At 41.3% G+C, this 72089-nt stretch overlaps 3 protein-coding genes and 1 long non-coding RNA gene across 7 annotated transcripts; 2 read left to right on the top strand and 2 right to left on the bottom strand.

The window, feature by feature from the left end:
• Window positions 1-20200: 20200 nt before the first annotated feature.
• Window positions 20201-24523, bottom strand: LOC108704604. The gene is made up of 3 exons (XR_001933640.2): window positions 24386-24523; window positions 20923-21057; window positions 20201-20574 (listed from the first exon to the last, which is right to left on the bottom strand). It is a non-coding gene; the product is annotated as an uncharacterized LOC108704604 (long non-coding RNA).
• On the top strand, window positions 24508-48458 carry rpn2.L (ribophorin II L homeolog). 4 transcript variants are annotated; one of them, XM_018241226.2, is made up of 18 exons: window positions 24508-24661; window positions 27906-28102; window positions 28288-28383; window positions 29722-29897; window positions 34248-34323; window positions 37889-38023; window positions 38489-38665; window positions 39755-39873; window positions 41253-41358; window positions 41995-42086; window positions 42168-42282; window positions 43217-43411; window positions 43926-44012; window positions 44331-44426; window positions 44788-44863; window positions 44962-45091; window positions 45497-45567; window positions 48034-48458. In XM_018241226.2, exons 1-17 carry the CDS (start codon window positions 24652-24654, stop codon window positions 45546-45548), a joined length of 1935 nt encoding a protein of 644 aa, XP_018096715.1. In that variant the 5' UTR covers window positions 24508-24651; the 3' UTR covers window positions 45549-45567; window positions 48034-48458. The 4 variants fall into 4 exon arrangements, with proteins under 4 accessions (XP_018096715.1, XP_018096717.1, XP_018096714.1 ...); XM_018241225.2 differs by having other exon boundaries at window positions 24637-24679; XM_018241228.2 differs by lacking the exon at window positions 45497-45567.
• Window positions 48459-49862: 1404 nt separating this feature from the next.
• Window positions 49863-55672, bottom strand: ghrh.L (growth hormone releasing hormone L homeolog). Its single transcript, NM_001096728.1, is given in 6 exon segments — window positions 49863-50171; window positions 50356-50433; window positions 50509-50613; window positions 50695-50808; window positions 53836-53916; window positions 55565-55672. Coding segments are annotated over 5 exon segments (423 nt in total). The 5' UTR covers window positions 53913-53916; window positions 55565-55672; the 3' UTR covers window positions 49863-50122.
• A 3123-nt stretch (window positions 55673-58795) lies between these two features.
• Window positions 58796-64766, top strand: manbal.L (mannosidase, beta A, lysosomal-like L homeolog). The gene is made up of 3 exons (NM_001171721.1): window positions 58796-58811; window positions 61190-61347; window positions 64087-64766. Exons 2-3 carry the CDS (start codon window positions 61198-61200, stop codon window positions 64192-64194), a joined length of 258 nt encoding a protein of 85 aa, NP_001165192.1. The 5' UTR covers window positions 58796-58811; window positions 61190-61197; the 3' UTR covers window positions 64195-64766.
• The last annotated feature ends 7323 nt before the right edge of the window (window positions 64767-72089 follow it).

The raw sequence follows: 72089 nt of genomic DNA, 5'->3' as shown, positions 1-72089 counted from the left end.
AAATTGCAAACACAATTTCCAAATATTCCTTGTAGCAGTATAATAGGTCTTGCTTTATTTGCATTTATTCTTGGATTTATACATTTCAGGTGCTAATCGCCTCAAACTTTATAGACCATCTAATTAATGTTAAGCAGGGAAAAGTAGCTCAAAGACTAAAGAACGTTTTATCCACACTAGAATTAATACATTCATTCTGGGTTTGGATTCTGAAAGCTGGCTAATCTCTCAAATACTGACTGCCAGGGGAACAAGAATATCTTGGTCTGCCCTTTGTTACCAAGGGGAAAAGTAATGCTCCAGGAACGAGTAATGTCCATGAAAAGGGTACATGCAAACTAGGGCATTACTAGCCTATTGGTCTGACCTTATTAGGACAGCCAGAGAACCTATGCAGGTTTCAAACTTACAGATTACTTAGGTGGAAGTGGCCTGCAAGAACACCAAAAATGATCCCTATAATATCCTGGTAATTTCAGGTGTATCTTGGTCCTCCCCTTGTTACACATAGGAAAAGTAATGCTCCCGAAACCAGTAATGTACATGAAAGGGGTACATGCAAAGTAGGGCATTACAAGTGTAGTGGTCTGACCCTATTAGGACAGCTGGAGAACCAACTACAGGTTTCAAATTTAAAGATTACTTAGGTGTAAGTGGCCTGCAAGAACACTAAAATGATCCCTATAATATCCTGGTAATTTCAGGTGTTTCAGGAGGTACGTTGGCACTGTTTGTAGGCAAAGGAACATACACAGTAGAGTGTGCAATGCCATACTGACTGCCCAGGCATGTTGGACATTTTCATGAGTAGATAGTTTTATATCCATTAATAAATGAGCTCTTTGGACACTGGACAACTACTGTATTTACTGCTCTTCTTTAAACAGTCAAATATGTAGGTTGGCTACAAAGTTTGCCAGAGGTTCCTAAAAAGGAAGTGACATTGGAAAACATTGTCAAAAGCAAAGGGCCCACTACAATCCTGCAAAGATCGTACCCTGGGCACATTATGGCATCAACTTCTGTGGGAACCCTGGAGCAACCACCAGGTGTTGGGTGGAGGTAACTCTGGACTGGAGGTCCCCGGGCTTCAATAAGCGCAATTGCACCTCATTCACCAAAATTGCATTAAAATTGCTTCCAATTGCACCTGCACTTGTGGGTAGGGTTGCCACCTTTCCTGGAAAAAAATACCGGCCTTTATATTTATCTTTTTTCAATATTAATAACATTGGGACCAACCATCGTTTTTACTGGCCAGGCAGGTGGCAACCCTACTTGTGGGTACATTCATAATCAACCCCTAAAGAATTTGCTTTCTTTTCCTCATAACAATGTGGCTTCCCTAAACCTAAACCTTACAGCACATTCCACACACAATGGTATTACACTCAATCATTCTCTTTCTTTTGATACCATTTTTCTCCCCACTTTTCCTTTTTTCGATCTATTCCTATCGTTCCCTCCACCTGCCCTCCTGGCTCTCCCTTGCTCCATCTTTCTTGCATCATGTCAGAAATTCCTCTCAGATCTTTAAATCCCTGCTCTGCCTCAAAAAATGAACAGAAAGTGAAAATCATTTCCTGTCCAACCAGAAAGTTTTATGTCACCAAATAAAACCATGAATGTAAGTGTATTAAACACAGAGCTGTGTGTTCATCTGTATTGCAGACAAAGCAGCGCATTTCCTTATACCCTGAGCTGGGGATGTAAGTAACTTGATTATACAGAGAAGGGTTTCCTTATTATACACAGAGCAGGGAAGAGTATCTGTTTTATTCACAGAGAAGGAAAATTATCTGTATTATACACAGAGCAGGGGAGAGTATCTGTATTATACACAGAGCAGGGGAGGGTATCATATTAAAAGTACAGCAGTGGAAATTATCTGTATTGTATGCAGAGCAGGGAAGAGTATCTGTATGTACACAGAGCAGGGGAGAGTATCTGTATTATACACAGAGCAGGGGAGAGTATCTGTATTATACACAGAGCAGGGGAGAGTATCTGTATTATACACAGAGCAGGGGAGAGTATCTGTATTATACAAAGAGCAGGGAAGAGTATCTGTATTATACACAGAGCAGGGGAGAGTATCTGTATTATACACAGAGCAGGGGAGAGAATCTGTATTATACAAAGAGCAGGGAAGAGTATCTGTATTATACACAGAGCAGGGGAGAGTATCCGTATTATACACAGAGCAGGGGAGAGTATCTGTATTATACAAAGAGCAGGGGGGAGTATCTGTATTATACAAAGAGTAGGGGAGAGTATCTGTATTATACACAAAGCAGGGGAGAGTATCTGTATTATACACAGAGCAGGGGAGAGTATCTGTATTATACACAGAGCAGGGGAGAGTATCTGTATTATACACAAAGCAGGGGAGAGTATATGTATTATACACAAAGCAGGGGAAAGTACCTGTATTATACACAAATCAGGGGTGCATCTGTGTAATATACAAAGTAGGAGTCCATATCTTTGTTATATAGAACATAAGGGCATATTAATTGTATATACACACCAAAGAGTAGGGGAGAGTATCTGTATTATACACAAAGCAGGGGAGAGTATCTGTATTATACACAGAGCAGGGGAGAGTATCTGTATTATACACAGAGTAGGGGAGAGTATCTGTATTATACACAAAGCAGGGGAGAGTATATGTATTATACACAAAGCAGGGGAAAGTATCTGTATTATACACAAATCAGGGGTGCATCTGTGTAATATACAAAGCAGGAGTCCATATCTTTGTTATATAGAACATAAGGGCATATTAATTGTATATACACACCAGGACCAGGGGGTGTTACAAGATATGCCCAAATGTCTTATACACAGAGCTCGGGGCATTCCTCAGTTTGGGACTAGGGATCTGGGGTCTCCACCTCAAAGACCCTCCACTGACACAAACTTCCCCCTTTGCAACCTGCCCCAGTTAATACCGATTGCCCGAACCCCATACCTCCTGTCCAAAACTCATATCTTCCTCCCTCTTGAGGCTACTAAAAACTCATAGGGTTAGGGCCCCACAGCACTCCGGCAGGCAGCGGTCCTGGGTTGGCCCAGTCTGACCCTGGAATTTCTGAATTACAGTGCAGTTGGTAAGCTCGGCAGACACTAATATATATGTTTATAGTGATGAATAAAGACAGTGCCAGTTAGATTGCAGTTGGACAGAGCACAGGGCATTGAGTAATTGTGAGTACAAGTGCATTCAGACAAAGAGTCCTTATAGGTCCATGAAAACCTCAGCAGAGTCATGGAGCTGGTGGGCAGCAGGGTGTCAGGTTATTGTGCACGGAGCACCTTACAGACAGGAAGGCAGATACATATTATACATACATTACATCACCTGGGTAACACCACACATTTTTTACTGCTGGGATACATATGGACCAGGAAAGAGAAGGGCGATTGTCCCAGTAACTTGGCACTGGGCCCACAATAATGTATCAAAATAATGTGTGCATAAAGGCAAGCGCGTTCAGCTTGGCTGGGTGCCCAGACAGTGAGCAGAGCACCTACACACAAACATTCCTCAGCTTCAAGTCAGTGTATCCAACCTGCTGCTCTCTGGCTTTCTAAACTGCATTTCCTAGCATCCTTAGCCAAAATCAGTGCTCCTAATTAACCCCTTTACTGCCAGCAATTTGTTCCAAAACTACACTTCCACACTTATATATGCACTAATGTGTCTGCCCAGTGAAGGTGGGCGTAATAATTGTTATAGGAAAAGGATGTCAAAGGCATTGTAAGTGCATTAAACACACTGCACCTGCATTAAAATAATAAATAGATTTTTCCCCAGTAATAAACTCACAATTGTGGGTTTTTATTACAATTGTTTTTGGAAACTGAATATTTTGTTTTTATCGTGCACTCAGCATCTCCAATCAGGGGTGACCTAGTGCCACCCTGGGGAGGCCTAGCCGATGCACAATTGCACTTTCTGCACTAGAAGAGACAAAATTCTGATTTAAAAACTTTAATACAATGATTAAAGTTACCGGGAGCAGCTTTGTGTTGCCCCCTGATAAATTGCTGGTTCTGTCTCGTGAGGCAAGTTTCTTAACGTGCCTCTTGGCAGCAGCACTCTTGTCTCCAATGAAACATAAATGTCTACTCCTAAGGACGATGCCACACAGGGCACTTGTTGCATTACCTGCAGGAAATCCTGCTCCTTTTTGTTGGGGTCATTTGGAATCGCCATGGGTATAACATTTGGATTTCATGGTTTCCCCTAGAGTATATCCTGGTATCCTACACTACACAAAGGATTCTTAGAAATAATGCCTTAGATAAATGAAAAAATATATACTTTGGTCACTCTGAAAATCTGCTTATATTATATAAGCAATTATCAGAAATGACCCCAACCATACAAAAACATTTCAGTGCATTTGCATTGAATTTGCATCAAAGTGCAACTCTGTGAATCTTGATGCATTAGCTACAACTGTATCATGTGCATCTTCCCATGTAACCACAATTACACTGGAAAAAATGTGACGTGGGTGGAAAAACATGGTGATTGTGCGCAAAATTGCCCAAAATTTGGTGCTGTAAATAAATGACCCCTAGCAAGAATAGAAGGGCAAGATGACAACAGTAGAAGTTATCAGTAATACCTGCAATCCTTTTAGAGCACCCACACAGGTCTATAGCTGGGTCTGGAGCTATACCTGTGATTTGCAAGCAATTTATAATCCACCCACCTCAGTGACTATAATTCATTACCTGAGACAACAGATTGGGGCTCCTGTTTGCCAAAAACTACAACAACCAGAGGTATTCTGTAGGAGCACCGCATCACAAACCTCTTCCATTTCTTCTATATTCACTGCATATCAAGATTGGAACATACACAAGATTGCGAGAGTAGAAGAGGATGACCTGGCACTCCAACAGTAGTACTCTGGGACTACTCAGTTTTCAGGGTACAAGAGCACCGGCATGGGGTCACTGGTGGATACATAAGATTTTGCCCTCCCCCAGTGATTATACATGTTCTTCTCCTTTAGGCAGAGGCGGGCCAAGCCAATTGGGCACCCTAGGCAACCCGGCTGGCCAGCTCGCCCCTTTTGTGAACGAGTGTGCACATGACGTCACGGGAGTATGTGGTTACAAGGGGTGAAGCCACAGCAGGAGCAAGAGAGCACACAGAAGACACTTCAAAAGGTAGCTGCCCAGCATGCCACTCTCCCATTATTGTGCCCTAGATAGGTGCGTCTTCTGCTTACCCCTAGTTTTGGACCTGCCTTTAAAAGCCATAAGGTTCATGGCCACATGAAGCTGCACCCTATGCCATAGGTCTAAGTCTAATTTCTGGGCTGTTCTTGCTCTTTAGACACTACCTTCAATATAAAGTTCTGCTGTATAATACAGTCTATGAAGTATTTTGGTGCATTTTTTTGTCTGTGCCTGTGGAAAATTAACTTGAGTCAGGGCAAATATTAAGCCATTAAAACAACTGGAGAGATGCAGGGTTAACAACCCTTGTTGGTTGGTGCATCTTGCTCATTTACCCTGGATGTGATGATGAACATAAAAATTCTATGTGGTATTAGACTGGAATGGTTTTGCAGTTATGGAAGGGGAAACTGTGATATGTATAGAGCAAGACAGAGAAAGGGTAGCTAAGGTTTCTGAATGAGAAAAAGGAACTGGAAGTCAAGGAAAGCAAGATGCTGAAGAGTGTGGAGTAGAGAGTAACAAAGTGGAGCAAAGAGAAGGCAAATAACACGAAGAGTTAGAGCCAGACGGAATGAGTCGGGTAGGGAAGGAGGAGGGGGTTTTTGGAGCATAGGAAGTGAGAGTGAGAATGGAGGTGAGTTGTGTTCTGGGAGCCATAAATTTCTCCTAGCCTCACTGGTTTCCATTAGTATGTTGGCTGAGCATCAGAGCGTGTGTCACGGGATGTGGAACTATGTAATGTGTGCAGGTGCGCAGTGTTTCCCCTGCAGCCAATGTGAGGAGGAGGGAGATGTTGTGTTTTTGTAAACTGTACCTGTGATCTGCAAAGTTCATGGTGTCGCAGCAAGGGGTGAGGGTTACTCTGCTTTCCACCCCACACCAAAAACAGACAGTTAGGTTAATTGGCTCCTAATGAAATTGACCCTAGTGTTTCCCAAGGAGCCCCTACATGTATCAATTTGCAGGAAACTTGGTCAAACACAGTGTACATGAGGGTGTGTTATATAAGCACGCGAATTCTGTAAATTATATATATATGTTTAAAGATGGGCTGTGCAAAATTTGCCTTAGAAATTAGTATTATGAGAAGGGAGCAGGGTATGCTGGATCACACTATAGTGCAAGATCTTATAAATGTAATTATGTTTCTGTGGTTTCTTTGCAGCCCATGAGTGGGGTTGTACGGAGGGGGCTTCTGGGAGGAGAATTATGATTGGCAAAGTCTGGTATTTCCATCTTACCTGCTCTTTGCGTTTTATTAACATTTTTCAGCTGTCTGCGACGGTCAATTAAAAGAATCCAGTGTAAGTGCTGGGGAATGTTGGAGGGGATAAGAGACATATATACAAAGGCACAGAGAGCTAGGGACTCTGGTTTATGTATTCCAGTTAATTTAAAGCTCTGGGGAAAGATCATATAAAGATGTCAAGAGACTGAATATTTACATGGGGGGGGGAACAAATTCCTGTGTGTTCTGCAAAGCACAGGAAAGGGCTATAGGGGGACAGAAGGACAGCGGAGGGAGGATGAAAGCAGTGAAATAGAGGCATTGATTGGCAGGAAGGGAGAAAGCAATAACCTTATGTAGAAGAAGGACAGTCAGTGGAGGGAAAGACTTAGAATGTAATAGTGGGCTGGATATGGGAAATTTGAGAATAAGAGGGGTGCAGAGGGAGGCAGACAGCACTACTAGATGGAAGGGGAGGTTAAAAGAAAGTGGGTTGGGGGAAACAAGACAAACACAATGCTCAGCCAACCCTGCAACGTGCACAGCAAATATTTATATATATATATATATGCAACATGGATACTAAAAAGCATAGGGCTGGATGTCAACCTCATTACCACCCCCCCCAGCTGTCGGACTAAGAATGCTTTTATAGTATAAAGGCTTCTATTCAGCAAGCAGAAATAAACACACAGACGTAAGTTACAGGAACGGCTGCTATTGATTGCCAGGGAAAAATTTTCCTCACTGTGGAAAGTTATGCTCTAAAGTCAAGGGCCATCAGAGAATATAGAGAATGGAACATATACCAAGAGGGTGACACATTAGTCAAAGGCCCGTATATATTTAATGATGAGAAAAACACAGACTTACCATCCAAAGATCACTTCACATTGACATCAGTAAAATGTTCTGCAAGTTGACCTGTGATTATGGATTAAAGCTACATGTAGGATAAGATCACCCCAAGGGTAATTGGCAAGTACTTATGTGCAAAGTATCATCATTCCTTCCATGCTACCACCCCCTGGGAATAAATACAGTAAAAATTTATATTGTGTTCCCCTACCATAAAAGCAACAAACTTCCATTTAACAAACAGGACCAAGTTGCTATTGCCCTAGCAGAACCCCAATCCAGCAGCCTCCAGCACTTACTGATGTTCAGGGCTCTAATAATGCTGTTCTACGAGCTGCTTTTCTTCCAATGGAGACATTTGCTTCTGACATGGGCTCTCACATTAAATTGATATCTGTGGGCTTTTTCAGATAGCCCACAGCATTTGATTGTGTCATATCCCTGTACTGGCTTTTTCTCTGCACCTGGGGTGACATGCAGCCCCACAGATTTTTTTATATGTTTATTCACCTCCTGTAATATTCAATCTCAGTAGAATGATCTGTTATTCTACCCATACATGAAACACTATTCTGCTGATATATGACACACAATGCTGCCCATACATTACACACATGTTTCTATAGAGTTGCACAAAAGAATGTGTATTGTAGGCATATTTATTTTAATAAAATGTAATGTATTGAGCAATCACCAGTCTTACGTCCCTTCTGGGTAGTAAGACCACATGTGAAGACCATGAAAACCTGCACGTTGCCATCGATAACTTAGGGCAAAAAATGTGCATACACCAGAAGAGTAAATAGTAATATCACCAAGACGGATATTGCTATTTACATTCCAGGAAGAGGACAGACATACTGTAGCTTCTTTGTCTCAAGTGAAGGCTTTGGGCATGAGAGGAGATACAAAGAAAGTAGAAAAGTGCAAGAAAGTCTCCAAGTACAAACAAAAAGGCAGTGCCCCGAGACAGGGTTTGATACTCGTATCTATACAAAACCCACTGATCGAAATCAACTTCTTTCTTATGACAGCTTCCATCCCCCCTCAGTTAAGAGATCGATTCCTATCAGCCAGTTTACCAGAGTGAGTAGAATTACAAATAATCCGGTGGTCTTGGAACAAGACTTAGAAATAATGTCTAGGAAACTTACAGATAGGGGATATCCGAATCAGCTAATACAAAAAAATCAACAGGCTGCTATGGAAGGGATTCTTGGATGTACATCAAGAGATCGGCGTACTACAGGTAACAGATTAGCTTATGTATCCCAGTATAATTCTGCTAGTTCCAAATTTAAATGCATACTAGATAAACATTGGCACTTATTAAAAGATGCATATCCCTCAATTCCAGAGTTTCAACAAGGCCCTATGATGTCCTATCGCAGAGGAGCAACCATAGGGAGTAGATTAGTGAATGCAGACATACGGAAACCACCTAATAAGGCAATGTTTTGGGGTCCCAAGAAAGAGGGCATGTATAGATGTAAGGGTTGTGCCCAGTGTCGATTTGTATTGGTAGGTCCTGATTTTGACCATCCACATAGGGATCAGAAGTATCAAATTAGGGGTTACAATACGTGTGATACCAATTTTGTTGTATATATGCTGGTGTGCCCATGTGGGTTGGTCTATGTTGGAGAAACCACCCAGAGGGTGAAGGATAGGTTTTCTCAGCATAGATCAACTATACACGTGGGCAACAGATCATTGCCAGTCTCTAGACCAGTGATCCCCAACCAGTAGCTCGTGAGCAACATGTTGCTCTCCAACCCCTTGGATGTTGCTCCCAGTGGCCTCAAAGCAGGAGCTTATTTTTGAATTCCAGACTTGGAGGCAAGTTTTGGTTGTATAAAAACCAGGTGCAAAGCCAAACAGAGCCTCAACATAGGTTGAGAATCCACATAGCGGCTAACAAATGGGCAATCACAGCACTTATTTGGCACCCCAAGTACATTTTTCATGCTGTTGTTGCTCCCCAACTCCTTTTACTTCTGAATGTTGCTCACAGGTTCAAAAGGTTGGGGACCCCTGCTCTAGACATTGTTTAGAACAAGGACATACATCAGAGGAGCTGAAATTCAGAGTTATCCAACACGTCCCACCTCTGAAAAGAGGAGGAGATCGTGTTCTAGCATTAAAAAGAGCAGAAGTTAAATGGATTGACAGGCTAGGGACTCTCAGTCCAAGGGGTCTAAATCGTGATTTTGACTTGCATTTATTTCTGTAAAGTACCCATTTAGGGTGAGTAGTAATATTTTGGGCAACTAATATTATTTTGTGTATATTTTTTCTTTATAAGTACTTTTGTATTTTTTTAAAAAATTTTTTTTTTCTTTTTTGCCATTTCATCTGTCAACTTTTGCTTTTTCATTTTGGCATAATTTGCTCAAACAACTACAATTATCAGATATAGTGAAAAATGCCCATGTAATTTGCTGTTACTGATATATTTCTTTTCTTTGGTAACTATGGACTTTGCATAGTAACGGGAGGGTGGAGATATGTGGTGACTGACGTGCAGATCCGGCCTCCAGGTGAGGAAGCATCATCACAGTTACTTACCACGTATGCCCCGCCTAACGAGGAAGCAGAAAGTGTGTGCAATGGAGTCCTACACGCTACTACACGATACATACGCTTGAGAAAGGGAACGGATGTGTCCCGAAACGTCGCGTGAGTGTGGATGAATATAGCGTTTATGCTGGACTTTTAACAGATAAGTGTCTTGATACAAATGACGCTGCTACTATGTTGTGAAGAATGCCATTTTTTGATACATTTTAACAAGCTAATAAAAGCTATGTTTTAAATATGGAGTGCGATCTGGTTGGACCAATTATATATATATATATATATATAATATATATATATATATATATATATATATATATATACAAACACATATGGAAAATCCCCGTGGGGGGATAAAAACTGAGCACTAAATATTGTCACACTTCTCATGACAATGAACAGAAAATAAAGTAGACATAAGTCATTTCATTCCAGGGACATGAACTGCTCTGTGCAATGTGAAGCAAAATCTCGAGCTCTTTGACAAGAACCGGGCCTCACCTTTTGGTTTCTGGGTGATCCTGTAATCTTAATGGTGTTAAGGGTAGGGGCCAGAATTCATGGCACAGTCGATGCTGTAGTCATACAAGTTGTCAACCTAAGGAATTAGTCAGCACACACAAAATTATAAATATTAAATACAAAATTAGATAAGGGCAATAAGGTACCAACTTCAATAAAGTCAAAAACAATTCTGTACTCAGTATCCACTTCTCCCAATGGTTTCATCTATGGGGTTTCAAAGATTGGAATAATAATTTATCATCAGCCTTTTGAAAGGCAGTGATCAAACATGGGAACTTGAAGCGAATTTGAGCCTTGCTTCATTTGTGCATGCTCCTGGTCAGTGACCACTGCTAGAAAGCAGAGGACTGGAAGTAAAGTGGCCAGTCATGGCGGGTGCCAAAACTGTTTCTCTGTATCAGCATCAGTATGGAAGACAATATTGAAAATGTAGAGCTCCTCTGAAAGATAGACATCTGCCATGACTGGCCACATGGCCTCCAGTCCTCTGCTCCCTGGCAGTGATTGTTGACCAGGAGCATACTCATGTGGTGCAAGGAACATATCAGCTGGAATTCAATTGCTCAGTCATGTCAACTGTTTTGGGTTGTGGGGACCCCTAGTTAATGTTTGCTTTTTGTTCTCCTTCCCTCAACAACCACATACACAGATACTTCCAGATAGAGACACACTACTGACTTATGTGTTTTTTAGCGACCAAAAGGTGTTCAAATCAGGAAAGAAAGCCTTCCATTGAGAACTGTTCTAGATACATTTTATTAAATGTGTAATATGCAACCAATCAGCATTCAGCATTTTCTTGTCTCACAGATTGATTTGCGTTACTAGATTTGACCCATTCCCCCTAAAGAGGATTTAGATTCTGCAAATCTGGGATTTGTTTAAATACCAAAATAGTTTGTAAGCCACTCATTTGTAGAATTTGCACTAAAATGATGGAGGTTTATAAATAACAAACAGAAAAAAGATGGTTCAAAAGAAACATAAATACTTGCATAGCAAAGTCATTTATTATCATGCAAACACATGATCACCACACAACAACACATCTGGGCACATAAACACCAACAATAACATTAAATCACCCACATTTACGAAATATTCTTGCCTAGTATTTACTCACAAACATGCAGGATGAACGCACAAACCTTAAATGTGAGCAGTGGGACAGAGCGCCCTCTGTTCTGTTGCACGGCACACGTGCATAACACATGTTCACTAAACACAGAGAGGTAACTTTAATTTCTTATGATAGCACCCTGCAGGAAGAGGGGAGACTGGAAGGATGGAATGAAAGCAACACAAAAGCTTAAGTGCTACATATAAAAGGCACAGAATGGTTTTAAGGATGAAAAAAAATCCCATTAAGAAGAATTCTATTTTGCTAAAGAGACATGATTGATAAAGTGACATGTGATCCTAAAAATATAACTTTTTTTGTATTCAGCTTGGAACTAATAAAACTTCCCGGCATGTAAGTTAAAGGCTATAAAACAGAGGTCAGACTGAGACAAACGAAAATAGAGTTTACTTTGTGCAGAAGGCTAGGGGCACACATGGTTGCTGCGCTATGTTGGCTGATGCATAAGTAGAGTGTAGGTGCACCCCCTGCTGTACATTCAACAGATTACATTCATTTTCTAACCCAGACTTGTCAAACTGCATTTGCATGGATGTATTATGTGTGTATTGTATGGCACTACTAGAATCTACAGCGCTGTACATTATTCCAATACTGAAAAGTACAAGCAGGACAAATATTGCAATAGATAGGCGTATCATGTGTCAAGAGCTCACAATCTTTAGGCCCTCTGTCTCCTGCTTACTGATACTTTTCATACTTATAGCTAAAGGCAGCCCCCATACTTAAATAATTTCAGTTTGATCCTCTGAAATCAGAAGCAGCAGATCAAACAAACGGATTAAATTTGTTCTATTGGACTCAATTCAAAGCGACGGATAGATACAAATAAATTATGGGATCGATTGATAAATGACTCCTTTTCTTATATGCCATCCAATACATATTATATATAGAAAACACATGTGAAAACAGCCTAATCTCCTTCTCTTACACTCATGATATCTCATATTGATATATTTCCTTTTTACTTCTACAATCAGTCCTTCTTATGTGCCAGCTTTTTTTATTTTTATCTGCTTGCTATATGTTATTTGGTATATAAATTAATTGCAGTCCTGAAACATTTAGGGCAATGGTGAACGCTCAAATACAAGCATTTTGTTACCAGGGCACCCCCCCCATCCCAAAGTTCTGCGGGACTTTCTTCAAAGCAATGGTTATTCGGGGTTCGGCTGTCAGAAACAAACCCATTTTGATATATACTTTACATTAACTTGTGTGTTGCTCAAATCTGAAAAAGGCAAATGAGGGTCTGAATGTGGTTTGTGGTGAATGCAGTGAATTCCTGAAACCGGGTCATACATAGGCAATATTAGCTACTTACCTTCCCATTCCAGACCAAGTTGGCAAATAATTGGCCCATTTACAGGAAAAATCCAACTGCTCATCTGATATCTTGCCACAAATTTACCACATACTGTATCTATTGGGCAAGTTAGATAATCCTGATGAACAAGGACCACATCAGACTATGCATCTGTCCCATTCACAGGCTTGTTGCATGGGTGTAATGGAAATAGAGGTCTCTACCCACTTCCTAGATGGCGACGGCGTCCAAGATGGCGACTCCTGGCCCCACCATGTGGATCCTGCTGGTCGCAGCACTATGACGCCTGCATCTTCCCGCCTGCCGATTGGTCACCGGCGACGGAATGGTCGCCGGTGTCAGAACGTGTGTCGGCGTCAGAACGCCAGCGTCAGCGTCATGACGCCATTGCACCCAAACTTTGGCGCCAAACCTGGCCTATATAAAACCTTCTGGACACTACAGACATTGCCCAAGTATAGGTTTTACTTCGTGTATTCCTGGGTGTGTTTATTATTGTTTGATTCCTGTGTACCAACCTTGCCTGTTATTTCGGATTGACCCTTTGCTGCCTGGATTGAACTTTTGCCTGGACTTCGACTATTCTCTTGCCTCATCCTTCTGTTACCACGAACTTTGGTTTGTTACCTGCCTCCTCCTTGGTCTGCACTCCAACTGCGCCTTCGGGCCTTTACATTATACTTGGGCCATGGACCCTTCTGAGGAGGCCTCTGCTCAGCCTGACTTCGGACGAGCTTTCCGTGGAATAGCCTCACGCATGGAGGCCTATGAAGCCCGGCAGACTCACTTTGGCCAAGCTCTTGAAGCCATTTTGGAGAAATTGTCTGCCCTCACACCTACGGTCTAGGTTCCTGCCTCTGCTTCGGCCACTATTCCTGTGGCGCCGGTTCATGTCTCCGAACCCCGTATTCCGGCACCTCCTCTCTTCAGTGGTGATTCTGTGGCTTGTAGAGGGTTCATTAACCAATGTGAGATCCAGTTCACACTGCTACCCCATCAATATGTCTCGGAACGTGCCAAGGTGGGATACATCATTACTCGCCTGACTGGTAAAGCCTTGGAATGGGCATCACCGCTGTGGGAGAAAGAGGATCCCTTAATCGATGACTCCAAGGCCTTTATCCGTGATCTGCGCACTGTGTTTGATGCTTCTGGCCGGGCAGCGTCCGCCTCTTCACGCCTGTTCCAGATTGGTCAGGGAACACGTTCAGTGCCTGAATACGTGATTGAATTCCGCACATTGGTTGCCGAGACTGGCTGGAACAATGACAGTTACCATGCCGCTTTCTACAATGGGCTGTCTATGCGCCTCAAGGACGATCTGGTCTCTCGTGAGTTGCCTACACGCTGGGAGGATCTTATTGCCCTGGCAGTCAAGGTGGATACTCAACAAAGAGAGCACCAAGCTGTTAAAGAACGAGTAAGGAAGTTTCAACCCCCCCTGGCTCCTCGCTTCCAGAGACCTTTTCTCCCCAGCACTGCTGTTTCTTCTTCCTCGGCTCCTGTTTCTTCTCCCGCTCCCACTGAAGAGCCTATGCAGATTGGACGTGCTCGTCTTTCTGAACAGGAAAAGTTGCGGAGAAGGGCTGCAGGACTTTGGTTATATTGCGGGGGCAAATCCCACTTTGCCCATGAGTGCCCAGTGAAGTCGGGAAACGCCAACGCCTAGGTAAGTTTGGGGAAACTTACCTGGGCGGAATTGATCATCTTCCCCAATCCTCTGCTCATCGTTTTCTTCTTCCGGTACAGATCCAGCTTGCATCCAAGATCATTTCTACTCACGACTCCGGCACAGTTGGAAACTTCTTGGACAAAGCATTTGCGGAATGTCATTCCATTCATCTACAAACCTTGGCTGTACCACTCCGAGTCCTAGCCATTGATGATCGGCCACTTGCTTCTGCCTTCATCTTCAAGTCTTCGCAAGAATTATCTTTCAAAGTGGGCACCTTGCATACTGAAAGACTTTCGTTTCTGCTGATTGATTGCCCGTCAACTCCAGTAGTCCTAGGACTTCCCTGGTTGCGCATCCATAATCCTGTCATTGACTGGTCCGCAACTCAAATTTGTCGCTGGAGCTTCTTTTGTCAACAGAACTGTCTTCCGGCTCAGCCCCTTGTCAAGATTTCTTCCGTGGTTCCTAATCCCTCCATCCCTCCTGCTTACCAAGACTTCTCTGATGTCTTCAACAAGAAATCTGCAGAAACTCTTCCTCCTCATCGGTCATACGACTGCCCTGTCGAACTTCTTCCTGGCTCTATGCCTCCTCGAGGACGTACTTATCCGCTCTCTCAATCTGAAACTGCAGCGATGAAAGAGTACATCCAGGAAAATCTCCTACAAGGCTTCATTCGTCCATCTTCTTCTCCTGCTGGTGCGGGGTTCTTCTTTGTTGAAAAGAAGGATGGCAGTCTACGACATTGCATCGACTACCGTGGCTTGAACAAAATCACTGTAACGAACCGCTACCCTCTGCCTCTCATATCCGAGTTATTTGATCAGCTCAAGGGTGCCAGCATTTTCACTAAACTAGATCTTCGTGGGGCCTATAATCTCATCCGGATCAGAGAGGGTGATGAATGGAAGACCGCGTTTAATACTCGTGATGGGCACTACGAGTATCTCGTGATGCCTTTTGGACTCTGTAACGCTCCTGCGGTTTTTCAAGAGCTAGTTAACGACATCTTCCGGGACTTGTTGGGTCAAAGTGTAGTCGTTTACTTGGACGATATTCTAATTTTTTCCTCAAATCTCATTGAACATCGGATCCAGGTGCGGGAGGTCTTATCTCGATTGAGGAAGAATAATCTTTTCGCCAAACTTGAAAAATGCTCCTTTGAAGTTTCTTCAATCCCCTTTCTGGGGTATATTATTTCCCAACAAGGCTTCAAGATGGACCCAGCAAAAGTTTCAGCTATCCAGGATTGGCCCCTCCCCACCAGCACCAAAGCTATCCAGAGGTTTATTGGTTTCGCCAATTATTACAGACAATTCATCGTCCAAGATCTCTCCAATTCTGTCCCTCATCCGGAAAGGTGGGAAACCTCAATGTTGGTCCTCTGAAGCCTTAGAAGCGTTCAAAACCCTTAAAGATTCCTTTTCTTCTGCTCCTATCCTCAGACACCCTGACCCTCTTCTACCATTCTTCATTGAAGTTGATGCTTCCGATGTCGGGCTCGAGCTGTATTATCCCAAAGGTCCTCGCATGATGGGAAATTGCATCCTTGTGCTTTCTTTTCTAAAATGTTTTCTTCCCCTGAACAGAACTATGACGTGGGAAACCGTGAGCTGTTGGCTGTCAAATTAGCTCTAGAAGAGTAGAGACATCTGTTGGAAGGTTCCTCTGTACCCGTGTCTATCTTCACTGACCACAAAAACCTTGAATACATCCAGTCTCTCAAACGCCTTAATCCCAGGCAAGCTAGGTGGGCACTCTTCTTCTCTAGGTTCAACTTTGTTATCACTTTCCGCCCTGGTTCCAGAAACAAGAAGGCTGACGCTCTCTCTAGAAGCTTCATTCCTGAAGACACCTGTTCTGAGGATCCTGAACCCATTGTGCCTCCTACCAAAATCATTGCTGCTTTATTTCCCACCATGGCTTCCCAGTTGCTATCTGCACAATCTTCTGCTCCTGACGATACTCCTTTGGGAGTCGCATTCGTCCCTCCAGAACTTCGCCACCCCATCCTGTCTCAGTCCCATAACTCCAAACAGGCCGGCCATCCTGGAATTAAGAAGACTACCGAACTTCTGTCTCGCCTGGTGTGGTGGCCTTCACTCCGGAAAGATGTTAAGAACTTTGTTTCTTCCTGCTCCACTTGTGTTACCTCTAAGTCTGGTCACTCCCCTCCTAAGGGACTACTTCTGCCTTTACCCATTTCTTCCCGACCTTGGACTCATTTGGCGATGGATTTCATTGTGGATTTACCTGTCTCCCTTGGGCATACGGTCATCTGGGTCGTGATCGACAGGTTCAGCAAGATGGCTCACTTCATTCCTCTGCGCAAGTTGCCTACTGCTCAAGAACTTTCTAAATTGTTTATTCAGCATATCTTTCGCCTTCATGGATTTCCGGCTGAAGTTGTATCCGACAGAGGTTCCCAATTCGTTTCCAAATTTTCGAGATCCTTATGTAAAGCACTTCACATTTCTCTCCAGTTTTCCTCTGCCTACCACCCTCAATCCAATGGAGCTGCAGAGAGGGTCAACCAAGCATTAGAGCAATTTCTTCGTTGCCATGTGTCTTTGTATCAGGATGACTGGGCAGATCTACTCCCTTGGGCTGAATTTGCTCATAACAACGCCATGCATGCTTCCTCCGAGAGGTCCCCATTCTTTTGTGTGTACGGTCAAAATCCTCTAGCATTCCCTCAAGATCTCCTTCTCACAAACGTTCCTGCTGCCAATGATCAAGCCGCTCACATGCTCGCTATCTGGCTCGCCACCAAAGCCAATCTGGAAAAGAGTTCTCTTTCCCAAAAGAAATTTGCCGATAAGAATTTCTTCCCCTCAATACAATCTTGGTGACAAAGTCTGGTTATCTACACGAAACATTCGTCTCAAAGTACCTACTCCCAAACTCGGTCCCAAATTCATCGGTCCAATTGTCGAGATTATTAATCCTGTGGCGGTTCGTCTTCAACTTCCCCCAGAGATGCGGGTTCCTAATGTCTTCCATGTGTCTCTTCTCAAGCCTGCACTACCTTCTTCTTCTTCCGCTCCATCCTCTCCCACTCCTGTTCTTGTCGATGGTCACCCGGAGTTTGAAGTCAAGAGAATCCTGGATTCCCGGATTTCCAGGGGTGTGTTGCAGTACCTGATAGAGTGGAAGGGGTTCGGTCCTGAGGAGTGCTCCTGGGTGAGAGATTCTGATGTCCATGCTCCCCTTCTTATCTGAAGATTTCACAAACAGTTTCCATCCAGTCCTAGTCATGGCGGTCCTGAGGCCCCCCCCTAAGGAAGGGGGTACTGTAATGGAAATAGAGGTCTCTACCCACTTCCAAGATGGCGACGGCTTCCAAGATGGCGACGGCTTCCAAGATGGCGACGGCTTCCAAGATGGCAACTCCTGGCCCCACCATGTGGTTCCTGCTGGTCGCAGCACTATGACGCCTGCATCTTCCCGTCTGCCGATTGGTCGCCGGCGACGGAATGGTCGCCGGCGTCAGAATGTGCGTCGGCGTCAGAACACCAGCATCAGCGTCATGACGCCATTGCACCCAAACTTTGGCGCCAAACCTGGCCTATATAAAACCTTCTGGACACTACAGACATTGCCCAAGTATAGGTTTTACTTTGTGTATTCCTGGGTGTGTTTATTATTGATTGGTTCCTGTGTACCAACCTTGCCTGTTATTTCGGATTGACCCTTTGCTGCCTGGATTGAATTTTTGCCCGGACTTCGACTATTCTCTTGCCTCATCCTTCTGTTACCACGAACTTTGGTTTGTTACCTGCCTCCTCCTTGGTCCGCACTCCAACTGCGCCTTCGGTCCTTTACAATGGGCCCCTATGATAATCCAATTATTAGTCCTGGGTCCACAGATGGGATCGGAAATATTTAGCCTACCACATGATTGGCCAAAAAAAGTCAGAGATCAGCTTGTTAAGTAGATCTTTTCATGTATGGCACCTTAAGGATGCCATACTACAAAGTGAACAGTTTGGATGAGTTGTAACTGTGATCTAAGCAGGTCAACTCTAGAGAACCAGCAACACAGCAATGTGGATATATATATATTTGTTCAAAGATCCGCACTACCACTTTTTTGTAAATGAAAGTAGTGTTTATTTGTTACATGTCATTAATCCGACATTTTGCCCTACATTAGGGCCTTTTTCAAGGATGGGCCGAAACGTCGGATTAATGACATGTAACAAATAAACACTACTTTGATTCACAAAAAAGTGGTAGTGCTGATCTTTGAACAAATTTATATATTACTTTTTATCCAGCACCCATATTTACCTAGAAAAGTCAGGATTTGAGTGTGGCTGCTTTGAATTGACTATATATATATATATATATATATATATATATATATATATATATATATATATATATATATATATATATATATTTCAATTCCAAAGAGATCTGCACTCACAGGTCTTTTTCAAATGATAAAATATTTTATTACAGAGCTACAGACTAACATTTCGGCCTATCCTTAGGCCTTTCTCAAAGTGTCTTATGCAACAGTAAGGATGCACTAAACACATGATCTGGTGGGAAAATTCCAGTGACGATGCCATATGGTAATTAGAAAAACCAGGTAATTGCCTTTAAAGCATACCCCCATGCATACATCCTAAACCCATTATCGTATAATGAACACTTTATATTATCACAAGGACATATTCCTCTCCTTCCTGTTTCAATTGACTGCCTCGTTTACTGTGATTGCCTTATCCCATAATTTGCTTATTGTATCCCCTTTAGGGGGATGGTTTCAGAAGGGAGATGAGGACGAGCTACTGAGATAGAAGCCATGCCGATATAGTGTTGGGTTTAAAGGGGATGCAATACACAAATTATGGGATAAGGCAATCAAATTAAATGAGGCAGTCAATTGAAACAGGAAGGAGAGGAATATGTCCATGTGATAATTGATACATCCTGAAAGATTGACACATAAGTAGCTCCAGCAACATAGTTTCTTTTATTTAATATATACGATATGTCTTGTTTTTGTATGTGTTTTTAATTCTAATTAATAGTGATTTGTATATAAAGGGTTATCATTATATAAAATGTTCATTATATGATAAGGGGTTTAGGATGTACGCACGGGGGTATGCCTTGAAGGCAATTACGTGTTTTTGCTAATTACCATGCCACATCGTCATTGAGGTTTTCCAGCCAGTTCATGTATATAATGCATCCTTATTGTTAAATAAGACACTTTGATGAAGGCCTTAGTGTAGGCCTAAATGTTAGTCTTCAGCTCTGTAATAAAATATTTTATTAATTTGAAAAAGATCTGTGAGTGCGGATCTCTTTGGAATTGAAGTGTATAAAGTCGTTGGGGCAAATACTCTAAGCGGCGAAAATACTGTGCCAGGCGTAAATTCACCAGGACAACGCTAATTACCTAAGATGCGAAGTTGCGTTCAGGGCGCCGAACGCTGGTGAAGTTGCACTAGAATTGGCTAATTTGCATACGGCAAAAGTTGAAAGTTGAATGGACGTATATGTGAAAAGTTGAATGTTGAATGGACGTATATGTTGCAGCAAATACTTTACACTACACAAGCCCAGGATACCTTAATAAAATAAAATAGAGTTGTTATAATGCCCTACACATGAGCCCATTGTATAGTTTATGTCCCATATGTTGGGAAATGTAGGGGTGAACCTGGTTACCCATAAAAAAATGACGGTCTTTTGCAGGCTATCACTCAGAAAAAAGAAAAAGACACCAGTGTTTTTTCTGGGACAATGTCTCTATTTATTTAATGTATGGATTTCCATCTTCATAATCAACAGTAGTATAACTGAAAGTTCCCTATCACACTTGATCACACAATCACACTTGATTAAGATTGCTGTTCCGCCATTGACATCACACTCCAAACCCTCTCACTGCTCCCATATTGTCCTGTCATAGATAGAATGCCACTTACATGAGTCTGTCCATACTGAAAAGACCTTCATTATCAAGAAGATCCCACACGCTTTCTCCAATCACATGCCAGGAAAGTGCACAGCTGGTTTAAATGACAAGAAGAGAATGAATTTACTGACAGGTGGAACAATCCATAAAATAAAATATAGGATAATTCACAAACTATTATTATTAGGCCCCCAGGGAGAAGCAAAAACAAAAAAAGGCAAAAAACATTCCTCCTGTACATTACGGAAAAAGCACCTCCTCCAGTCCACTGTCCTTTAAGTGCTCCCACAATTTCCTTGTAGAAAATTTAGAGTGCAGTCATAAGGGACTATGATGAGTGCAATGAGATATAAAATAGGAGATTCGTTAAGAGAGGTATTCCATGTTATAGACAAATTTGTGTTGGCCTGAGTAGATAGACCATCAATGTATTATCTTGTACCTGTGTTTGGACTGTTGCATGAAGATTGCAATAAAAGGGCGATCACTCCCAGGCTTCAGAACACGGGCCTTCTTTTCAATACCATATTTCAACTGTTGTGCTTTCTTGATGATTTTATGGGTCAGGTGCTCACTCCTGTTGGGTTACAAAATCAACATTACCTGAGAAAGGCAGATGGAAGAGACAAAATATGTTGTAGAATCTTGTAGGGACACAGTCTTTCGTAGTCAATTCAGGTCGCACTCACTTTTCTGCACTTTTCCCTCGTGTCCTTCCACACGTATTCAACACTTGTTAGAGATTCAGATGGGCAGCACACCGATTAAAAAACGCCTTTATTTTTCATATGCAGGGCAACAAAGACAGAGCAACGTTTCGAGCCTACATGGCTCTTTGCAAAGCTTGACAAAGAGCCAGGTAGGCTTGAAACATTGCACTGCTTTGTAGACCTGCATATGAAAAATAAAAGTGTTTTTTAATCGGAGTGCTGCCCATCTGAATCTCTAACAAGGGACACAGTCTTTCCACAAGTTACCCATGGAGTAGGTACTTGTTCATCTTTAGTGGAAAATGCCTGATAGATGTAATCTGGGGCCTCTTTGATAAATTTCCTCCTTGTAGAAGGAAAAAAACTTATATTGCAAAATATATTGGATATAGAAATTATTATTTTGTACAACAGATTTGATAGCCGATAATTTGATTGTATCCTGCAAAAACTTGTCTCAATACAACATAATTTGACATAAAAGCCTTGCATGATGTGGTGCCTGCTTACTAATGATAATTATGCAGATAGTTGGTTCTAACATTATCATCAAGGGTTATTCCTGTGTAGAAGGCTAATGTGTCTTGTGCCAGATAAAACTGGTGTCTAAGATATTATAAATGAGGACATATAGAGTTTTTGAAAATCAAGAATAATACATTCTGCCAGATTTCAGGTCTAGTTTTAAAACAAACATGTATTCACCCTTAAAATGCGGTAAATACTGGTAATACTGGCCTCATGTGATTTTTTTTTCTTCTTATTTATGCAAATTCATAGAAACATACTAGGTGAGACAGAAAAAAAAAACGTCTTTCAGGTTGCAAATTGTTTTAACCAATAAAATATTTTATTGGTTTCTATTGCTCACTATATTCGGGCGAAACGTGAGCATTTTATTTATTACCCTACATTCAAGACCTACTCGCAATATATTCTTTGTGCCTTTTATCTGCTTTTTGTTGCTGCAGAATAATCAGACACAAATGGAACCCTGTGTACACAAGTACGCCTAGAGTTGATGCTCCACACTGTTTAGCTATCAACTTGTATGATTTTTAAGCTTTTCAGTCTTGAGAGTGTAATTACACTATTAGAATTCTTTACATGTACATTAGGGGTTACGTTATCTTTTGTCCTGTCAAGTGTCACACAATTGGGGGCAGATTTATCAAAATGTGAGATTAGAGTTTACCACAGAAGAACTCCCCCACTTTCTATTCATTCCTATGAGATTTTTAGAAGTATTTATCAAATGGCAAACTCTAATCTCACATATTGTGTGTCACTTAACAGTACAAAGGATAATATAACGGTTATATTATCCTTTGTAGTGTTAAGTGACACACAATATGGTTATATTATAACCCCTAATGGAAATTTAAAGAATTTTAGACGGTGAAAGGCTGCAATTGAAAGGTCTGCAAGTAGGTATTAATAGGAAAAAATGGCAAGAATATAGTTGGCCAGTATTTTTTTCCAGAAAAGGTGGCAACCCTAAATGCAAGGCCTACTACTTATATACTAAGGATCAATAAGAGCAAGAGTGGGTTTAGGAATTCCCAGGCTTCACCCACCCAGTGTAGGGACCAAAGTGGAAAGGTACCCAGATATTGTTTTTATCTCTGTGAGGTTTCAACTGACAGGATCCAGTACATTGAGGTGTCATACCTAGTGGTGGGACCCACACTGGCAATCAATAGATTCTGCCAAATGCCAGAGGGGCTGCTGCAGGCGCCATAGACTGTCACTGTTTTGTGGGGCCTTTATGTGTGTTCAGGGCCTATTTTGAATTTGTAGAAAAGTATCTGGATGCACTCGCACACCCTGGCCCTCCTAGAAAAAAGACTCCCTGGTGCACAGTGATGGAGATATCTGCCAACTCACTTCCGAATTGATGCCAAGAAAATTGCTGGCACACAAGGTAATTACTTAAAGTTTATTGTAGCATGCAACATTTCTGGGTAAACCCCTTTATCAAGCATGCATGGTTGGGTTCACCCTGCCAGCATTACCTTGTGTGCCAGTGATTTTCTATTTTGAATTTGTGTCTCTACCTGGTGGGACTATACCTATCTTCTACCCTAACTGGATATTGGCGTGAGTACTCTGAATCTGCCATATTATAACTGCCAATCGAGTTATTTCTTCATCAGTGTACAAAAGGTAAAAATATGTGATTCGTTATTAAGATGTGAATAAATCTGTTGTTCATAAGAACCACTGGTGCCCAGTTTATTCCTGATTCTACTGAAACAAAGTGAGAATTACATTTCATTACACCTTTTCTTTCATCACTTTGGCAAGCACCCAGCACAGGAAAATGGTCATATGTGATTTTTTTTTTCCAGTGACTAACATGGGGCAAGCTGTGCCATCAGGGTTGCCACCTGGCCAGTAAAAATGATGGTTGAGCCCAATGCTATTAATTGGGAAAAAAGATAAATATAGAGGAAGGCTGGTGTTTTTTTCCAGAAAAGGTGGCAACCTAAGTGCCATCCCCTGTGCGGTTTAATGTGAATAACACGACACAATCTTAGGCGAGTAAAAGGCCTTAACTGAAGTTAGGCCTTGGCATTTGAAGTAAGCAGCTGGAGTAGCTTTACTCCAATAATAAACAGTGACTGTCTATGGAATATTAATACAGCAGTTCCGGACATTTGCCAGAATTAGGGTTGCCTCCTGGCCAGTATTTTACCGACCTGGCAGGTAAAAATGATGGATGATCCCAATGTTATCAATAGGGAAAAAAGATTATATAGGAAAGCCGGTATTTTTTTCCAGAAAAGGTGGCAACCCTAGAATCCACAGATGTATAGTCCGCTGCTAATAAATTGGATGGCGTTCTACCAGAACAAATGTCAGTAAAATAAATCACAAAACCTCGTTTTCATTGCGTTGCTTTTACTTTCAAATAGGGACGATTTAGAGCAATAAAGTTTTTCTCGCACATAAAAATATTTTTTCTTTCCTCTGAGGAAAAGCCTTCAGCGGCAAAAGTTTATCTACATAGTGTGCATGGTCAACTATCTGTGCCTGCCATGTTTGTATTGTAACACGTCATGAATGCTGGAACCCGCGCTTTTGAGCATTTTACTCGCTTTAGGCGATGATTCATGTCAACCAGTGGACCCCGCCCCATTGGCTATGATTGGCGGGCTTTCCAACCAATTACACTCAGCCACATGAGTTTACCTTATAATGACAAGTCTATTGTCGTCTGGCTGGAAAATACTTCCTCCCCCTCCCACTTCATACGCTGTCCAGTACACTTTAGACGAAAAACACTGAAAGTACTTTATAGGTGTGATTTTTGAATGTTCATAAAGCGATAGAATCGCGTGCACTCCCCTTTGCAATCACCGTTGGTTTAGTCGAGCTCCTCCTTCCGACGTGTCTTATTGATTCGCGCCGGAAGTTGTGCCGGTGTAGCGACGCTGTGAGGGCGGGGTTTCAGCAACATGGCGGCGGGTGAGCTGGACATGGGGGGTAACATTTATGACTGGTTAAATGGTGCCTTGGTAATGGGGTGTTCATGTTATTCCGGGTGCATAGCTTTACTATTGTGTGTGGCTGCTCAGTGACGTGCGCTGCGTTCGGTGTCTGACTTGTATCGCCAGCAGCAGTTCCTGTCGTTCTCTGACTCCACGTCCCTAGCACTAATCTTCCAGGCACTGACAGCTCACTGGAGCTTGCTCTTGTACTAGTCTCTGCAGTAGAGAAGCTTGTCAACGTCTCATTGATCTACAATCTGTACAGTATTCCTACAACTATAGGGACACTGGCACTTGTCATCCTAACATTATTTGGGTGGATGGCTGCTGTTACTTTTATATCCGAGGGAGCTGCCATTGATATTCTAGAGGGGGATTCGGAGATCTTTGGGGGCATAGGCTATATATATATATATATATATATATATATATATATATATATATCTCATCGGTTATAAACTATGAGTTCTGATGTCATTCCTGTCACATGACTCACTGAAACTTGTGTATTATAATAAAAAAGTACCCCCATTTGCAAAATATGATATTAGAAGTCACCTCGGGGGTTCCATGACCTGTATAAAAACACTTGGCTTTCTGCCTCGTTTTTTAATATGGCCATAAAATCCTTATATTTTACAAGAGGGGGTACTTTATTCACTATATATATATATATATATATATATATATATATATATATATATATATATATATATATATATATAAAAAGTGGCAACAGATACCACCACACTGTGCAGTTGAAGGTTGCTTACATCAAGTATACAAATTACACACAAAAACTGATGGATATGGGTATATATAGAACTTGCAGTCTTAAAGGGGTGTGTGTGGATCTGTGTAAGGTTACATTTGATTTTGTGTTATATTTCTTTGCCTTTCTTTTCTCTTTCTCCACCTAAAATGTGGGAAAGCGCCAGATTCAGGATGCGTATTATTTGTGCAGAAAGTTTATTTGTTTTAATTATCCTTTTATATGATCCTTTATCCTTTTATTTGTGCTTTAACTTCTTTTGTAACCGCTGCCCCATTAATAGGTTAACTGACAGAAGAACTGCCAAAAGATAAAACAATTCAGGCCATCTCTCTTGTCTTAAACGAGAAGGAAGCCCAGTCGGCACAAAAACCCTCCCCCCCTGTGTTGCTTCCCCTCCCTTCTCCCCCTGGCCTACCTGTCTCGCTGGGCAAATGCCCCTAACTTGTTACTTACCCTTCTGCGCAGGTCCAGTCTACGGAGTTCATCAACGCCATCTTCTTCCAAGCGATCTTCTTCCTGCTTTGACCGGCGCATGCGCAGTAGGAGCATTTCGCTGGTATGGATCTACTGCGCATGCGCCAAAAGTCACGAAGTGAAATCGGAAAACTTTGTGACTTTTGGCCATGCGCAGTAGATCCGTACCGGTGAAATGCTCCTACTGTGCGTGTGCCAAAATGCCGGTCAAAGCAGGAAGAAGATCGCTTGGAAGAAGATGGCGTCGGTGAACTCCGTAGACTGGGCAGAAGGGTAAGTAACAAGTTAGGGGCATTTGCCCAGCGAGACAGGTAGGCCAGGGGGGAGGAGGGAGGGGAAGCAACACAGGGGAGGGTTTTTGCGCCGACTGGGTTTCCTTCTCCTTTAAAGGGGAACTATTGCGAAAATGATTTAAAATGTAATATTTGCTTTAGCATACTGAAATAAGAAACTTTCTAAATACAGTCAATTAAAAATTCTGCATTGTTTCTGAAATAATCAAGTTTTTCTTCACTATCCTGCTCTGAGCATCTGTTTCTTTTCATTCTGTCTTCATGCAGCAGTTGGGTGTCAGATGAATGATCCAATATATCTTATAGGGGGCTCCCTTTCCTAGTACAAACAAAATCTAACAAAATAGCTGCCTTTTGCACAAATTCTTCATGTAGAGAGACAGAATTTCTGGTGATTTTAATAGAGTGAGCTCTAATATATCTTCTAGGCAAAAGGAGCCCCCCTACAGGATATATTGAATTTAACTGTCAATGAATATCTCACACCCAACTCCTTCCTGAAGAAGCTTATATCAAATTTTGATTTTCGCGATAGTTCCCCTTTAAAATACCACTTTCTCCCCCATACTGAAATGTAATTTTTTTTAAAGGGAACTTCCCATTTACTCTATTGTTTTTGCTGACCTGTATGTCATTAATACAGCAGGCAGGCATCTCTTTGAAGCCAGCAGACTTCTCTATTGAGGCAAAAGCATATATGTAAATCTTAAGCATATTTTCATCCTTTATTTATATAGAGCCAATAAAGTAATTCACTTCAGTCTCTGACCCATTGGAGCTTAGAGTACAAGGTCCGTTTCATAATCACATTTATGCAAGTGTAGGAATAAACTTGAGTAGCCAGAGGAAAACCAACCAAGAAAGCTTGAGGAGAACATACAAACTCACAGCTTTGCCTTGGGTATTGCCAGAAAAAAAAATTCCAATTTGTCATGTATGATATGCATTAACATCTTGATTTTCTACCATAATGCTGATTATTTGGTGTGTGTGTTCTCCAGTACTGTCCAACTATTCCTATATAGCGAGCAGACCATGCACTATACAAGATATATGGGGAACTGATAATGTTAAGTACTTGTACATAGAAAACATTGTCAAAACAGTCACACTAATGAGTATGCAGGACAGATTTTGAGGGGTCACCTCAAATGTTAGTTTTTTTAAAACTTAATTGTTGACCCCCAGATGGTTTGTAGTGTAGGTGCAAATGCTATACTCACTCATGCCTTCTTTTCACAATGAGAGAATATATGCACTAGGTGGAGGTATAGTACCTGCATCTTATACCTGCTTCTGTATTTGTCTTTTGTAGCTGACTGCTAATACTTTGACAGTTGCTTTAGAGGTTGTGTTCTCTTTTTAGGTTGCAGCCTCCGTTCTGGACCTCTGCAAGGCTAGTGTCATATAGACAGCCTTTACACAATAAATCAGACTGAGTTATACTACAGACAGGTTTCTTTTCCCCTTTGCCATTCCTGTGCCATACAGTTTATATTTCTTTCCGGTATCCATGTATGGTTGTCACTATGCTTATACATTTTTCACTTGGGTCTAGAGTTTGCTGTGATAATTTATTACCCACAGTAATTAGTAGCAGTTTCCGGACTATAGCGATAGATTTGTTAAGTGTCTGATCTAAATAATTGTTTTTCTCTTCTTTTTTTTCCCCTTTCAAGACATTCCACATTCATTTTTCACCTGGTCTCTCCTGCTCCTGGCAAGTGTACAGGCCTTGACCCCCGGCCACTACTTGAGCCAGGCCGATGTAGAGCGACTTAAGAACACTTTGGAACAACCTGTGTCTAACTTGGAAAATGCATACTACTATGTAGTAGGCCTCAAGGCACTTGGACACAGTGTTTCAGATGAACAGGTAAGTCATAATCCATGGGATAGTAGCTTCTCCTCTGAATGCTGCCAGGCAGTATGAAAAGCAAAAACCACATTATTTCCATAGCTAGCTCATCTAAGTACTAGGATGAGGGGGAAAAGCATTCATCATACATGACAAACTCTGCTGCCTAAAACAGAAACTGAACTTCTCCCTTATTCCTGCAGGAAGCATGTGATTTTATCCGCTCCAATGTTGACTCTGGTAGTGTGGATTCTCTGTTCTATGCAGCTCAGGCCAGCCAGGCTCTATCCAGCTGTGAGGTGAGACTTTTTGAATATATACTGAGCTTCATAAGGTGTGTGTTCGTGGGGGATGGGTGGCGGTAGACCATAGATACACAGGTAGTCTAGCACATGCATTTTATTTATTTTTTTGCATATTACATTCTTAAAGGAGTTGTTCACCTTCAAACAACTAGTTCATTTCAGATAGATCACCAGAAAAAACGTTTTTTTTCCAATTACTTTCTATTTTCTACGTGTCACAGTTTTTCTAATATTGAAGTGTAAAGTGTCTTTTTTTTCACCTTCTAAAGCAGCTCTGGGGGGGGGTCGTCGACCCTGTAAACTGTTCTAAATTAATACATTTAGTTGATACATTTCTTATCTTTGTCCCTGCTCAGCAGAATCTCTGGATTTCATTACAGGCAGCTGTTACAATTGATACAATAACTGCTAATTCTCTAATATTGAAGTGTAAAGTGTCTTTTTTCACCTTCTAAAGCAGCTCTGGGAGGGGGTCTTTAACCCTGTAAACTGTTCGAAATTAATACATTTAGTTGATACATTTCTTATCTTTGTCCCTGCTGAGCAGAATCCCTGGGTTTCATTACAGGCACCTATTAGAATTGATACAATAGTTGCTAATACTCCGGAAATGCTTCTGTGAAATGTATTGATGAAATGTTGCAAAATTGTAACAGTTTAGAGTCTGCACCTGAATTACTGAGCTGTCAGACTCAAACACCTGAGACACGAACATTCAACTTTAAACTTAGATTTTGGAAAAATAGTAAAAAATAAATAATGGGAAGTAATTGGAAAAAAGTCGTTATTTCTGGGGAACAATCTGAAAAAGTAATTGAAAAAAGTCTTTATTTCTGGGGTAAAAATCGGAAAAAGTAATAGAAAAAAGTTTTTATTTCTGGGGAACAATCTGAAAAAAGTGTTTGGAAGGTGAACAACCCCTTTAACTGCTAGTTAGCAACAGATTACTTGTCTCTCTTGTTACATATTACTGTTTGCCCAAAATGATTCTAGTTTTAAAGTCAGAATTATTTTTCCATGTACTAGCTATAAAATGGACAGTAGTATTCATTTTGTGTTTTTAATTATAAATGGAAGCTGTAATAATGCTTACAATAACAAAATGGCTTAACTTTATGAAAGTGCAGAAGTCTTTCCTTTTATAATGTCACAAATATTCACAGAGCCAATATACCTATGGGGTACCAGATGAATGTTTAGGAAAGGCTTAAAGGTAGGAGAAAAATATATGTTACCTTTAGTAAGAATGCCTGTAAGTAGGGGGGCTCTTGCAGTATATGGTAAGAAGGTGATCTTGCTCTGTTTTAATTTTTAAATTATTTGTTTTCACAGGTGACTATTAACAATGAAACCAGGGACCTCCTGCTTGGCGCAATAAGCGAGGACTCCTCCGTCACCCAGATATACCAGGCAGTGGGTGCTCTCAGTGGTTTTGGGCTGTCATTTGCATCTCAAGAAGTGGTTAGTGCTCTTACCACCAGACTCAGCAAGGAGGAAAATGTTCTGGCGTGAGTATCTGCAGTTTATTTGCCTCGTAACTGAGGGTCTTTGTGAGCAGTGCTTAATGTTTAGGTTTTATGTCAAAAGATTTGTAAATACATGTATGGGATCTGTTATCCAGAAAGCTCTGAATTACAGAAAGGCCATCTCCCATAGACCCCACTTTATCCAAATAATCCACATGTTTATAAATGATTTCCTTTTTCTCTGTAATAATAAAACAGTACCCTTGTACTTGAACCCAGCTAAGATATAATTAATCCTTATTGGAAGCAAAACCAGACTATTGGGTTTATTTAATATCTACATGAATTTCTAGTAGGTTTAAGGTCTACTAGACCTTTTTGATCCCAACTAAGATATAATTAATCCTTATTTGAAGCAAAACCTGCCTATTGAGTTTATTTAGGGGCCAATTCACCAAGCTCGAGTGAAGGATTCGAAGTAAAAAAAGTCGAATTTCTAAGTGTTTTTTGGGCTACTTCGACCATCGAATGGGCTACTTCGACCATCGAATGGGCTACTTCGACCTTCGAATGGAAGGATTCTAACTAAAAATCATTTGACTATTCGACAATTCGATAGTCGAAGTACTGTCTCTTTAAGAAAAAACTTCGACCTACCGAACCCAATGTTAGCCTATGGGGAAGGTCCCCATAGGCTTCCCTAAGTTTTTTTTGGTCGAAGGATATTCCTTTGATCGTTGGATTAAAATCCTTTGAATCGTTCGGTTCGAAGGATTTAATCGTTCGATCGCAGTATTTGCGCAAAATCCTTCGACTTCGATATTCGAAGTCGAAGGATTTTAATTCCCAGTCGAATATCGAGGGTTAATTAACCCTCGATATTCGACCCTTGGTGAATTTGCCCCTAAATGTTTACATGATTTTCTAGTAGACTTAAGGTGTAAATAGCCAAATTACAGAAAGATCAATTATCTGGAAAACCCCATGTCTTGAGCATTCTGGATAACAGATCCCATACCTGTACTTTAGTTGTTTTAGGAAATTCTTTTTCTCAAGATGAATATTGGATCAGGAAATGCTACAATTCAGTACACTGTAATTCTCCTACCGCACACCTGTAGTTCACCAATCCTGCAAGCTGGTGGTGCGTTCCTTCCGTTGACCCGGCCGGGTCCCTTAGCAACCAACGTGTAAAAGAAACGGATCCGCACACACACCGATTAGTGCAGTCGGGGATTATCCCCTTTTATTCAACCACCAAACATCAACGTTTTGGGGGGAAACACCCACATTAGTGCAGTCGGGGATTATCCCCTTTTATTCAGCCACCAAACATCAACGTTTCGAGGGGAAACACCCACCCTTCATCCATAATAATACACACAAAATCCTTTTAAACTTCAAATTACATTCCCCCAGACAAAACAGCCTCCCAACTGAAATAAGTCTATGTCCCCCAAATTTGTCTGCAATTTATATGTCTGATATTTTTTCCTTGCTGTGTGTGTGTGTGTGTGTTTTACTTCTTGGATCTTTGATGGGGTCTTGGGCTGGTTGCACATTTGCAGTAGAACAAAAGGCTGCTTTTTACTCAACTGCACTAAAGGATCCTCGAAAAAGATGATGGTGGCAGCATAGTGCTCCTACACTAGTACCTCGGGCAGGTTAAGTTCTCACAAATAGGAGCAGCAACCCATGTTGTTTGGAGAAGCTATAGATTGTGTGGTTCCTTAGTACATTACTATGGTCTAGCATTTATATACTGCCCTCTTGCACTAAGACAGCTCATTATATTGGTAACTTTATGGGGGAATATTTCTGCACATTAGATTAAATTTGTATGTTTTTAGTATTCTGTAATTGGTGAGTGGCATAGCTCCAGAAAACTGGCCTCCTGTGGCCAACTTTGAAAGCATAAATCATTTGTTTGATTAGGCTTGTGGTGCAGTAAGTTCATGTTTATGTTTAGTACACAAAATACAGCATTTCTAGCCTTATTCTATTTTAGACTTTACTTCCCCTTTAAAGGAGAATGAAAGGCTTTTGTTGCACTTGGGGGTGCCAAGTGCACCAAGCCTTTCATTCTCCTTTAAAGGGGGGAAGTAAAGTCTAAAATAGAATAAGGCTAGAAATGCTGTATTTTGTGTACTAAACATAAACATGAACTTACTGCACCACAAGCCTAATCAAACAAATGATTTATGCTTTCAAAGTTGGCCACAGGAGGTCACCATCTTGTAACTTTGTTAAACATCTTTGCAAGACCAAGACTGTGCACATGCCAAGTGTGGTCTGAGCTGCTTAGATATCGTCATAAATTATTAAAACCGCACAAGTCAAATAATATCTGCCAGAATCTGATACATCAAGACTGATTAATAATCAGAATATGCAGAATGCACTGCGTCCTGTGTTGTCATGTAATCTAATGTGGATTTTATCGTTTTTGTATTGTTTAATACAAACGTTCTCCAACTCTTCAGAACCAGTGACCCTGCAGCTGGAGTTGGGAACAGTATAAGGGATGTAAAGGCGAAAATAAAATCTAATACGAATTTCGAATTTCTACAGAGTCACCGACTGCTCTACAAGGAAACAAATAAAGCTGCTTGAGTTCTGCATGGCTGGGAAATAAGGCGGGGCTCCCCCTGCTGTTCATAAGTATGATTGTTTCCCAGCAGAGCAGTTAGGGACCGTCTGACAATACCTATCCACAGCAGTAAATGATGGGAGAATTTCACTGCATACAGTAAAGATGGGATTTTATTTTTTATTTTTTGCCTGGTTGTTCACCTTCAGATACTTTTTTCAGTTGTTTTCAGATAGTTCACCAGAAAAAAAGACTTTTTCCATTTACTGTATATTTTCTATGTGTGACCATTTTCTAATATTGAAGTGTAAAGTTTAATTTTTCACCTTCTAAAGCAGCTCTGGGAGGGGGGTCGCTGACTCTGTAACTTTTCTAACTTGAAACATTTAGTTGATACATTTCTTATCTTTGTCTCTGTTGAACAGAACCCTTGAGTTTCATTAAGGCAACTGTTAGAATTAATACAATAGTTGCTGATATTCCACAGATACTGCTGAGAAAAGGATCAAATAATTGTAACAATTAAATGTAGCAAATTGTAACCGTTCAGATGCTCCTGGATCACTGAGCTGCCAGACTCAAACATCAGACAGTAGCATTAAACTTGAAACTTAAATTTTGGAAAAACAATACAAAATAAAAGATGGAAAGCAATTGAAAAAAAGTATTTTTTCCGAGGAACAATCTGAAAATAACTCAACTGAAAAAAGTGTTTGGAAGGTGAACAACTCCTTTAAATATCTGTCAGAATTCCATCGAAGTGTCTGTTCTTTTTAGAAAATGCTGTTAAAAGTATTTTTGTATAAAGTCAATGTGAAATCTACATGCTGCAGTGTTCAATTAGGAAGCATGGAGAATAATTTACTATAACATAACCAAACCCACAGCCTTGGCCTGTATATGGGCCCAAAGCAACCTGGATATCTGATCCTGATCATATTCGACTGTAGATGCAGTCTGCTACAGGACCCCATTAGTGGATACAAGGCTGAAATGATTGGATAACCTTCATCTGGCCCACTCAGGCAAAGATCCATTCATTGGGTGAATTATCGAGAGCAGATCTTTTGGAGTTTGAGCAGCTTTCCTGTTTTTACACAGGCCTCCATCGATAACTATTCCTTTTCCAGATCTTCTTTTATACCCACAAATTGCTGTATTAGTGTTATATTCCCAAGAGAGACAACTACTTGAAAGCCTGTGAACATTTTATTTAGAATTATACGTGGGAAATTTTATTTAGAATTATACGTGGGAAATTACTTTATGACTATTGAATAATGAATAATTCTAATCACCATATAAATGTGGCACCTACCAACATATACAATTCTTAGTATGAAAGCAGGAGCAATTTGCAAGAAGCCTTTTAAATGTACATTGAGGTAATAATAGCCGTCCCTAGAGACAGCAGAAAACCATCGTAACCATAAGCCCTGTACTTCTAGTATTCACATACAGACGTGTCTGTCATTCCACTGCCACAAAATCTTTCACTTTTCAATGCCTGGTCCCCCTCATGTTAGCCCAGGAGACTCTTTGTATTATCATTGAAATTAGATTGTCAGCTGGCAGGAAGAATTACATATTGCCGTGGGTTTTCTTTTCCACTGAGGGAACATCTTCTATTTTTGGGTCTCCTATGCATGTGAATGTAAATAGAAGTATTTTTTTTTATTAGTTTCTAAAGGAAATGTAATTAGTGCTGTTCATGTCAAACTCATACAATAAATCACCAAAATGTAACCCCTTCTTCCCAGGATAGCTCTGTATTCTTAACCCTGACAATTCTTTTTCTACAGCACCATTGAAGCCTTGCTCACCGCCTCATTCCTGTCCCAGCAAGCTGATTTACGTGGGATTGTGGAGGAGATAGAGGTAAGGAGACCCCATCAAATGTGAGTTCAAAGAATTATTTTTAGAGAGGCAGCAGTGTTAAAACAAAAAAAGGTGGTGTAACATCTTTACATAACCAAACAAACCAAATAATCCCGATGTTGTTCCTCATGCATCAAAAATGAATTGCTATGATAGAACATCCTAATATGGGGAACTATGCCCTCTGAAGTAATACAAGAATATTGACCAGAAATCAAAACTGATTAGCATGTTCAGCTCATCCTTGTTCACTGATTGTACAAACCCCGGATCCCACGCTTCTGGGCAGGCCCGGACTGATAAAACCGCTCCAGTTTGAGTAAAGTGGGCCGGGGAGCCTGCAAATAGAAGCTGAGAGCCACCGAATGGGAGTCAAACCTGAAGCCGGACACGCAATGATACAGACTCGAGGCAGAAAGCGTCATGTTACCAGTAAGAAAGTGGCCAGTGCGGGGTGGAGCCGAATTGCAAGCAGTGAGAGGGAAACTCAGCTAAGGCCGTCAGTCAGCTCACAAGCAGAGCCGGTGGGGCTGAAGTCGGTGCATCTCCAGTCGCTTGGGGATTGGATAAACTCGGAGGGGCAGTCCACTGTCAGGCTGGATGGTGGAGGGACCCATCTCTCAAATTTGTAGACGGCAAGTTGTAAATAAACAAGTTTATTTTACTACTGACACATTCCCCTCCCCCATGCTGTCAGTTCAGCGTGAGTACAGGCTTTAATTTAAATGCAGCTATTCCTTGTCCTTTTTTATGTTTGCCTACCCCAAACACTCCCCTAATATATAGCACCCTTTTGGCTCATCTATGGCCATTCCTTCCTTTTCTCTCACAAACATGCCATTAACCCTTTCTTACATTAACCATCCGTGCTTTATTTTTTTTTACTTGCAAAGCCAAATCTGCACTTCTGCACTATCTCATATAATCTCATATATAATAATCCCATATACAGTAAATGCGAACAGGTTGGAAATGGATGTTTCAAAATCTCTTGTTTCTGTGGATTACTTATTACTACATTGGGGCACGGAGTTTTTAAATAAGTCCCAGCTTTATAGAAATGTGTCTGTTCAACCTCAGTTCTGAGTGCTACAGCCCTGAATGGCACTTTTAATAACTGCGCATATATTTATTGTTGTCTCTATAAGGGTTAATTTTAGGGAAGGGCACATTGGTCATTTGCAGTGAGACCCTTAATTTGGGGACTAGTAGTAGGCCTTAGAAAAGACACTGTGGTTGCCTCTTCTACACTATTGTATGCCACAGTGCCAGATACAGTACCAGGGTGCCCTAGGGTATGCTATCATCCAATGATGATAGCACAACCTACGACAAAAGCTCTCCTGATTGGCCCGTTGCCCAACCTCATCTCTACTTTGAAGCTGCGGTGCCTTGTCCAGAATGAAAATTTGCAATTGGAACAAGGCCCCCTAGGAAATTTGGTCCCCAAACACGACTCAGGCCAGATGATAATCTGCCACTGCACAGCAATTGTCACCAAACAGGAGTCAGAGCTGCCATATGGGAGCCGAAGAAGAAGCTGCTGTCACCAATGATCTTTTTTCCCCTGAGCACCATATTTTTTTTGTTTTATGGGGGGGCCGACCACCAATTTTTATTTTTTAACTTGATGGGGGGGGCAACTGGCCGCAAAAGTTGCACATTTATATGTGGGCTGCTTCGATTTTTTGCCAGGGCTGCTTTTTACTCCCAGTCCGGCCCTGCTTCTGGGCTTACAGGCACACAAACCACATGTTAGTAATAAAGTGGGAAAAGCACTCACCAAATGGAATGAGTGGCCCGGGTGCTTAGCCCCGAACCCATATCTGAAGGTGAAGCGCGATTTGAAGAAAAAGTCGGCATCGTAAGATAAAAGCAATGAACTTTATTTCAACAAGTTAAAACCATCAGAACGTCCTGACTCGTTTCATATCCACAATACATAGTCATAGGTATGTCTACGTATTGTGTAAACGAAACGCTTTTAACTTATGAATGACATGGAGTGCTTGCCGACTTTTTCTTCAATTGCACTTCACCTTCAGTTAGCAACCTGAGCAGATTTTTGAATAAAATGTACCTATGCACTTCTGAGTTCCAGAGGTCTCGGGCAGTTGGTACATTATACACATACATGTTACCTTTTTCTTCGTAATGTAAAAACATTACAGATGTGTTGTCACAACCTAAAGCATCTTATCTTGTGCGGTTTTTCTTGTTTCTCTTTTACCCACTTCCTGTTTCCTAAACTCCGGTCTATTGCAGGGGGCTCTGCATTCAGCTGCCTCTCTTATTACGCTGGGTTGAGGGGTCAGTGAAGCTCCATCCTATTGGAGTTTTACAACCTCTAACTGATGTAGTATCTTGCTGCACTGACACAGAGAGCTATAAGATATCCATTAAAGCTATGGACAGACGTGCGGATTTTCACAAGGTTTTTAAAAAGCCGACCGCTGCATAAATACGCTAGCGTAATGTGCCATTGCCTAAACTTGAAACCGCTAGCGTACTTACGCAGTGGTCTGCTTTTTTTAAAGACGCACCGAAGCCACGGCGTGAATCCGCATGTGTGTCCATAGCCTAAGGGTATGGGCACATAGGCAGATTTGGAGAGATTAGTCGCCCCGGCAACAAATCTCCTCTTCTTCGGGGTGACAATCTCCCCGAACTGCCTTCCCCTACCTTCCGGAGAGGCTATAATGAAAAAAATCGACTCACGAGGAAACTTCGGGTGACTTCGGAAAACGAAGTCCCGTGAGTCGCCGGGGCGACTAATCTCCCCGAATTTGCTCGTGTGCCCTTACCCTAGGAGGGGTGTCTGGGCTATGTGGATTGGAAAGGAGGTGTATAAGCAGCAGTCCATTTTGCAGAGGGATTACCTGGTAATCTAATCATCAACCTTTCAAGAACTAAACATGGAGCAACTTCAGTTCCCCTGTTTAGCTCAAGACGTAACAAAAAAACCTCCTTGTTGTGATTAACAGGCAAACAGGCAAAAAGTATATTCATCTAAACTCCTATTATTGAACTAGTGTTGAACAAGGGGAAACCTTTACCAGTGCAATGCAGTCCCTAGTTGATCCTAAAGCCTTCCTCATAGGAGCTGAACCATTTGGTTCCTCTTTTAACCCTTTTGTGCATGTTTACTGGCTCTCCACCTCTTTCTGAACTGAAAAAAAACCACACAGCCTGATATAACCTGCGGACAGATTAAGTCGGCAGTGTATGGACCCTCCAATGGTCTTCCCCAATTGATATCTGGCTGAAAATCAGACAGAAGTCAATTGGGTAGGGTTAAAAAATCCTGTTGAATCAAGGACTGCATCGGTTCATTGATGTGGTCCTCGATCCGACTTGCTCTATTTTCGTTGTGGTCCAATCATTGGGCCCTAGGGCCCACAATCGGATCAGCCTGATATCTCCGACCTCAAGGTGGGCATATTGGGGAGAGATCTGCTCATCTGACGACCTTGCCAAACGAGCGGATCTCCGTATGTATGGCCAGCTTTACGTAAAGGCTGTGGCGTGGTGGATGTTTGAAATGTTTTGTATTTGTACCTTTCAGGATCTTGTTGCTCGTCTTGATGACCTAGGGGGTCAGTACTTGCAGTTTGAAGAAGGCCTGGAAGCCACTGCTCTGTTTATGGCAGCAACTTACAGACTATCCGACCATGTAGGCATGGAGCCAGCATTGAAGGAGGTATGAATAGTCAGACTTGCTCTCATGTGTTGCATATTCACTCGAAACATTATTCTATTTAGTTCTAATAGCTCATGTATAAAAGACTACTTAAACTGACTGGAACTTTGGATTTTCAAAATCAATTAGGCTGTCTCCATATCAGAGGAAGGCTGAAATATCACTGTAGATAATGTAAAGCATTGTGCAGCATTGAAAAGTCATCAAAGTATACAAATGTAATTGCTTTGGGGACATTTCAGGCTTTATGGCAACAGAAATCTCTTTGGCTTAGGCTCCCCTTTCTTTTCCTAGTTGTGTGACACTTTAATCACTAAAAGTCATAGATTGTACACCTCTGCTATTTGCTTGATTGTATTATACAATTGCTGTAGATGCAAATTCTGTGTATTGATTAACAAATATTAGTTAGAGATGTTTTGGTCAGTAACGGGATCTTCACTCTGTGTTCTTTCTTCTCCTCAGGAACAGATTGTCCAGTTGATGAATGCCATTTTCAGCAGGAAGAATTTTGATTCCATCTCAGAAGCTTTCAGTGTGGCATTGGCTGCATCTGCTGTATCCCATAATCGTTACCATATTCCTCTCATTGTGGTACCTGATGGCCCTGCTACTGTGTCCCATAAACAGCCACTGCTCAAGGTGCGTGTTCTTGATACTTTCTATTTTATTGTGCCAGCCCTGTCAAATTACGTTTTATATAATTTGTGTTCTCCCCAGCAAAAAAATCAGGAGGCAAAAAAACAAAAAAATGACAACACCGCTAATTATAATCGGATGCCAAGCCTTTTTTAGGACAAAATGTACAAAATTAAAGTGGAATATTTAGTGTGAAGAGGTATTATACACGCAATTTTCAGTCTCATTTCCGCATTTTGAGCTTTAACTTATTTGCTATGCATCTGTGCACATTTATCAAAATGAAAACTCGCCCACATTCTTTTCATTACTATGGTATTTGTAGATATAAATTTATCAAATGGTGATTTCTAACTTTCACCCATTGATAAATACAATTCTAAAAATCCCATCGGAATGAATAGAAGGTTGGTGAGTTGTTATTTAATTAATACTTAAGCAACAGATAATTTCATATAGATTAAGTGGCACATTAAAGACTTGCCTTGAACCACCATTTCATAATGGTCTGTGTGCTGCCTCAGAACACCTGACCAGAAATACTACAACTCTAACTGTTACAGGAAGAAGTGTGGAAGCAAAAGACACAACTCTGTCTGTTAATTGGCTCATGTGACCTAACATGTATGGTTTGTTTGTGTGCACCGTGAATCCTACAATCCCAGGGGGTGACAGGGGGTGACTCTTATTTTTTTTTAAAATGGCAATTTTCTATTTATGATACCCAATGGCACATACTACTAAAAACGTATATTATTATGAAAATGGTTTATTTACATGAAACAGGGTTTTATATATTAACTGTTTTTTTGCAATATCTTTTTATAGAGACCTACATTGTTTGCGGGGTATAGTTTTCCTTTAAGCTCTAAACTCACATTCTGATAAATCTGTCCCTTAGACTGTTGTATGGTTGCTAGGGTTAAACTGTCAACATTAATAGGGCAGTGCCTGAATGTTTATAAGGTGTAAAAAAAATCCTAGTTACAGATTTGAAAAGGGCCAGGGACCTTAATCTACATGCTACTAAAAGTAAAGTTTGAGAATTTTTCTATAATACAGATCCATGATATACTACTGTTTTCTCTGCAGTTGCTTGTCACAAATGTGTTGTCTCAGCCATTGACAGAAGCCAAGGTGAAAGTGAATCAAGCCAAGTCCATCAGCACAAAAGCAACTGTTCTGCAACAGGTTGCATTCACTGCATCCGGGTGAGAACCTTTCAGTGGCTATCTATCAACTTTGCTCCTTCAAAAGTGGCTTTCGGTGTACTGCACAAACTCGGTCACTTGTGTTTGAAACTGACAGACTTTATGTAGGGGCAGCTGATTTTTTTTCACTGCTGCAGATATTGCTTATATTAATGCCACACAAGGCTTTTCTTCTGCCTTCGTGTTTCCACGCACATGAAAATATGCCGAAATCCACTCTGTGTGCACACCAGCCAACGCATGACTGGAAAGATGGGAGAGAACCAGCTGTTTTTCCATCTTATTTTATACACCAATGTAGAAACAACCTTGTGGCATCCTTAGATCTCATTAAAGTAGTGGTTTCCAAAAATTCCTTTGTGTCTCAGAAGCATTCAGTGTTTGGGTATTTTCTTGCAAAGTAGGGTAGTCGCCGGATTTTAACCTTTAAAGGAATTGTTCAGTATAAAAATAAAAACTGGGTAAGTAGATAGGCTGTGCAAAATAAAAACTGTCTCTAATATAGTTAGTTAGCCAGAAATATAATGTATAAAGGCTGGAGTGACTGGATGAGTAACATAACAGAACACTATTTCCTGCTTTGCTGCTCTTTTGGTTTCCACTGATTGGTTACCAGGCAGCTCAAGTCAGTGACTTGAGCTGCATGCTGATTATCAATGGCAAACTCACTGAACAGTTATGTCCCATGTGGCCCCCCTTCCAAGTCGCTGACTAACTCAGAGTTAGAGAGCTGAAAAGCTGGAAGTTCTGTTCTGTGAGACATCCAGTCACTCCAGCCTTTATACATTTTAGCTAACTAACTATATTAGACATTTTCTATTTTGCACAACCCATCTATTTACCCTGATTTTATTTTTACACTGAAATGTTGATTTAAAAACATAGTTGGGGCTGATCTTCTTACATTGGTGCTAAATTGCACCGATAGCAACCAATGATATTTTTTTCCAACTTGTAGCAAATTAATCAAGTAATTGATAATTAATTGCTATGGGTATCTGCACCTCTACGGGTAAACCAACCCCAGTGTGTTTTGTACATTCTATTAAGTGACTTTCAAAAAACAACTGTGTTCACTCCTGTAATAAGATCTCCATTAACATAGGAAATACATTTTAACATAGTGTGCTACAGCCTAGGTGTTAGGCTAAGGGCAGACGGGGAGATCTAGTCGCCTGGCGACTAATCACCTCTTCTGCGGGGCGACAATCTCCCCGAACTGCCTTCCACCTGCTTGAATGTGAAAACACCAGCGCAATGCAAGGCCCTTCGATTTCCGAAATCGCCCAAAGCAGTTTGGGGAGATTGTGTGAAGAAAGTGTGATATCAGCTGCCTATAAAATGTAAGTTTTAATATAATTAGTTTTTTCTTGCTTTAGGGATTCCTTTGAGCTGAACTTCATGGATTCCAAGCCAGCTAGTGGCTACTATGATTTCACTATCAGCGTGGAAGGAGACGTTCGTTACTTGGGTAGCCAGGTGGAGGTGAGCTTAGTATTACTGCTTTAGCACATCATTTTGTTCTCAGTTGTTTATACATGAATGTAGATATACGTGTCAATGTAGAAGTGATATGGAGCTCTCCAGGCACCACAGATGTGCTCGGATGTAATTTCAACAATTATCCAGTCAGTATCTTTGGCATTAGCACATTTCAAAACCGAAGAAGAAAGTTGTTACCACTGGAAACTGTTGAATAACATGATGTGAAGCTACCTTTAAATGTCATGGCGTGGGCTTTAATAAAAGGAGCTTATATGAAGTATTTTTAATGTTATTTTAGGAATAATACTGACTTTTTGAATGTATTCGCAAACAAAAGGCTCAAAGTTCTGACAAAAAATTAACTCCTCAAAGCATTCACAAAACTTCGTTGTTTTCTTGCTCTGTAAGTCTTCATTGGCAATAATTCCTCTTTTATTTAAATGAAGTATGAATTGCAGGTCAGGGTTTTACCCCTGAGACCACTAGAGGGAAGCATGCAGGAGTGGTCCGTGTCAGACACTTCAGTGTTTACAAAAACCAGCAGCCATGGGTTTTGATGTAAGACAGTGTCGAGAGAGTATTTGTGTGGGTGGGAGATGCTGCTGAGTCCTAAACTATTTATATTTCCTCTTTTAGCTTAAGGTGAAGGTGTCTACTGAGGTGGGAATTGGAAATGTCGACCTCTCTATTGTTGACAAAGACCAAAGTATGTCTCCTAAAACGACCAGGTAAGGGTTTTATCAGAGAGTAGTAGATTTCAGTCTGTGTTGTAACAGGCTGCTGAGTCCTTTTGTCCTCTTTTTCTTTAGAGTAAATTTCCCTTCAAAGGCCAAAGGACCATTTACTGCAGACAGTCACCAGAACTTTGCACTGTCTTTCCAGCTGACAGATGTAAACACAGGAGCCAGCCTCACACCTCACCAGGTACTGTTTCCTAATTCTTTGCATCAGTGCTGTCCAACTTCTGTGATACCAAGGGCCTGAATTTTTCATGGCATATTTGTTGGAAGGCCGATAATGGAAGCCAGTGTTGACCACTTAAAACCACACCCATGTTACCACAAGAACGATTAATGCAAAGTCCACATTAATGGTGGTACCACACCAAAAAAAAAACAAATGACTGGTGCTCACTGCAGGGCTATCACTCACATGAGAAAAAACTTATTATGTCATATTAAGACATGCCCTTAAATTCATATTCCTCCTTTTCCATTGTGGATAACAGGGCTCCCCCAGCACATGATTAAACATCTTGGGGACCCCTAACAAGTAACAGGGAGCATAGGGCAGGCAGAGTATGGCACACACAGGGAGCATAGGGCAGGCAGAGTATGGCACACACAGGGAGCATAGGGCAGGCAGAGTATGGCACACACAGGGAGCATAGGGCAGGCAGAGTATGGCACACACAGGGAACTTAGGGCAGGCAGAATATGGCACACAGAGGGTGCATAGGGCAGGCAGAGCATGGCACACATGGAGCATAGTGCAGGCAGAATTGAGGGGCCAGTTAATCTCTGTACTGATACATTTTAAAGCTTACACAAGGTAAGCAGTCACAGCAGGCAGACTTTCATGTGGGGGCTGCACAAGGAAGGGGTTGCAGGCCAGATGCAGCTCGCATCTGTCACCATGAAGTCCACCATGTCGACCACTATGTTCCTGTCTTGAACCAGTGTTACTCAAACTGTAATGGCCAGCCTAATTTTTGAATACCTCTGCCAAATCTGATGAGCCATCTATACAACATCTCATACATTATATACAGTAGATTATGCAGATCATAGTACAGTGATTGCTGTATTCCCGATGTGATTGCTTACTAACGTTTTACATTTCATTATCTGTTTGCTAGACCTTTGTTCGGCTACATAACCATAAGACAGGTCAAGAGGTTGTTTTTGTAGCAGAGCCAGACAATAAGAACACCTATAGGTTTGAGTTGGATCCATCGGAAAGGAAGTCCGAATTTGACTCTGCTTCAGGGACATATACACTCTACCTGATTGTGGGAGATGCAACTCTAGAGAACCCCATCCTCTGGAATGTAGTAAGTGTACTGTAAAAGCCTTGAGATAATCGTGTGAAGGCAAGTTCCATGTCAGCCGTTTATTGGTGAGATCTAGTAGTGTAAAGACAGATGAGAGAAACACTGGAAAATTGCTATAAATTTTGGGCTGCTCGTTTGATTGGCAGTAAGTTTAAAGCTGGGCAAACACTGCCGGACCCGTTAGTAGCTGAGGTAAAAAAAGGAGCAGTTCTTTGTTCAATCTGGCCACCAACATACTGGGCCAAATCGTTTGGGCCCCAGGCCAACAACTCTTATGATAGGGACTAAGTTCAGTAAAGGAGGACTTTAACATAAAAATGAGAAATTCTAACCTGCCTGATAGATCGGTGGGGAAAGCACTATACGTGGGCCAATACACTGTCAACACTGTCTGGAGTAGCAGGGTTCACAGCTTTTATTGGCCCATGTTTGGCCATCTTGAGATTTGTGAAGGAGCTGGCTTGTGAAATTGGCATTCCTATCAAATAACAACCTGTTTTGTCTCTTTATATAGGCTGATGTACTAATTAAGTTTCCGGAAGAGGATTCTCCAGTTCCTGTTCAGTCTAAGAACTTGTTCACCCCAAAACCAGACATTCAGGTGACTGGTTTTTCTCTTCTTTTTTTTTTTTTTTTTTTAAGTTAAAAACTTCTATAAAGCTTGAAAATACATTATACTCTATGCAGCACATCAGAAATCGTGCTCCAAATTTGTCAAATTCGCTACAAGCTGTGGTGATGACATCTGAAGACCAAATACTATTGTATAGTTTGTTGAAGCTGTGTTATCATATTAAAGAAACCTGTTGTGTATATATGTCTGACGCATAAATAAACATTTAATAAAAAAAAAAACTAGGAAATTATATAATGCCCCTATTGTTTTATATGGATGTTTAAATGCTTGTTTTTCCCTCAGCACTTGTTCCGTGAGCCTGAGAAGAGACCACCAACTGTGGTATCAAACACCTTTACTGCTCTGGTCCTTGCACCTCTACTGCTGCTTTTTATCCTGGTGAGTGTTTAACAGTTTACTGCTATAACCTTACGTCCAACAAAGCACTGCCAGAAATCCTTGCTTTGTAACCATCTACACAACAAATAGTGCAGCATGATTATTACACGGCCAAGCAATCTGTACAGCATGGCTGTAAATGTATGACCAAGGGGTCAGTACTGTGTAGGCTTTGTTATAACCAAGGGAAGAGTAAACTGATTGTATTTACACAACCAGTGTAGAAGTATTGTCTGACCGTATTTTCATGATCAGTGAGACCGTACAGTTGTTTCACATTGCAAAGGGACCACTATATAATATGTCATTTGAAGGGACTGCTTTGACAGCTGTGTGAATTTGTTTGTTCTCTCCTCTTCAGTGGATAAAGATTGGAGCGAATATTTCCAATATCAGCTTCTCGCCCAGTACTATCATCTTCCACCTGGGACATGCAGGTATGTGCTTTTTCCTTTTACCCTTCATGCCCTTCTAAATGGTTGCCTAGATGGATATCCGTGCTCATCACTCTTTATTCCCTGTCTTTGTTCAATAGCCATGTTGGGTTTGATGTACGTGTACTGGACACAGCTGAACATGTTCCAGACATTGAAGTACTTGGCTATGATTGGGACCATCACATTCCTGGCAGGAAACCGCATGCTTGCTAACAAAGCAGTAAAAAGGTATTAAAACATCAGGATTTCATAGGCCGTGATCAGCTGTATATTCCTTTAGATTCACTCAAACCATTTTAGGGAGTCCGCAACAGGGGCCAGTATAAAGATCATCTAGATATTTTGCGCCTGGCCTTTACATATCTAGGCAAACCATTCTAGCATGGGTGTGCTGTGTCCTGTTTTATGTGGAGAGTGCTTCTGTAGAGTGCTCCCCAAAATGCAAGGTCTTTCTCAGTCTCTTGCTCATTGTAGATCTGATTTCTTTGCAGTTACTGTAATTGTGCAGTGCTGCAACTCTGATCCTTTTTTCTCTCAACAGTTTTCTCCTGCATTTTGCCATTTCCCTTTCTCCTTGAACCTTCTCACTGTCCTCCCTATTTTTCTCTTCTTTCTCTCCCACTCTTCCCTCAGGACTGCAGCTGAGCAAAGCAGTAGGCTGGCAAAGTATAGGACGCTCCGGTAGACTCTGGGCTTCTGGTGAAGTAAGGCTGCTTTTCCAAATGTGCCCTTTGCCACTCATTCACCCTGCATTCAACCCTGCATGCTGCTTGCTCACCCTTATTTACCACTGTCTTCGCACTTCTAATTCTGATCTCACCTTAACAGAAGGAATGTTACATACTTCAGGGATATGTAACCTTATAATCATTCACTATAATGCTGAAGCTGGAAACCTATAAGCTCAGAAAAACAGCCCCTAAATCTGAAAAATATGAATGGTTTTCTGGTTGCTAGGGGTCAACTGAACAGTCAGGCAGTGCTTTAACAGACTGCAGATGGGGAAAATTACATTCATTTCCACAAAGTACTTTCTTTCTGTCCAGGTCACTGACCTAACATCCAGAAAGCAATTTAAAGGAAAACTATACACCCAACATGAATACTTAAGCAACAGAACTCTCTGTTGTCTGTTAATTGACTCATGTGACCTAACATGTATGGTTTGTTAGTGTGTTGGTGTGCACAGTGAATCATACGATCCCAGGGGGCGGCCCTTATTTTTCAACATGGCAATTTTCTATTTATGATTACCCAATGGCAGATACGACTAGAAAAGTATATCACTATGAAAATAGTTTATTTACATGAAGCAGGGATTTACATATGAGCTGTTTTGTTAGTGGAAGTAGGGAATCCGCGCTCTGCCAATTAGCACCTGATGAATGAATGCATCAATCCTCCCGAATAGATGTACCGAACATCCCAAACAATTGAACTTTCAGTAGGAGAGAGGAGAGCACTCTGACGCAGATTAACTGCTTGTGATTAATATTTATTTAAGCTGCTATACACAACATGTTTCGGGCTGTAATTGCCCTTTCTCAAGTGTCTGTTTTATGCAATATCTTTTTAGAGACCTACATTGTTTGGGGGGTATAGTTTTCCTTTAAACTTTGCAAAAGAGGTGATAAAAATATGCATTCCTGAAACTAAAGGTAACTTTTTTTTTTTTATTCATTTTAATAACATACATACAGCCAAGTCCAATACAGTTCAGGGTGTGTAATAAATGAAAGCAACATTGAATGATACATCAGTAACATATAAACAATATTCCAATACAGTAATGAGCAATATAGAAAGTGAGAGTGAAATTTTAGTTTAGATCCGCCATATTTTTTCTTATTTGGACTGCGTCCCTCTGGCTTCATATGTCAGTTTAATTAGGGGGATAGCGTTGTGAACTAATTGTTTCCATGTCTTCAGTGATGGAGGTCAGGGCCCCATCCAGTGCATGCCTATTTTTTTCCTTGTGTAGAATAGCAGTGAGTGATATCGATTTCTAGCATATTTGGACATTACAATATTATCTATTTACTCCCAGAAGGCTTATAAGGGGAGAGACATTTGGGAAGTCAAAGTGCTCAGTTTTTACCCTGAGAATTTTAGTCCAATACCTTGTTATTGGGGGGCAGGACCACATCATGTGGTAGAAAGTTGCTGGGGAGGAATTGCACCAGGGACAAGAGGGGTCAGGTTGCCTTCCCATGTTATGCAACTTGCTTGGGGTTATACGTATACAATTGATCAATTATCTTGTATTGGACCAACCTATCCCTTGTTGAGATGAAGTAGTTATAGCTATTGTCGGTGGCTTCCTCCCAGTCCTCTTGGGTCAGTTGGGCAATATCCATTAGCCAACGGGCTTTTGATGTCTTAAAGGGTTTGGCTCCTGTGGCTAGAATGGTTTGGTAAAGTTGTAAAACTAATTTAGGGTTGTCAGGTGTATGCAGAGTATGCTCTATGGTTAGGAGACTGCAAATAAGTTTTAAGCTTAGTTAGAGGGATTCTGTACTTCAGCTTTTATTTTTAATCTTCACTTTACATATTGTCTGATGGAAATGTTATTGAAGGAATTATTATTTCAACATTGATTCCAGTTTTTCTGATAGTAGTACTGATTTGGCTTGCAGGGTCAGCCTCTGTTGTTCACTTGTTACCTATTGCAGCCTCCAGTACATTTCATTGAGAACCCAGCTTAAAAGACCAGTAACATCAATCGTTAGTATAGAATGAAAAAAAAAACCACAAGGACAAATTAAACGTTTAATAACTTAACGAAACTCCGCTTGTGCTCCTCTTCAAAAAAGGCGATCCATCGTGCGGCACTCGATTTCTCCTCCCTGCTTTCCCTATAGGAAATAGCCAGGGAGGAGAAATCGAGCACCGCATGATGGATCGTTGCCATGTTGCCTTTTCTGAAGAGGAGCGCAAGTGGCACAATTCAACAGGAAGATTATACAAGTGTCCTTTAAATTATAGGAGAGTAAGTCAACTGAAAACCTTGTGTTGTGTGAGCTTTTCAGTGCGTCATGTGGCAGTTGTGTATTTTAGTTTTTCACTAATATGATCCTTAATTCCCATTACCATCCATTACCACGATGTTTAATTACTCGTTTACAATACAGGACTTGACCATATACTCCCACTTTTCTTTCTTCCTCTAGGACAGAGAAGTAAGTTGACAAGATCAGAAAATGACAGCACTCATGCATTTGTACAGTTTCAAACGTCGGTCTGCGTGGGGTTTTTTTTCTATTTTTTACAACAATTTTATTTTGTTTCCTCCACATATTTTTGTCGTGCACTGATTTGTCCCATAAATGAACTGCAGTGGTTCCCTTTCCTGTTCCCATTGAAATTTTTAAGGACCTGAAGTCAGCCGAATCACATTCATCCATCATACTGTGCTTAGGGAAGCCATGAACCTCATATGCAAGAGGGCAGTCACAAGTACAGACTCATGAATTTTCATACTAAAATGGGGTTAAGAGTCACCATGTTTGTATGTGGCCATGAAAAGAAAGGTTTCAGGGAATGAAAAAGAAAATCTGTTCTGTTCCTGTGAAAATAAAATTGAAGGTGAGAGGGACTGGTGTTTTGTGTGTTTTTTTTTCCCCATTGGGGGAAAACAGAGACCGGTATATAGGTCCTGTCTATGATAATTTAATTAGAATCTGCTGCCCTGCAGGAGGCTCGGCAGCATTGCCCTTCGTTACTGTGCAAAGAGTCTGTCTTTAAAGGGATACTGTCATGGGGAAAAAATTTTTTTTTCAAAATGAATCGGTTAATAGTGCTGCTCCAATTTGTTGTATTTAACAGCTTTATTGGAAGGCACAGTAGAGAAACATATGCAAATTTGGGCTCCATGGAGTGCCTTTATTAAAGGGATACTGTCATGGGAAAAACATTTTTTTCAAAATGAATCCGTTAATATTGCTGCTCCAGCAGAATTCTGCACTGAAATCCATTTCTCAAAAGAGCAAACAGATATTTTTATATTCTATTTTGAAATCTGACATGGGGCTAGACATTTTGTCAATTTCCCAGCTGCCCCAAGTCATGTGACTTGTGCTCTGATAAACTTCAATCACTCTTTACTGCTGTACTGCAAGTTGGAGTGATATCACCCCCCTCCCTTTCCCCCCCAGCAGCCAAACAAAAGAACAATGGGAAGGTAACCAGATAACAGCTCTCTAACACAAGATAACAGCTGCCTGGTAGATCTAAGAACAACACTCAATAGTAAAAACCCATGTCTCACTGAGACACATTCAGTTACATTGAGAAGGAAAAACAGCAGCCTGCCAGAAAGCATTTCTCTCCTAAAGTGCAGGCACAAGTCACATGACCAGGGGCAGCTGGGAAATTGACAAAATGTCTAGCTCCATGTCAGATTTCAAAATTGAATATAAAAAGATTCTGTTTGAGAAATGGATTTCAGTGCAGAATTCTGCTAGAGCAGCACTATTAACTGATTCATTTTGAAAAAAAAAATTTTTTCCCCATAACAGTATCCCTTTAATGGGTTGTTAACCTTTAAATTATCATGTAGAGAGTCAATATGTTTTTATGTTTTTGTTTTGTTTTTTTTGTTTTTTTAAGTTATTTCGATTTTTAGTAAGCAGTTTGTCAGTTTGCAATTTTACCAATCTGGTTGCTATGGTCCAAATGCAATGCCCAAATAGCAGCCATACACTGATTAGAATAAGAGACTGGAATATAAATAGGAGAGGGTCTGAGAAGAAAGATGAGTAATTAATAAAAAGTAACAATACTTTTGTGACCTTACAGAGCATTTGTTTTTAGATGGGGCTCAATGACCCCCATTATAAAGTTGGAAAGAGTGAGAAGAAGGCAAATGATTCAAAAACTATAAGAAATAAAAAAGGAAGGCCAACTGAAAAGCTGCTTGAAATGAGCTATTCTATATCATACTAAAAGTTAACTTAAAGGTGAACCATCCTATTATAAAAACGACTTGAAATAGACATTCTTCACTAAAACTTTTTATTTTATGAAATGCCTCTGTACAACTGCCTCTTGATTAGATGCAAAAAGTGTTTTTTCTCAACAGGGAATTGGCATATAACTTGACCTAGTTTTTTTTGCCCCATAATGTTATATTTTATTACCAACTCAGAAATCACAATGACCAATGCTCTATCACGTATGTTGCCATTGCTGTCCGTTTTGTTGGCACGCAATTAACGTATTAGGCTGAACATTTGATGAAGGATCCTGTAGGCTTCTCGTTTATAGCCGGGTCTCACGGTGCTCTTCTGCCCTCCAATCTGGAATCCCACTGTAGATACAGAAAATTATGTTTTAAATGCAGCATTGTGGGGTGTAGTGCTACTGAACTTTACACGATACTGCCTTGAGCATCTCTGACCACACAAGAATACTATGTTCAAATAATAAATCGGTAACTACAATGCTGTAATATTATCTTTTAGTGCCACAAATGCCCCAACAGAGCAGCTCACCTGTCACTCAGTAGGGTGATCACTTCTTCCCCCAGCACACTGCTATCTTCAGGATCTGCCTTTTTCTGGGTATCCTGACTTTGATTAGAAAAGATATCGGGTAAAATGACTGAAAATTCCAGAAAACAATACTGCCCATCATATCTTACTTACCCCAGGGTTTTCCCCATCATGTTCTGCAGGTACCGCCTGGCTGAAATCTGCCCCAGGAATTTTCTGTATGTGTTAGTGAATATGGCATCCACATGCCGTTCCACCCTGGAATAAAGGGTTCATAATTATGGCAGCTCTTGTTTAAGCCTACTCTAGCCTTTATCAAATATATTCCATATAAGTAACCTGTTTTCTGACAGTCCCCTGACATATTCCTTTTTCTCATCCAAAGATGACCAGTCTTGGCTTTGCAAGGGATCAATTGTCTCGATATTAAAGTCTCCTGGAGTCTGGTTAGAACTGTAGGACAAGGAAGGAATAATACATTGAACAGCAGGTGTCAGCTTCTTCCATTATTCAGGGGAGATATGCATTACTGGGGTTCATTTATAAACATTGGGCAAATGTGCCACTGGGCAGTAACCCATAGCAACCAATTTTCAGCCAGCTGATGGTTAAAAGGGAACTATCGCAAAAATTAAAATGTAATAATATTAGCTTCAGCATACTGAAATAAGAAACTTTCTAAACACAATCCATTAAAAACTCTGTACTGTTTCTGAAATAATTCACTATTCCTCTCTCCGCATCTGTTTCTCCTCATTCTCTCTTCATTCAGGAGTCGGATGCCAGATGAATGATCCAATATATCTTATAGGGGGGTTCCTTTTGCCTAGAGCTCGCTCTATTAAAATCACCAGAAATCCTGTCTCTCTACATGCAGAATTTGTGCAAAAGGCAGTTGTTTTGTTAGATTTTGATTGTACTGGAATCTGTTATTTGAGTGAGCTCTTAATACATCTTCTAGGCAAAAGATATCCCTATAAGATAGATTGGATAATTTATCTGACGCCCAACTCCTTCATGAAGACAGAAAGAAGGGAAACAGATGCTGAGAGAGGAATAGTGAAGATAAACTTGATTATTTCAGAAACAATGCAGAATTATTAATTGATTGTATTTAGAAAGTTTCTTATTTCAGTATGAGGAAGCTTATATTTAATTTTCATTTTCACAATAGTTCCCCTTGAAACAATGGATGCAAGCATGTGTTTGGTTACCATGGGTAACTGCACAGGGGCAAATTTGCCCTGTTTTTTTTTTTTTATAAATGAACCCCACTATGCGCTATTAATAGCTATATACATGCTATACTCCAGTTTCCTAACAACTCTAGGCCTGACTTCTAGGGGGATTAGGGAGAAAAGCATCTTTCACACGTTTTGAGGAAAATAATTGATATTATCTCTAAAGCGTTCTGTGGCAAAACTATTTTCTGATTTTATTGTAAATACATTGTGAACCTAGAAAGCAGGGGTCCCCAACCTTTTTCACCTGTGAGCAACATTCAGATAAAAAAAGATTTGGGGAGCAAGACAAGCCTGAAAAAGGACGGGAGTGGGTTGTGATTGGCTATTGGTAGCCCCTATGTGGACTGGCAGCCTACAGGCGGCTCTGTTTGGCAGTGCACTTGGTTTTTATGTAACCAAAACTTGCCTCCAAGCCTGGAATTCAAAAATAAGCACCTGCTTTGAGGCCATGGAGAGCAACATCCAAGGGGTTGGTGATCACTTCTATAAAGAGATCAACCATAATCAGGCATTCATGAAAGATTGAGGTTTGCTGTAAATCAAGGAATACTTCCTCCTAGAAACCCCCCCACACACTCAAAATAATCTCACACAATTTCCTCTATTTCTTGTGATTTTATGCATTTATATTACATTTTATATTATTCAGTCAACAAATCCATTTCTGCTCTTTTTATATTTATGTACATCTTCCTTTCCACAGCACCCCCACCCCCAGCACAGTCTAATAGTCTAAACCTCTGTTCTCTGCACCCTTTTAACCCCTGCTGCTTGTGTGTAGGCATTTCTTTGTCCCATCAGCCCCTCACCCCATACAATCAATCAATGACTATCCACTCCTAAATTAACTAACTTATACCATCTAATTGCCTATAGAAAACTGGTCCAAAACTGTGGGGCTGTCCCATCCTCCTAGTGGGACCACACTCTAAAGGCAAAATCATGGTGAGCTTCAGGGATAAATTGACTCTTTTCAGTGAGTTTTGTTTTCCTTTTTTTTTTAATCTTTTACAGAGTAGACTGCAAATAATGGCAATAGCTTAATAAACATCTAGACTCTATAGAGGAGGAAAGACAAAAAAATAATGGCCCCAGTCTTATGGGGTAGTAGGGCGGAAAGGAAAGAAAAGTATAGGTTAGACACAAGGTTAAACAATTTACTGAGTGTTAACAATATAAAGCAAAACAATAAATGTAATCTGACGATCCCTTTAATGTAAAAAGAAAAATCATTTTGAAGGAGAACTAAAGCCTAACTAAAGAAGTAGCTAGAAATGTTGGGCATTATGTTTTGTTCTTCTGTACCAGCCCAAGGAAACCACAGCCCTTTAGCGGTAAAGATCTTTGTCTCTGAAGATGCCCCAGTAGCTCCCCATCTTCTTTTCTGCTGATTCACTGCACATGCTCTGTGCTACTGTCACTTACTGAGCTTAGGGTCCCACTCACAATATACAGTACACATAGAATAGAAATGTCACAATATAAACCTGATTAGTAATTAATACAGATAATATGTCAGCACAGAAACCAGTGCAACTAGCATCAGAATTTAATAATCAGCCCTGTAGCATCAGCTTATATTACAGACAAACCTCATTTTCTGCTTGATAATTGGTGAAGACCCCTAAGCTTAGCTTCTCAACAGCTGCTCAGAGCCCACTGAGCATGTGAGTGTCACAGACACTTTCCAAGATGGTGACCCCCTGTGACAAGTTTGAAGTCCTGGATCATTGCTGCTATTGACAAGCTGAAACTTTAGGCTGGTGCAATAAGTTCAATATATATATAATATGCCATTTTTATTCATATTAATCTTTAGGGTTTAATTCTTCTTTAATGGCCAGCAGCCGTGAGAGATTGCTACAGTCTAAAGACATTTAAAAATGGGGAGAGCTATATTGGAACTGGCAGTTCCATAAATGATGACAAACTGTATGTATGTGCAAGGTGTGCTTAGAGCAAAAGAATAGAAAGAGACCCTGCAGTTGAGTAAATATGAATTTACTGTTTCAATATTCTTGGAATTATAGCAAGATGACCATAACCATCTACTTTTATGTCTATGTTATGAACTAAGGGCATCTGACTAAAGAGAGAGGGGCACAACAACTCTTGGGGTCTTTTTTTCTAGACCTCACCTTTATTTCTATGAAGCAAAGTTCATTCATACTATTGTATACTCTTCTAACTTGTGTGTGTATATGTGTAGGTATATATATATATATCATGCTCATACCTGTATTTTGGATGAAAGATGTAACACTGCACACATAATGCAAAATGGAGTAGCAACAGGCAAAGTGTTCTGCGCATCCTTCTGAAAAGAAAGAAAATAAGGTTATGCCGCCAGGTGAGACTGTACATTTACAGGTATCTGTGGGTGCAACATTCCAAAGATGGAGTTATCATCATACTGTCAACTCATGCCAAAGGAGATCACCCTGTATGTAAGGGGCTCATCCTAGATTTAGCGAAGTGAAGTAAAACAGAAGACCCTTAAAGGAGAACTAAACCCTAAAAATGAATATAGCTAAAAATGCCATATTCTATATACTGAACTTATTGCACCAGCCTAAAGTTTTAGCTTCTCAATAGCAGCAATGATCCAGGACTTCAAACTTGTCACAGGGGGTCACCATCTTGGAAAGTGTCTGTGACACTCACATGCTCAGTGGGCTCTGAGCAGCTGTTGAGAAGCTAAGGTTAAGGGTTGTCACTAATTATCAAGCAGAAAATGAGTTTGGTCTGTAATATAAGCTGATGCTACAGGGCTGATTATTAAATTCTGGTGCTAGTTGCACTGGTTTCTGTGCTGCCATTTAGTAATTATCTGTTTAATTACTAATCAGCCTTATACTAGGATTTATATTCTATGTATACTGTATATTGTGAGTGAGTCTCTAAGCTCAGTAAGTGACAGCAGCACAGAGCATGTTCAGTGAATCAGCAGAAAAGAAGATGGGGAGCTACTGGGGCATCTTTGGAGACACAGATCTTTACTGTTGAAGGGCTGTGGTTGCCTTGGGCTAGTACAGTAGCGCAAAACATTATGTACAACTTTTCTAGCTACTTCTTTAGTTTCTCCGTTAAAGAGGGTAAGATGCACACCTTGTTTCCAGAGCAGTAGGCACCTTAGTATTGTGGTTAGCGGGGACAACGTCTTCCCTGGTGGCTCTCACTAGTGTCCCACTTGATTGTGGTGGTGCCTATGGGAGCTATATTGTGAAGGGATTCACACTAATCGTACTTTTATGTCAGTTTAGTTATGCCCTTTGTATGATGGGGATCTCTGTATGATGCAAATGTATAGAAACTGAAAGGTGGACATGGGTTTCTAAACTATTCTGATCTGGCTTTGGGTTTCCTGTTGCCGGGTTGCTAGGCAAGTATATATATATTTAAGATTAAACATTTAGACCATTTTTCTGCATCAGTAGAATTGCATCTATTAGGTTCTTTTTTGCTGCGTGTTTATGTAAATAACCCATATTTTATCTTATCAGTCATGTTAGCCACTGTGCTTCTCACTTTGTATTCATGCCAGGAGTCAGTCCCTGAGGGTTTTGTGTCAGGATATTGTCAGCCCTGTAATGTCATCACATGAAAGTGCTTCTACATATGACTGAAACATGCTACAATGTTAGGATCCCTTTGCAGAGTGTGATCATGACTGATAAAAGAGCTGTCCCTGCCCCCCCATTATAAAGTATGACTGTATTAATGTTCCTGCTGAACGTTGGAGTTTAATTAAAACCAAACCTTTACATCCTTTAGTTTGATGTGGAATCATACATTATGAAATAATCATCAGTATTAGAGTTCCTAAAAATTGCTATTCCTACTTGACACCTCAAGTCATGGCGTTTCTAATAAACATAAATTAACAAGAGATTTTGCTATGCTGATGTTGGATCCAATTTCATACCTACAATCTCTACACATTCTACAGTATCCCTCCATCTTACCTTTTTTTGCAGTAAAAACTGTGTAGTCAGTCCTGCTGAACTTCTTCCTCTACAATGGCGTACTTCCCAAAGCTGTAGAATCCTTACAGCCGGAGGGTCTGCGAAATTGGGATAAGGAGGTGCTCAGCTGCCCCACTCTACCAGCTTGGAATGAGCACTGGTACAAGAGTGATCCTTTATAAAATCCCATGACTTTATATTACTAAGATCCCTCTGGTAGGAGGAGATTGGATGGTAAGCATAAGGGTGGGGGCTAATGTGAATGGGGTAATTATCCACTTCCATATGCATTGATCAGGTATAGGGGGATTATATAGACAACAGCTCCATACATTCAGTATTGGGAAAAAATATGTATCGTTCTATATATACAAAATATACATACAATTATAAACTGCAGGTTCTTCTGATATTTCGGTATCAATATGCTCCATCGCTACAAGAAACCTACATTTCCTTATGTGAGCATAGACATGCAGTACCTTTACACAGTATTCCGTGTGCTGAAGACAAACAATGAAAGGATAAATTATGCACCCGCATCAACTTGCAGCTCACTGTGTGCAGCATTGTATTATAAAGTATCAAGTAATACATATTGTTATCCCTTGTTTAGCATCAACATATGCTGCAATGGTTTACAGAGATTATGCATCATTTGTTGCAGGTTACCCAGGTGGACACAGAAAGAACATATCCACTATTTACAGGTAATGCACTGGTTAGAATTGAACTTTAGACCCCAGTACTGCACAGGTTCAACGCTAACCACTGAGCTGTCTGCTACATACAGTATGTTTTTTCTGCTTTATAGCCAGACGGTGGTTTCTATTTTAAAAAAGTTTTAATTTTGCATTTGTACATTTACATTATTTTAAATGTGCAATAGTGGTACAGATTTTGCACATCATTATAGCTGAATAAACTCGAATGGTCCCATCGAGGATTGCCCAGATCTATGTTAAAGAGCACCTATCATGAAAATTTGTTTCCCGCACTGGAGGTGCCAAGTAACAGAGCCCAATCTCCAGATACAAGAAACAAAAGTGCAGGTAAATATTGCAATGATTCAAGAATGACATTCCTCAATGTAAAATTTGGGGATTTCAACATCTATAGCATTGCATTAAAATATTATTCTGTAGTGGGCTATGGGATAATTCCGAATACCAATTTCTTCACCACTGCATCCACAACCTCTACCATCCATAGAAGAAACCTTACATAATCTAAAATATAGAAGCACAGCTGCATTCTCTGGGCCTAAGTTCATGTAATTAGGGATGCACCAAATCCACTATTTTAGGATTCAGCTGAATCCCTGAATCCTTTGTGAAAGATGTGGCTGAATACAGAACTGAATCCAAACCATAATTTGTTTATGTAAATTAGGGGGAAAGAGAGTTTTTTTACTTCTTTGTGTGATGAAAAGTCACATGATTTTTTATATTTGGATTTGATTCTGCTAGGTACATGGATCGTCCTAAATCCGAACCCTGCTGAAAAAGACAGAATCTTGGCCAAATGCCAAACTGAATCCTGGATTCAGTGCATTCCTACATTCTTGTGGTTTGACCAATCACAATTTATTTTTTGGAAATCAAAAAAGCCACGTCCATCAGGCTAAAGAGGAGAAGTGTCACCTGGTTTGTATCAGAGCACAGTTCAATAGCCAGCATCCGTGATGTCTACAATCCAGGCCTGTAACCCACTGAAAACATGATGAAAGGTAACATACTACAAAGGATACCCCATACCATACATCCCAATGTCCAGTTTTTAACTGGACAGTCCCGATTTTGACAGTTTGGCCCGTAGTCCCAGATTGTTACTGAAATGTCCCAACTTTCTCTTTGATCTCCTGCACTGAACAGCCAGAAAAGATACAAGGTTTATAAAACTTAATTGGCTTTTGGTAGAGAGCCCAGAATGTGTGGCAGGTGCACTTAGATACTTTTATAACAATATAAGATAAGGAAAGAAAAGCCGGACGGGTCTGGCAGGGCTGCATTGCTAACGTGGAAAGCACAATTACAAGCTGAATTTTTGAGGATTTTTGACACCCCTGGAAACCTATTTTGCACAGTGCCCCTAAGTGTTGTTAAAAAAAGAGGTGACATTCAGTGGTGTAACTAGATGCTATGGGGCCCCACAGCAAATTCAATTTAGGGCCCCAAAATATTGATAAGTTGGCCTAGCCTACTAAGATATTTTAAAATTGTTCATTAATTAGGGCTTCACTGGGGCCCCTACATTCCTGGGCCCCCCTGCAACCACTTCCTCTATAGTTACGCCCCTGGTTTAGGGTTGCCACCTTTTTTGGAAAAAAATACCGGCCTTTATCTTTTTTTCCTATTAATGACACTGGGATCAACCATAATTTTTACCGGCCGGGTGGCAACCCTACCCTGGTGACATTCGAAATGAGCGTATATTTTACAGAAAACAATAACATTTCTCAGTTTCAGCATCTGATATGTTGCCTGGGTACTATTTGCAATTAAATATAGGGTTTAAATGAATTGCAGATCTGTTGTACACAGTGTCCCAACTTTTTTGGAAACAGGGTTGGAAATTGAGTGACACGCATATTGAATTAGCTGAGACACACGTACGCGCCAGCTTGGCAGCCATGTCAGGAGTGGGCTCCTAATGCGGAGGGCAAAGTGCTCAGCGGGGCCGCAGGGTTGCCACCTGGCCAGTAAAAATAATGGTTGATCCCAATGTTATTAATGTTTAAAAAGATAAATATATAAAAAGACCGGTATTTTTTTTCCAGAAAAGGTGGCAACCCTAAGTGGGGGCCTATTTCTAAAAATCCACTATTATTCCAGTGGGGGAAACAAGGTGATAATGCAATGCAAGTGAAGTGATTATTACATATTTTTGTTCTAGGGTCTCTGACTGATGCGCCAAAAACTGTGCATACAAATTCAAAGCCTCATTTACATTCATTGTTCTGATATAAGTGGAACAGCAGGGATTTCAGAGAAGCCGCAGCAGACATGCTGCTTCTCATCCATTCAGCTGACTGACCAGACTGGTAAAGTTGTGACACAGTTTGGTTGGGCAGGGAGCAAAGAGAAAGGGGCGGGACTTGAGCTGCTATTGCACAGTTCTGATTGACACTCACAGCTCATGACTACTTCCTGTGGGAGAATGGAAGGGCACGCCCAGCTTTCTTTTCAGCCAGACGCTGAGCAGAAAGGATCTATTTGCAGCTCTGATATACTGACGTTAGTTTGAGGTAAAATGCAAATTAAACTTTTTTCTATGGCTCCCTATAGGGGAGCATGCAATGCTGTGAGGTGAGGCGGAGAGGGGCTCCAGTGCAACGCAGGAAGCGGGGAAATCCATTGGGGGGGGGGGATTATCAGGAATGTTCCACTTGCAGCAGTTGTTACCAACAATAAAAACTAGCAGCACCCCTTACAGCTGTAAGGCTGCACATCAAACTTCCATTTTTGATGTACTTAAAATATAAATGCTCATATTTATAATGTCTTTATTTGTTATTTTCGCTCCAAGGGGCCCTTTTGACAGCTGAATTTGGTTTCCAAGTTGGGGGTGCATGGATTGGGGGGGGGGGCAGGGTCCCAGCTTGAAGGCTAGTTTGAGAGAATATCTATTTGCTCTTGTGTATGCAACTTTAACTAGAAGTCCAGTTAGGATGAGACTGACATATTTACTCTGCTAGTTATACCTGGAACTGTGGCTCAATGTATTATTAGCTAAGGGCCACAATGTAGTCCTTCAGGGGAGCTTGAACTGAAATACTCAATGATAGCCTTAGGGTGAGATGTACACACTTCTGTAGCACCAAGACATTAGGTTATTAAAGGAGAAGGAAAAGTAAAATACAAATAAAAGTTGCATAGATTGCCCACAAAATGGAGAGATACATACAGGATTCCTTGCTCTATACGTTTTCCCCTCTTTCTGTAATCCAAGATCATAGTAAAAATCTTTGTAAGGGGGATATAAAAGCAAATCCATCCCTCTCGCTATCCAAATCTGTTGTAATAGGGCTTGCACATGCGCAGTAAAAATTTGGTAAGCCCCGCGCATGCGTACAATATCCTTTTCTTCCCCATGCGAGCGGCGATATTATGGTCAGGTGGTACAAGGCAACAGGCAATGGGGGAGGACTAAATTTAGCGCATGCGCACTTCAGACAGGGACGTGACGTGCACTCGGACAACATGGCGGCCGCAAAGTTTGGAAAGGGCTGAAACTTCAATGGGTCGGTGTAAGTGCAGGAGAGCGAATTGGGCAGCGAAAGTAATGCGGTTCAGGAGGGGAGCACCCAAGCAACATTTAAAGATAGGTTTAAAAAATTACCTTTCCTTCTCCTTTAAAGGAGAACAAAAGTGTTTTTTTTTATACATTATCCCACCCACCCCCCACACACAAGTGAACTGCACCTTTAAGAAATATCAGAGTAACAGGTTGGCAGACAGGTTGGATAAACTGGGCAGTATTTGGGGGCTGCTGGGCTGGAGCAGGGGCCTCTCCAGGGGGAATAAAGCTGGACATACACAGGCTGATTAAAGATCTGCAGGTGCTGAGTGAGCAGCTTATTGGCCCATGTATGGTTGCTTGGGACTGTCTGAATGATATATGTCTGAAATTTAAAAATCCTGTTGAGTAAAGACCGCATCAGTGTGTTGATCTGGTCCTTGCCTGACTGGTCCCTGTAGGTCTGCAGGATCATCCAGTCATTGGCCCTCAGACCAACTGCACATGGATGGCTAAATCAGGCAAGGATCTGCTCAGTTGTTGTCAAAGAAGGTATCTTTACATTATATATAGATAGCTTCATTTGTGTGAATTCCTGTCAAATAGGCAGCCAACACCGTATTATACCATCCCAGTATTATACTATACCAAGCCCGATCCTTTGTTTTGACAACACCTGTGTGATGGAAGCAGTTGCCTGTGCATTTCAAGGTTGGGTCAGTCATTGTTGTATTTGCATGAGCATTAAAGGGCACCTATCATAGTAAAATATTCTTCCAGTTCGGTTGGGGGCCAGAAAATGCTCCTATTGAACGTTATACAGGCTGCACCGGGAGGGAATTCTTGGTGTAAGCAGACCTATTTGGTCAGCCGAGAGACTCACTCATTATGTGCATATATGTGTCGTAATGTTGGAGGATTCCACCCCCCAACCCTACATTACACTCATGCTCATAATGATTAAGCTGGGATACTTCTCATTATTCTACTTATATATAATAAGATTCTACGTAATATCTCTTTCATCCTGATAACCTTAAATACAGGCTCACTATGTTAATGACATTTGAATCCTTTATGATACTGAAATTCAAACGTCTCAGTCCTGCCTCCGCTCTAGGTATACAGGGCTCCTTTGTGATTCACTTTACAGTATAATTACCTGGCATTCCTTTTTGTTGTGATATCCATGTCCAGGAAAGATTGCCTGAAAGTGGAAGCATTGTTCTACTCCCACACTTTGTATCTCAGACATGCATCAGCGGTACAATTCCTGCAATTTGATGTGAATGTTACATTATACAAGACTTGATGACTATTGCATAGAATATACTGTTTAGTGTCACATATTCAAGCCCTATAATATACTCTGTTACTGTCCTACAGACTAGACAATGCCGGAACCTCTGGATCTCTCCCCACCAGACATCCCAGAGCCAGGACTTCTGGAAACTGTGCTTCGTTATGGCCTTTTCTGTGGAGCCATCTTCCAATTGATTTGTATATTAGCCATCATATTCCCAGGAAGCAAGAGCCAGGAAATGGTAAGGAAGGCATTTATGTACTTTTGCTGCTGATGACTAAAATAAACACAGTACTGCCTTGAGAGGATTGGAAGCCCATTGCAGATTTCTGTTTAGTAGCAACTAACCCAAAAGAACAAGACTTATTTGCTAGTAATTCAAAGCACTGTTTGTTTGTTTTTTAAAACACCTTCTTTAGAGCCTTAAGAGTATTCATATATGGACAAATATGACCACCCACATGCTGGGCCAAATCGGCTGAATCATTGGGACCCGTCAGATGAGGGTTCCACCAGTTACTGATATGCTCCTCATCTGATTTCAAACCTGCCTAATTAATCTCTGCCTAATTTTGGCCAAATATCAGTCCAGCATACGCGTCTGTGGGCCCCATAAACAAGCAGATAATCCGCAGATTTAAGGTGGCCATACACTATAAAATCCGCTCGTTTGGCAAGGTCACCAAATGAGTGGATCTAAACCCGATATGCCCACTAACGGCTGGGCGATGTTGATTGAATCCGAACGTTCGGCCCTGGGGCCGAACAATCGGAATACACTGCTGCGTATGGCCTGAGACGGGTCGCAGGACCGCATCAGCTAGCCAATGCGGTCTCGGATCGCTGAAAAAAATCAAACTTGACCGACATCTGTCGATGTCGATTGGGAGCCCCCTCACATGGGCAGATAAACTGACGAATCGTCAAAAGGACCAATATCGGCAGCTTTAATCTTCCCGTGTATGACCACCTTTAGTCTGGCAGAGCTGATTTGGCATCTTAAATCTGCTGTGTACAGCCAATTTATGTATGAGCTTTGCCACTCTTTGGTACAGAGATCACCGCCGTTCTCTTCTCAACCTGGCAAGTTACAACTCAACTCTCTGTAACTCCTAGCATAGGATGCTTTAAACTGGTACCAGCCAGCGGTAGTACTCGTTAGCAAGTGTCCCAGTCCTCATGCAGAGCAGTGGTGCTCCTCTAGGAATCTCTCTATTCTGGAACCTGACAGATTGTTTATCATAAATGACAGGTGACAAGAAGTATTATAATCCTTCTGCCCTCCTTGATGGAGCCCACAGCTCCTCTGCTGCCATATCCTAAGCCTGGCTCAATCTCAGAGTGAACTATGGCACACACCAACCTTATTTAGCTAATCCTTATTTTAGCTACAGAGGTTCTCCAGCACCAGCAATCCCTCCAGCAAGCAGGGTACAAAGAGACAGAACCACATCCTGACTCCCCATTTAAAAACGTGGGGCACCTGACAGCCCTGAGAGAAAGAGAAACGGCTCCCCCTCCCACATCTGAATAGGCGCAGCCCAATGCTTCATTAACCCTTTGCAGACTTTCTAAAGCAAAGGTTTGCAAAACCTTTACCCTACTAAATAAAGATTTGTTTTTCTCAGAATGGTTATTTTAAATTCATATAGATTTTATTTTTTAAGTTACTGACCTTATAGACCCCATAGTAGGCAACAAATACCATTAAAAACGTTTGCCCAGAGTGTGTACACTCATGATAACCTTTCTGCTGGCACTTAAAGGGGTGGTTCACCTTTAAGATAACTTTTTTTAGAATGGCCAATTCTAAGCAACTTTTCAATTGGTTTTCACTATTTATTATTTATAGTTTTAGGGCTCTTACTGACGAGCGGTTGAAGCTGCGCTCCCCTGCGTTCTGTTTTTCTGCGTTCAGCCGCAGGGGAGCGCAGGAATAGACGCATTTAGCTTTTTTCAATGGGGCTGTACTCACACAGGCGCGTGTAGGCGCCGAACGCAGGAAAAATGCAGCATGTTGGGTCTCAACCTGCGTTCAGCACCTACACGCGCCTGTGTTAGTACAGCCCCATTGAAAAAAGCTGCGGCTGAACGCAGAAAAACGGAACGCAGGGGAGCACAGCTTCAACCGCTCGTAAGTAAGAGCCCTTATAGTTATCTGCCTTTTTCTTCTGACTCTTTGCAGCTTTGAATTGGACGTCGCTGACCCCTTCTAAAAAGCAAATGCTCTGTAAGGCTATAAAAGTATTGTTATTGCTAATTTTTATTACTTATTTTTCTATTCAGGCCTCTTCTGTTCATATTTCAGTCTCTTATTCACATCAATGCATGGTTGCTAGGGTAATTTGGGCCCTAGATACCAAATTGCTTAAAATTCAAATTGAAGAGCTGCTGAATAAAAAGCTAAATAACTCAAAAACCTTAAATAATAAAAAATTAAAACCAATTGCAAATTGTCTCAGAATTGTACATACTAAAAGTTATCTCAAAGGTGAACAACCCCTTTAAGATTTTTACTCCTATATCTGTTTTTTTAATTTTTTTGCTGACCTTCACTACACTCTGTACTTTACTGGGTGGGGGAGTGTTTCACCATCAAGTGGTTGCAGGACTTTCAGTCCCTTCAATAACAACTTTTGTGATTTTTTTTTTTTACAACTTATTTTTTTGTCTTTTCCTTTAATAGGTAACACTTTCATATATTTGATATTTAAACCAAAATAACAAATGAATTGCTATTTTCTACAAACAATCCGCTTTTTTTGGGCACAACATGTGGGGACCTGCCTGTGCCCTGCTTCTTGCCGATTGCTGTATTTTCTTCCAACTGAAGCACAGAAGTGATATTTTATAAAGGGGTTCAAGTTACCCTTCGATGCAGCTCCAGTTCCAAAAACATTGCTTTCAGAGTTGAAAAGTATAAATAAATATAAATGAAAAAACCTCACAAACTCTGCTCTGCTTTTTTTCTCTTTACCAGGAATCTGATTCCCAAGAAGTGAAGAGCCCAGAAGCAGTGAAGAAACCTAAAATGCCATCAGTTGCGCTTGGAAAGAAGCAGAAGAAAGAGACAAAGAAGAAGAGGTGAGATGGGGAGATGCAACATTTACACTTTCTCCACTGGAACCTGAAAAACTGGCCCAGGGGGGACCCATGACCCTCTCTTCCACTGACATCCATGCACCAGCCTCCTTGATACTTGTCTTCAATACACATCATTGGTGACCTACCCAGAGACTGTATCCAATATGATGTTTTATTCCATTGTACAGTGTTGCCTGCTAATTTACTTTATTGTGTCCATTTCTTGCAGTCTCTTTATAATTGTCACACAATAAGGTAACAATATATGGTTACTGCCCTGTGTATAACATGCAGGCACTTGGCTTTGGATACACAAGTCATTGTGCATCATGCAAATATTACTTTGCATGCATTATCTCCCAGTCCACACAAACACACTGGTGGTGGGACACCTAATCCACTTGTTTAAATACGGCTGTGCTCTTGTGTAGTACTGAGTTATGGGCGTGACTTGTTAACCAGTGCATGATCTGCAATTGACCCATTGTCCTTCCTCTTTATAAAGGGCATTTTGTACATAGACATATAGATTTCCATGTCTTGACTTGAAAGTAAAGTTCATGTGGGCAGTGGAAAGATCCAATTTTTTTTCATTTATTTTCAAAAGTCTCTTCTCTTGCAAAAAGTTAATCTCCTGTTAGGGTGATGGCAAAAGAGGACCTGGAAATCTCTCCTGGAGGAAATCTTTCACTTAAATGATGACACAGGTGGTTATGGTAGGGGTGTGTGTGCTAAGTGAGCTATGCAATTTCAAAATGGCAGCCCTGAAGGGAGGTGTATTGAAGGACAGCAGCAACACCTGGGTATGGGTTTGTTTTTTTTTTGTTCTCCTTTAATTTAGTAAACTGTTTACATGTAAAATACAGTATCATTAAAACAAACTTTTATATGCTACAATACTGTGTGAAGTGCACAGCTTTATATTGACTTAGGGTTTTTATATATGGGCATTTGGAGCATGTCGGATCAGTTGGGGGAGAGCAGGAAGTAAGAAGGAACTCAACTGTGCCTTTCAGGCGGCATTTGAATTGATTTATCTAATAGATCCCATACTCTGGTTGGGGGAAACAATGGTTTAAAAAAAAAATTGCCCCCCCACCAGAGCTAGGCCACCTGCACCAGAAGGGAGCTGCCATGTTGAGTAGCGCTCATAATGAGCATCTGATATAGACACCTCACTATCTGAAGTCGCAGGCATGTGCATAATGAGCAAGTTCAAAGTAAAGGGTTGTTTGGGATCTGTATAGCTGATGAGGCATTGAATGTTCTGCTTCCAATTAAGTTGCTCTGTGCCAACAATTTACTGTGTCAGTAAATCAAAATAGTATAAGGAAGGAGAACTCCAGCAGACTCTCTGCCAAACCTTTACGCCAGGTTGGGGCTACACGACATGTAATGAGCAAGTTGTGGCACTCGCTCATTATGGACATGTATGGGCCCCAACATAGTTCCCTTCTGGTGCTTTCCTCCAACCAGAGTGCAAGCTCTATTAGCTCGCTAATGTTTTTTGTGCCAATCTCCGCTCCGTTAAGCTTCACACAGGCCAACGCCATGCATGTCAATGGAGCTATGAAGGTGTGCATTTAAGACAGGCATGTCCGGCCCATTTTCAAATTTACACCGGCCTGCAGCCTCCATCATGAAATTAATAATAATCTGGCCCGTCCAGCGTAGTGCGATCAGGAATTGTAGCAGTAATATTTGGGCACATTAGTGAAATGATCTGCCACTTGGTTTATACTGCTGCCCGCTGAAGGTGAAAAAGCCAAGTTTTTAGTTAAAGTTCGGCTTTTCACTCGAATGCGCATGTGCAGCTGCGAGAAGAAAGAAGAAGCCAGAAGAGAAGCGCTCCGTGGTGCTCGCTGGAATAACCCTGGGCTGGTGCCGTTTTCTGCTGATAGGTGCACCGGTCCGGGTTTCAGGAAATACAAGTACAAGTAAATACATTCACTTGGGGGTGCCTAACATTTGGCACCCCCAAGTGCTAAACAACTTTCCTTCTCCTTTATAGATAAAAGAAGAGTGAACATCACCATTTTTTTTCTATATGGTCCAGTTTGCTAGACCTAGACAATAAAGGGATACTGTCATGGGAAAGAGCAAACTTTTTTTTATATATTTAATTTTAAAGTCTGACATGGGGCTAGACCTATTGTCAGTTTCCCAGCTGCCCCAGTCATGTGACTTGTGCTCTGATAAACTTCAGTCACTCTTTACTGCTGTACTGCAACTTGGAGTGATATCATCCCCCCCCTCAGCAGCCTAACAAAAGAACAATGGGAAGGTAACAAGATAGCAGGTCCCTAACACAAGAAAACAGCTGCTTGGTAGATCTAAGGGCTATTCCACACGGGGAGATAGCGACGCGTTTGCGGTCGCGGCGACAAAGCGCCGCAACAGTCGCCGCGACCGGCGCAGGCGACAGTTTTGTATGGGCGCCTATGTAAAAACGCCTGTGCTAACCACACGAGGCGATGCGCTTTTCAACAGTCGCCTGAAAATGCCTCGCCAGGCTTTTTCAGGCGACTGTTGAAAAGCGCATCGCCTCGTGTGGTTAGCACAGGCGTTTTTACATAGGCGCCCATACAAAACTGTCGCCTGCGCCGGTCGCGGCGCTTTGTCGCCGCGACCGCAAACGCGTCGCTATCTCCCCGTGTGGACTAGCCCTTAGAACAGCACTCAATAGTAAAATGGCTGCCTACAGATGGCTGCCTACACAGCAATATTGCAAGCGTTTGCTCTTCCATCACCCCCCCCCCCCAAACTAGCATACATACCTTGATAGTAGGGCAATATATACATGGTTGAAAATGGCCAAACTGTCCAACTAAATGTAAACGTAGGCCAGCTATAGTTTGCATTTGGAGGATATTTGCTGGTTGAGCATTACTGTTGTATTTCTGATAGGATTTTAAGGGGACAGTTTGTGAATATATATTATATAATGCTCCATTAGACACAATAGGCTAAGTAGGGCTTGGCTAAAGGATGAACACAGCAGAGGTGATATACACACGGCATGATTAAACCAGAAGGATATGAGGGATATTGAATAAGTCACGTTGTTGTGGCCCATGATTGGAAGTTTTCTATTCTTCTATTGTGAAATTAGCTGCCATGTAAATAGCATTATCTCAAAGATATTCATTTCCTTCTGTCATTCATGTTATCTCCAGATATTGTACCAATAATATGTCACCTTTCCCTTTTTATTCTTCTTACCTTTTTTTTCTAAGATATCAAACATATCATTAATTCTACAGCAGGGGGCACTGCACAGTGATCATTCTATCTCTACATGTCATTGCTTCCAGTCCATCTATTCCTCTTATGCTAAGATCTTTCTGTACACACACTGCACTATATTTGGAGTGTGTGGCCAGGTACTATCATAGTCCTGTTTGCAAACCAAAAAACAGTAATGTGGATTTTTAGACATCTATGTTGTAAGCCCCCTAATCAGTACAAAATGTGTCAAGCTCTCCCTCCATATGTTTTGTAATTATAGTTTTGATGGTGTAGCCTCACAGTTCAGGAACTGCTAGACTAACTGGTTACAGCGAAGGACTGTGGGGGTTCTGGGCTCACCAGGCTGCCACCTCCCAGCCGCAACCCCCCTCTGCCTCCCTGGGCCCCCCATCCCTGCTGCAACCTTCGCATTTACCTTATTCTTTTTGCAGGTGCAATCCAGGCCATGTGGTGAGAGGTCAGGGTTTCTAGGATTATCCATTCATCTGAAGGGTAAATTTGAGTCAGGCGTTTGAATCAATAGAATGTTAAGTGAGGAGTGAGTGTGGGGGGCCCTGTCTTATTTAAAGAACAGATATCTGGGTCATTGCTATACAAGTCTGATCTTAACTACACAGGTTTGTGGAAGTGTCATAGTTCAAACAAAGGGGGTTTCTGAGGACCTCCATATATAGCGGCGTACCTAGACTGTGCTGGCCCCTCCCCCGGCGCACACTTCAATTATTACCAGAAGTACACCCTCCGTTGCCCGTCGTCTCGCCCACCCTCTTTCTCTCTCACTGCCTGTGGCTGCAGGGGGTCTAGGAGGAATAGGGGCCCCATGAGACCCTTTATATATTGTATCAATAAACATTTATAAAACAATAACCTCTAGGTATTTTGGGGGAGGGGCGATTTCGCACAGGTAGGGGGATATATTTAAAGGAGAACTAAACCCCCCACACCCAAAAGCACCCACCGGCCCCCCTTCCTGCATTCCCCCTCACAAAGTGCCACACCAGAACAGGTGTCACCTCTATCAGAACAGCTGAGCACAGGGGTGCCATGTTCGCCAGCCTCAACTTATTTGTTAAGTGAGCGCCGACACTTCAGCTTTTGGCGCAGTTGGAGCCGAAAAGCTCCGGAAAAGAAAGAAGAGGATCCGGAAGATACTGAAGCTAGCGAACATGGTGCCCCTGAACTCTGCTGCATTATTCTGCATATGCAGGTCAGTGTTGCCAATGGGGACTACCATTCCAGTACAAAACCATGCAGCGAAAAAGCAGGGAGGTCCCCAGCTGCAGGGGGGTTTAGTTCTCCTTTAAACCTATAAAGGAAGCAGGTTCCCCTGTTCACCGTGCCTCCCTGCGATTGCTGGGTCTGCTTCCTCTGTAGTTACGTCAATGCCTCCAGAAAACAGCTTTGTTTTTCCTGCCCAATGAGCTTCTGTAACTATTTTACCGAGTTTGACCTCGGCCACTGTAAAGCCACTACAAACCAAAATGAACATTGCTGTCTGGTCTTTGCTAAACACCAGTGGATAAGTCAGAATGCTATTGCAAAATAGAAAATGTTGGCATATGCCATCTGTGAAAATTTATGGTGGCTATATCATGGTTTGACCTGTTTTGCTGCCTCTGAACCAGGACATCCTGCCATCATTGATTGATGGAACTATGGGCTCTTAATTGTTCCTATAAATATATAGGAAGGCCAGTATTTGTTTCCAGAAAAGGTGGCAACCCTAAGGGTTAGTTCACACAAGGAGATTCTGGGAGATTTTGTTGCCTGGTGACTAATCGCCTCGTCTTCTGAGAGACAATCTCCCAGAACTGCCTCAGCATGTTTTCCCATACGCTAAAATGAAAAATCGCCTGCACTAAAGCACACGCGGCGATGCGTTTTCCATAGTTGCCTGAAGTTGCGAAAAGATTGTCGCTCAGAAGTCGAGACGATTAGTCGCCAGGCAACACAATCTCCCTGAATCTCCTCGTGTGAACTAAGCCTAACTGCAGAAGATACCATAAATCAAGGGAAAGTGTTTTGTTAACTGATATATCCAATCTGTCAAGTAAATTATTAGTGAAACTTAACTTGTTTACAGTCCTTTGACATGATAATCAGTATTCTGGGGTCAGCGATCAGTGACCAGGAAGTTGGTGTTCTATATCACATTCTGCTCCCATGGCAACAACCAGGAAGTCTGGAAGCCTGTTTCAAAGCCACTAGTGGGGTCATCTCTCATGATGCTTAGATAGCAAGATAGAATTTGACAATTAGTGACTCCCATGATCAGGGGAAACCCTTACACTGTTGAAGCAAGTCTCCTACTCACTTTAAGAACCAAACGACCTACTCGTGCTGCTCTGTGGGTAGTGAGTGCTGTTGTGGAAGACTCAGATTTGGACTGAGTCAAAATAGGCCCTGGCATTCCCATCGCAGTTTAATCGGCCCACTAAATATTGATTTTCTGTGGCAACCCTCTGGCATTTGCCAGAACCCACAGATTCCCAGTCTGGGCCTGGTGGAAATGATCATATCCAGGGTATCCTACCAGGTTTCTGAATGTACATTGAAACTGTGGTGTAGCCTGGAAACCCTTATTCTCCCAGGATATTGAAGCCTTTATATGTGTCTCTTACTAATCACAGTGCTTTGTTCTCTTTGATCATCTTCCTTTGATGCTGTTGCTGGAGTCCCAGCCTGCTACATGTTTCTCAAGGGCTGAATTGATAAACACTGACCTCTCTTATCACAGTGTATTACTAATGACCCCTCCAACCCTCTGTCAAATGGTTATCCCTGATTGGCAGACAGAAACTTCTTTCACAAGCACTGATAACTTCCCCTTACAATGAGATTCTCTCTTCACTCCTTTCACAAATTCTGGAAATGCCGAGCTTTGAGCAAACAGCTAAACGCTTGTGGGGGCAGGACTCGAGTGAAGTCAGTAGCCCAAGGCAAATTTTACATTGTTAAGTCATCGGACTGAGGCCTGAACACGTTCTGCTAGACTTGTAAAGCGTGTGCCCCACGGGTGTTGTAGAACTCCAACACTCAGCTGTTATAAAACAAAAGCTTCCACCATCCAGTATCTGTGTTAAAAGAGAACTTGGAAATCAGATACAGGACACGCTAAGATAGAACATGTGATACATCTGAAATCGCACTAATCTTTAGAAAGCCTCAATCACAAGGAAGGATTAATAGGGCTAGAAGATGTACAGTGGTGTGAAAAACTATTTGCCCCCTTCCTGATTTCTTATTCTTTTGCATGTTTGTCACACTTAAATGTTTCTGCTCATCAAAAAACGTTAACTATTAGTCAAAGATAACATAATTGAACACAAAATGCAGTTTTTAAATGAAGGTTTACGTTATTAAGGGAGAAAAAAAACTCCAAATCTACATGGGCCTGTGTGAAAAAGTGATTGCCCCCCTTGTTAAAAAATAACTTAACTGTGGTTTATCACACCTGAGTTCAATTTCAAAGGTTATAAAGCCATTTCTAAAGCTTTGGGACTCCAGCGAACCACAAATGGCAAAAACATGGAACAGTGGTGAACCTTCCCAGGAGTGGCCGGCCGACCAAAATTACCCCAAGAGCGCAGAGACAACTCATCCGAGAGGCCACAAAAGACCCCAGGTCTAAAGAACTGCAGGCCTCACTTGCCTCAATTAAGGTCAGTGTTCACGACTCCACCATAAGAAAGAGACTGGGCAAAAACGGCCTGCATGGCAGATTTCCAAGGCGCAAACCACTTTTAAGCAAAAAGAACATTAAGGCTCGTCTCAATTTTGCTAAAAAAACATCTCAATGATTGCCAAGACTTTTGGGAAAATACCTTGTGGACCGACGAGGCAAAAGTTGAACTTTTTGGAAGGTGCGCGTCCCGTTACATCTGGCGTAAAAGTAACACAGCATTTCAGAAAAAGAACATCATACCAACAGTAAAATATGGTGGTGGTAGTGTGATGGTCTGGGGTTGTTTTGCTGCTTCAGGACCTGGAAGACTTGCTGTGATAGATGGAACCATGAATTCTACTGTCTACCAAAAAATCCTGAAGGAGAATGTCCGGCCATCTGTTCGTCAACTCAAGCTGAAGAGATCTTGGGTGCTGCAGCAGGACAATGACCCAAAACACACCAGCAAATCCACCTCTGAATGGCTGAAGAAAAAAAATGAAGACTTTGGAGTGGCCTAGTCAAAGTCCTGACCTGAATCCTATTGAGATGTTGTGGCATGACCTTAAAAAGGCGGTTCATGCTAGAAAACCCTCAAATAAAGCTGAATTACAACAATTCTGCAAAGATGAGTGGGCCAAAATTCCTCCAGAGCGATGTAAAAGACTCGTTGCAAGTTATCGCAAACACTTGATTGCAGTTATTGCTGCTAAGGGTGGCCCAACCAGTTATTAGGTTCAGGGGGCAATTACTTTTTCACACAGGTTTGGATTTCTTTTCTCTCTAAATAATAAAAACCCTCATTTAAAAACTGCATTTTGTGTTTACTTGTGTTATCTTTGACTAATAGTTAAATGTGTTTGATGATCAGAAACATTTTGTGTGACAAACATGCAAAAGAATAAGAAATCAGGAAGGGGGCAAATAGTTTTTCACACCACTGTATATGAAACAGCTCTCTGTCTGTTTATGAGACTAACATAAGC

Source organism: Xenopus laevis, chromosome 9_10L (assembly GCF_017654675.1).
Source record: "Xenopus laevis strain J_2021 chromosome 9_10L, Xenopus_laevis_v10.1, whole genome shotgun sequence".
Taxonomy (NCBI): domain Eukaryota; kingdom Metazoa; phylum Chordata; class Amphibia; order Anura; family Pipidae; genus Xenopus; species Xenopus laevis.
This window is presented reverse-complemented; position numbering and strand designations above follow the sequence as displayed.

What these genes read in the sequence shown, in the direction of transcription:
- rpn2.L (XM_018241225.2), top strand. Translation starts at nt 24,652, where the DNA reads ATGGCGGCGGGTGAGCTGGACATGGGGG. An exon ending in CCCCAAAACCAGACATTCAG is followed by an intron (nt 44,013 to 44,330) that starts GTGACTGGTTTT and finishes TTTTTCCCTCAG; the next exon opens with CACTTGTTCCGTGAGCCTGA. An exon ending in CTTCCACCTGGGACATGCAG is followed by an intron (nt 44,864 to 44,961) that starts GTATGTGCTTTT and finishes TTTGTTCAATAG; the next exon opens with CCATGTTGGGTTTGATGTAC.
- manbal.L (NM_001171721.1), top strand. Translation starts at nt 61,198, where the DNA reads ATGCCGGAACCTCTGGATCTCTCCCCACCAGACATCCCAGAGCCAGGA. An exon ending in GAAGCAAGAGCCAGGAAATG is followed by an intron (nt 61,348 to 64,086) that starts GTAAGGAAGGCA and finishes TCTCTTTACCAG; the next exon opens with GAATCTGATTCCCAAGAAGT.